The sequence below is a fragment of the Cricetulus griseus genome, chromosome 8, assembly GCF_003668045.3.
Source record: "Cricetulus griseus strain 17A/GY chromosome 8, alternate assembly CriGri-PICRH-1.0, whole genome shotgun sequence".
Classification (NCBI taxonomy): Eukaryota; Metazoa; Chordata; class Mammalia; order Rodentia; family Cricetidae; genus Cricetulus; species Cricetulus griseus.
Window position 1 is genome coordinate 13,914,277 of NC_048601.1, and position 72,089 is coordinate 13,986,365.

At 45.8% G+C, this 72,089-nt stretch overlaps 2 protein-coding genes across 2 annotated transcripts; both read right to left on the reverse strand.

Moving 5' to 3' along the window:
- Window positions 1–20,268: 20,268 nt before the first annotated feature.
- Window positions 20,269–32,711, reverse strand: Ddx47 (DEAD-box helicase 47). The gene is made up of 12 exons (XM_027429892.2): window positions 32,557–32,711; window positions 31,874–31,967; window positions 29,145–29,333; window positions 28,848–28,919; window positions 28,548–28,666; window positions 27,941–28,012; window positions 27,434–27,550; window positions 26,234–26,380; window positions 25,054–25,191; window positions 23,743–23,813; window positions 22,423–22,552; window positions 20,269–20,802 (listed from the first exon to the last, which is right to left on the reverse strand). Exons 1-12 carry the CDS (start codon window positions 32,641–32,643, stop codon window positions 20,671–20,673), a joined length of 1,368 nt encoding a protein of 455 aa, XP_027285693.1. The 5' UTR covers window positions 32,644–32,711; the 3' UTR covers window positions 20,269–20,670.
- A 23,758-nt stretch (window positions 32,712–56,469) lies between these two features.
- Apold1 (apolipoprotein L domain containing 1) lies at window positions 56,470–60,245 on the reverse strand. The gene is made up of 2 exons (XM_027429891.2): window positions 59,692–60,245; window positions 56,470–57,428 (listed from the first exon to the last, which is right to left on the reverse strand). Exon 2 carries the CDS (start codon window positions 57,423–57,425, stop codon window positions 56,685–56,687), a length of 741 nt encoding a protein of 246 aa, XP_027285692.1. The 5' UTR covers window positions 57,426–57,428; window positions 59,692–60,245; the 3' UTR covers window positions 56,470–56,684.
- Between the last annotated feature and the right edge of the window lie 11,844 nt (window positions 60,246–72,089).

Consider the following 72,089-nt stretch of genomic DNA (forward strand, 5'->3'; position numbering starts at 1 on the left):
ATATTGCCAACGTGGCAGAATCTTGAATCACCTGGAAGGCAAGCCTCTGAGTTCCCCTGAAACAGATTATGTAGATCAAGTTAATTGAGTGGGAAGTAGCATTGCTGGGCTACATAAAAGGAAGAAAGCAAACTGAACAGGAGATCCCGCACTGCTTCCGGCTGTGACCAGGAGCCTGCCTCCAGGACCTCCCCCACCATGATGGACTGACGGGATTCTTGAACTGTCGGCCCATATAACCCTTCTCCCTTCAGTGGCTTTATTTATTTGTTTGGAAAGTAGGTTTTCAAGCTGGGCATGGTGGTACAAACCTTTAATCCCAGTACTCAGGAGGCAGAAGCAAGTGGATCTCTGTGAGTTCAAAGCCAGCCTGGTCTACAGATCGAGTTCCTAAGACAAGCAGCTCTGCTAAGAGACCCTTTGTCTTCATCGCTGTTCCACTCACTGCTGTAAAGAGACACCATGACCAAGGCAACATTTTAAAGAGAAATCATTTAATTGGGGCTTGCTTACAGTTTCACAGGTTTAGAGGCAGGGAAGGGGGGAGGAAGGGCTAGGGAGAGGAGAAACACTGACTGGCTGGTGGGGAAGCCCCCCCCCCACCATCCAGTGATGCACTTTGTCCAACAAGGCTACACCTCCGAATCCTTCTAATCACGTCAATCTCCACACCCTGGAGACTAAGCATTCAAACATATCAGCCTATGGGGGCCACTCTTATTCAAGCCACCATAACCTGTCTCAGATAAAAAGAAGTTTTTAGTTGAAATAGAATTACATCACTTTCCTCCCTACAGCCCCTCTCCTTACTCACTCCGTAGCTGGGGATGACTTTGAACCGACCCTGCTTCCTCTACCTTCTCCGTACTGAGATTGGGGGCATGCACCACTATGATCTAAGTCTCTCTACAGGTTCCCTCTCTTGTTTCATGTCCCTGTCTAGTTTCATGTCACCGAGCCCCATTTACCCAGGTTATTCTGCATTGTGCCAAGCTCAACAATCAAAACTAAACATCACAACTATACAGTAAGATTCCAAACAGAACAAATAAACAAATACGATAAAAACAAATAGAGCCAACTCTAGAAAAAAAAGTCAGGTCTGATGATAACTCAGGCTTGAGAAAGTGCTTATCAGATGAACACAACGGGAGACGTGGCTTCTAAGCAGGGAGCTTACCTCCATGCTGTAAAAGTCATGACTACTTTGTTAATCACCTCCCACATGAAAGGCCTTATCTTTGGAGGAAATAAAAAGGAGTTCTTTCTGTTTGTCTTTCTTTGAGGCAGGATCTTACTATATACCATGGCTGTCCTGGAGCTCGTTCTGTAGAACAGGCTGGCCTCAAACTCACAGGATCTGCCTGCCTCTGCCTCCCAAGTGTAATAGGGGATGCCCTTCTGTATATATGTTTCTCTTGTTGGTTGATGAATAAAACACTGTTTGGCCAATGAGGCAGGAAGATTCTGGGAAAGGTAGGCAGAGGAAGACAGCAAAACAGTCGCCATGTGGAGACCAGGAGGATAGGATGCACCAGGAGTTCTCCAGTAAGATAAGGCCATGTAGAAATACATAGACTTATAGAAATGGATTAATAATTAAGACAGAGCTAGCCAATAAGAAGTCCTAGCCATCAGCCAACAGTTTTATAATTAATACAGCATCAGTGTTTTTATTTGGGGCTCAAGGACAGCAGGACCTGGCAAGACAAGAAAACCGCCGGCAACACAAGTGCTAGCATTAAAGGCAGGCTCCACCATGCCTGGTTTGCCTCAGCCTCTGGAGTGTTAGGATAAAAGGATGAGCACTTTGCCCAACTTGGGATGCTTTTGTTTATTGGTTTGTTTGGAGTCAGGGTCTCATAGAACCAGGCTGACCTTTAACTTGCTATGTGCTGAAGAAGCCTTTAAGCTTGTGCTCTTTCTATCTCAACTACCCAGAGTGGTACAATTACAGTTGTGAACCATGCAGCCAGTTTCATGTGTGCTGGGAAATAACCTCGGAGCTTCCTACAAGCTAGGTAGGCACTCTACCAACCGAGAGCTACATACCCAGCCCCCAGCATTCTTTCTTATTCTTAGCCTTATACTGAATGGGCTGGCCTCCTTAGATCCTGACATTGATGATAGTACCTGGAAGGTGGTAGCTGCTGCATGAATGAATGAATGAATGAATGAATGAATGAATGAATGAATGAATAGCTCACAGTAACTAAGAGAATCCAGTGCCAGCAGTGAGCAGAGGACTTTACTTAGAGTGTCTCATTGACTGCTCTAATTGCCCTACTAGATATGGCATTCTTTCTAGTTGAAGCCATTCTCCAGTTCATGCAGAACAGTGTGATGTTTCTATGTCGGCTTAGCGGCTGCACATGAATCTACTGATATTTTAATTATCGTCTGTGGCCCCAAGGCTCTGCAGTCAGCACCCTGCCAGCCACTCAGTCCTCAATCTTACGGGGCTTCAGGTCCCACAGCCCCAATTCTGCTCTGGGGCAGAGATACGTAGGTTTAAATTAAGTCTTTATCCTTCTATTTACCAACAAAGACTCAGAAGTCAGATGTGGGGTTGAAAACCTGCTAGATCAGAGAAGTCGAGAAGCAATCAGCTTTCATCCCCCAAAAGAGACATGATGGGGGAGGTCCTTCTGCATATATGATTGTCTTATTGGTTGATAAATAAAGCACTATTGGCCAATAGGGGAGCAAGTTAGGCAGGACTAAGAGAGAAGGAGAATTCTGGGAAATGTAGTAAGAGAAGTCTTGTGATGCAGGCAGGAAGTGACATAGCAGGCAGACTCAGAATATAAGCAGGGACAAGCAGGAAATCGCTGTCTTCCTCTTTCTCCTGCTCTCTTCTCTGTGGAGCCACCATGTGATCCTGGCAAGAGAAGATGCCTGCCACTAGTGTCCAATCAGATAAGTCTTTATAAATTATATAGATTAAGAAAGCCTAGTCATTGGCCAGCAGCATTGACCTAATATCAGTCTCTGTGTGTTATTTTGGCCGCCCACGTGGCAGTGGGGCTCGGTAGGTTGGTAAAAAGATTTATCGTTACAGAGACACATCTCTCCCTTCATCCCAGAACCAAACGGAAGCTCAAACTCCAATCTGCCCTTTCCTTCCTGTGCATATTCTCTATCCAAATTGCTGGCTTCTCTATGACCAATCCCATCAGCTAGTCACTGGTCTCGCCCACTGATTCAAGGTAAACTGTATTGACCTTCTGGAGCATCCCAGTGTGATCAAAATATCCCACAACAACATCGAGTCAGTTGTGCAGCCTTGATGAATATCTCTTGTAACATGGACATGGGGATGACATTTTAAGAAGTGAGGCTTTATTTACAACCAGAGAAAAGACTGCATGAAAGCTATCTTCCAATCGCTGCATAAATATACAAATAACCTTTGAAAATTATGATAGCTGGTGGAGGTAACAGAGCTGAGGGAACTGAGCATTCCCCAGAGAAGACTAAGGGCCACACAGTGGATCCATGAAGGAATTTACAGAGTTAAAGGGGCAAAGGCATGTGTTTTATTTGTTTTTATTACTGCTGCTGTTTTGAGGGAAAAAAAATCTTAGTGTGTACCCCACCTTGGCCTCAACTTGCTATGTGGCTAGAAATGACCTTGACTCTCTGATCCTTCTACTGCTGCTTCCCTAGGCAAAGATTACAGGTCCAAGCCACTGTGTTCCACTTTTAATTTACTTTTTTTTTTTTTTTGAGACAGGTCTCATCACACAGCCCTGACTAACCTAGTACTCTTTATATAAACCTGGCTTTGAATTCACAGAGATCCCACCTGCCTCTGCCTGTAGGAGGAATATTCTGTCTCACCAGCCAGCTCCCAAATAACTACAACAGGGATTTATTATTAATTATAAATGCTCAGCCAATAGCTTAGACTTGTTACTAGCTAACTCTTACAAATTTAATTAACCCATATTTCTTATATATGTTCTATTATGTGGCTTGGTACCTCTTACAACATAGCATGTTCATCTTGCTTCTCCCCAAGTCTCCTAGCAACTCCACTCTTCTTCATCCCAGTGAGCTCTCTCTCTCTCTCTCTCTCTCTCTCTCTCTCTCTCTCTCTCTCTCTCTGCAACTCCCACCTAACCTCTTCTTGCCTAGCTACTGGCCATTTAGCTCTTTATTAAACCAATGGGAGTAATACATCTTCACAGTATACAGAAAGATTGTTCCACAACATTTCCCCTTTTGTGTCTAATTAAAAAGGAAGGTTTAACTTTAACATAGTAAAATTACATACAACAAAAACAGCTATCAAGTAAGAATTACAGTAATAATATCCGCTCCATTTGTATTTGGCAAATTTAGAGAAAATATTCTATTATTTATCTTTTTTGTGAGTCTAAAGTTTTATATCTAATTTACTTTTTATCAAAACCAAGAAAAATTATAAGCTTAGCTATTTAGTCTTTAACTGTATCAAAGATCCCAGAAGGATGTAATGTTGCCTAATGACAGAGACATCTGGCTGCCTGGACAGTCACCCAAAGTTCCTCTGCAATGTTGGAGCATCCATCTTCAGCCTACAGGCCTAGAATATCTGACAGACATTTCTGAGAAACAGGGAGTTTTGAAGGACTATATCCTACATTGTCTTGGCAAAGTTCCACAGTCACTTTCTTTTGTGTTCTGCTTGTCCAATTTGGACAGCATACTGTCAGCCATTGAGGCAAGAGCAGTTTCTTTCCCAAATAGTTAACTTTTGTCACAAAGAAAGTAAACTCCATATGGAGGTTCTTCAGTGCCCATCATCTTCTTTGAAGTAGACTGGTGCTGTCAGGAGCAGATATGGCTCATGGTCATGAATAGCCTTAGGTTAGTAAACATATTCTGTAGGTCTTTGAAGTGTTTGAAAACCATCTATCTATCTAAACATATCTGTTTAACCTTGAAAACATATCTAATATGACAATAAGTTTGACTATTATAAATGACTATTAATCTGTATTTCTTAATTATACTTTATATTTTTCATTTTTCATTAATTTTTTACATTCCAATCCCAGTTCCCCCTCCCTCCTCTCATCCTCCGCCCTCCACTCCCCCCTCCTCCCATCTGCTCCATAGAGAGGGTGAGGCCTTCCCTAGGAAGTCTACTAAATCTGTCCCATCATCTAGTTGAGGCAGGACCAAGGCACCTCTCCACCCCCACACCCCTGTGTCTAGGCTGGACAAGGTATCTCTCCATATAGAATGGCCTCCACTAAGTCACTTTGTGCATTAGAGTTAGATCTTGGACCCCCTGTCTGTGGCCTCATATATTGTCCCAGTCACACCATTGTCACCTATAGTAAGGGAGTCTAGTTTGGTCTTATGCAGATTCCCCATTTATATATATATTACATTTCTAAATGAGTTACCTAAACACAATACCCCAAACAAGAGTAGAAACATACATACAGTATAACAAAACTAACTTTACATTTTATCAATGAACCAAAATCCATGCCAATATAAAAAAAAACATTTCAGGTTAATAGTTGTTTAAAAGTAGACACAACAGCTGGGTGATGGTGGCACTGCCTTTAATCCCAGCACTGGGGAGGTAGAGGCAGGCAGATCTCTATGAGTTTGAGACAAGCCTGCTCTACAAGAGCTAGTTCCACAGCCTCCAAAGCCACAGAGAAACCCTGTCTCTAAAACCAAACAAACAAATAAAAAGTAGACACAACAATCCACCCTTTTATCTCATTATTTCCATATCATATCCCCCTTTTTTCCTTTAGAAAGAGATCTTTGAATCTAACTCCTTTCTTTAGCTTTTTTCCTGACCATGACCAATAACAATTTATAATCTCCCTAACCCTCCTGTAAATGATGACAAACATCCATAACCCTTCTCTTGGGAATGTGGCTGTTGTTTTCTCTAGACTTTCCTATTGCCTGGGGGCACTGGCATCTTTGGGGGACAGTGAGAAAATCAAGATAATGGTTAAGTCCTGGCTAGAGTAATCTGTGAGACAGCAGTCTTGAAGCTGTTCTGGATGCAGGACTCTAAGGAAACTGTAACAAAAACACTCTGAGAGGCTGGATCACCTGGGCTATGTAACATGAAAAATTAAAAGAGACAGAAGCAGATATTGGGGTTTAAGATGAAGATCAGGGAAGTAAGCAGTCGGCCACCAGCTCTCACCTCTAGCTCAGGCTGAAAGAGCTGATTCATGTACAAGCTCTTCACCAAGCCTCAAACTATTACTCCTCTGGCATCCTACATGTCCATTGCTCAGCATCTCTGCAGAGAAGAGAGTGGGTTTTTTGTTGTTTGCTTGTTTGTTTGTTTGTCCCTGCTTATATCCTGATTCTGCCCAGCTATGTCACTTCCTGCCTGTCTGTACAGACCTCCAGACCTCTATGGTTAGCTAGTGGCAGTTTCTGCCCAGCTACAACACTTCCTGGGATCACATTACAACTCCTCTCTGCCTATATTGTCTCCTAGTCCTAACTATCATCCTGCCTGGCCAATCACTATTTTATTCATCAACCAAAAAGACAAACATATACACAGAAGAACATTCTCCATCAGAAACAGGCATGGATTTAACAGTTCTCACCTTAACCATTCAGCCTCCTCATCAGCACACATGGACATTAGATTTAGATGCTTAAATTTATCTCAGCTGACTCCAGAATTCTTGAATCTCCATGATGATCTCTTTCCATTGTTTGCTGCAGCTTTGGGTGAAGAAACATGAACAACCACAAAACTCACCAAACCCACATGGAGTTTATTGGAAACAGGATCAAAGGGAGGGGTAGGTGTTGGCCAACTGGAAACAGAGATGGAAGGGGGAAGGGAAGAGAAAAGAGATAAAGAGACACAGAGACAGAGAGAGGACAGGAGAGAAGAGGGAGACAGGAAAAGTCCGGTCTGCCCCAGGGGAACAGCAGGAAAGAGAGGAGAGCAGGAAATAGAGGAGCAGAAAAGAGGAGAGAACAGAAAGAGATGAGCGGGCAAAAAGACCATTAAGTGGGCGGGTCTGTCTTTTAAAGGGGTCCTTTGCACCTGCGTGCAGACTCCATGGAACCCTGGGCTGACCAGGGTACTGCCTGAGTACATTCTGCCAGGTGACAGGGGCAGGCCAGCATAATGCCTGAGTCCTTATACTTTCCATATACTTTTGTCCTTACTATTCTAGCTTCATACTTCTTCAAGTTAGACATAACTTCAACTTAAACTGACTCCTGCTTCTGCTTCCGTTATTACTTAAGCTAAGCATCTGGCTGTCTATATGCAGTGATATACCTTACAAAGATGGCAGATCCCAAAGCCAAAGTGTGTGCTGTGAGCCAGGCGTAATGGCACACGCCTGTAATCCCAGAACTCTGCAGGGTCGGGATGGATGGTTGCCTGGAGTTTTGAGGCCAGCCTGGGCTACATTGTAAGATCCTATCTCAAGAAAAAAAAATCATCTTCTCTTTATAGAGAATTCTACCTGCTTGAGTCAGTTTTGTGGGTTGTGGGTTGGTGCTGTGTCTTTGAAAGACAGGGTCTTACTATGTAGACAAGGCTAATATCAAACTTGCCATCTTCCCCCCTCAGTCTCCCCATTGCTTGGATTATAGGTCTGGACCACTATGGCTAGCTTACATTCAAGCTTAGCTTGTGATATTCTAGTGTAAACTCAGTGGAGTCTGAGCTTCCTAACCTCATATCTATCATAAATAACAACTCACCACTTACTTCTCTTCAAGAGGGCCTGGGTTCAATTCCTAGCACCTATGTGGTGGCTAACAATTGGCTTCAGGAGAACTGACATGTCTGGCCTCAAAGGCGTCTGAACATACATGGTGCACATACCCTCACAGGGGCGCACATATGTTGTGGAACTTTACTCTAACTAGGCAAAGGTGTGCTGCATCCGTTCATGTTGCAGAATGTGACTTGAACTGTGTGAAGGTGTGTTACATTGTATCCATGTTGCACTTGTTTCAAGATGGAAAGATGTGTCACAGTTCCTATGCTGCCTTTGTTTAATTGTGCAGAGAAGTGTCACTATTTCACCTTGCTGACCTAAAGGGTCTAATACAAAACTGAACAGCCAATAGCTAGGCAACAGAGGGATAGGTGGGGCTGGCAGGCAGAAGACTAAGTAGGAGGAGGATTCTAGGCTTGGAAGGAGAACCAGAGAGGAGAGAGAATTAGGGAGAATGAGGAGGAGACTCCCAGGTCCGGAAGTCAGGCAGCTGACAGACAGACAGGCAGACAGACAGAAGACAGACAGACAGACAGACAGAGGAAACAGGAAAGTAAGATATACAGAATGAAGGAAAGGTAAAAAAAGAGCCCTACGGCAAAACGTAGATAAAGAGAAACAAATTAAAACAAGAGCTAAAATTAGGCCGAGCATTCATAACTAATAACAAGTCTCTATGTCATGATTTGGGAGCTGGTTGGTGGCTCAAAAGAAAGCCTGTTATGCACACACACACACACACACACACACACACACACACAATAAATAAATCTTAAACAAACAAGCAAAAACAGAGTACTTGGGAGGCTGAGGCAGAAAGACTTCAAGTTTAAGTTCTAGGCCATGGAATACCTCCCAAGGCCCTGTCTGAGAGGTTGTTAGAAACAAATGTGAGACGGTCCATCTCTCTAGAGGCCCAAGCTCTGGTGTTGGTTGGCTTATAACGATAGCACACCAACCTCTGCCTCTGTGGTCACATGGTTTGCCCTCCACATGTCCAAATCTGTTTACTCATTTGTGTATCATTGGTCTTTTAAAAATGTATTTTATTTCATATTATGTATATGAGTTTGTGGTGATTTGAAAGAATCACTTTGACACACAAAGGGAGTGGTGTAAGGATAAGTCTTTCCACCAAGCCACCCAAGCCCTGCTGCCACCTGGGTGCTTTCCGCCAGGCCGCCCAAGTTCCACCCACCACCACGTTATGGTCCCAAGTAACACACAGAGACTTATATTAGGTACAAATGCTGCTTGGCTAATGACTAGGATTTCTCATCTGCTAGCTCAGTTTTAATTATCATAAATCTATATATTTTATAAGACTTATCTTATCGATGCTAGTGGAAGCGTCCTGTCTTCTCGGGCTCACATGGTGACTCTGTGCTTTCTCCTACCTTTCCCAGAATCCTCCTTGACTCCTAGCCCACCTATCTTGTTTTCCTATTGGCCAACAGTACTTTATTTATCAACCGATAAGACAATCATATACACAGAAGGACCTCTCCCATCAGAGTGGCACTATTAGGAGGTGTGGCCTTGTCGGAGGAAGTGGGTCACTGTGGGGGTGGGCTTTGAGGTCTCCTATGCTCAAGCTGTGCCTAGCGTAGAACACAGTTCACACCCTGCTGCCTGTGGATCGGGATGTAGCTCCTTCTCCAGCACCACGTCTGCCTGTGTGCCACCATGGACCACCATGATGATAATGGACTAAAGCTCTGAAACTGTAAGCTAGCCCCAATTAAACATTTTTCTTTGTAAGAGTTGTTGTGGTCATGGAGTCTCTTCACAGCAATAGAGACCCTGACTAAGACAGTGTTTTGCCTGCATTTATGTATATGTGCCATGTGCATGTGGTCCCCTCAGCAGTAGAAGAGGGCATTGGAGATCCTGTCTCAAAAATCAACACCAACAAAAGCAGGGATAGCAGTGTACCTCAGTTGGTGGACTGATTGCTTAGCACACACAAAGCCCTGGATTGGATTCCCCAGCACCACATAAACTGGGTGTGGTTGCACAGGCCTCTGATTCCGGCACTTGGAAAGTGGAGACAAGAGGATCATTCAAAGTCTTCTTCCGGTAAATAGTGAGTTCAAGGGCAGCCTGGACTATGTGAGACCCCATTTTAAAAAAATGGGCCCAAGGCATTGGATTTGATCCATCCACAACAAAAGACAGAAAGAAAAGACAGAGAAAGGATCGAGGGAGAGAGGGTGGAAGGAAGTCCCGTGGATGTGAACAGTGGATGTGGTATTAGCTGTATCAGCCCCTTGAGAACCACAGCAATGAGGTCAGACAGGTCTAGGCTGTACCTACCCCAGGGGTGTTGGGCTCTGCACTCACACTGTGCCCTGGAGCTAGTGACTGTTTTAACTCTGTGCTTTGATTGGCATTCTGTGCATTTTGGCAGCTGATGAAAGTTAAATTGGGAAGCCTGCATGTGGCACCATGGCATTTATTTTGGCTCCCACGTTGCAGGATGCATCCTCATCTCAGGACTGGCTCGAAATCCAGGGATGAGAGGGAAATGGAGCCAAGCCACTGCACTTAGAGTCGGGCAAAGTTTGGGAGAAGAAGTGGGCATTGTCAACTTGAGTGTGGAGACCTCTTTCAAGGAGAAAAAAAGGCCACGTGGTGTAGCCTGGCAGCATCCGGGCCCAGCTTCAATCCCGTGTCGGGCATGATGGCGTATACTTTTAATCCCTGCGCTCAGGAGGAAGAGGCAAACAGATGTCTACAAGTTACAGGCTGTCTTGGTCTGTATGGAGAGGATCCCCAGGCCAGTTAGGCTACACAGAAAGTGGAGAGGAAGAGAATCTGAGAAGAGACAGTAACAGCTGTGTGGTGAAACTGGAATGCAGGGCTGTCAACACTGCTCAGAGAGTAAAGGCACTTACTGGTCAGGCCTAACAACTTGAGTTGGATCCCTGGAACCCATGGCAGAAGGACACAACAGACCCCTAAAAGTTCTTTGACCTCCACGTTTGTGCCATAGCACACATGTACACCCCCACACACACATGTACACTCACACACACACACATGTACACTCCCACCCTCCCCCCCACACACACACGCATGCACATGCACACACTCAATGGCCAGATGTCATCCACTATATTCTGCATACGGCTTGGGCGTCAGTGAGTTAAGAGGTAAAGGAGGCTATAAGGGGTAAGGAGAGAAATCACAGTAGTCTCCTGAGAAAACAGTTAATCACTTCTAATTGCAGTCTCCCTGTCAGGGACATTCTTGAGTATGGTTCTGGATGGTGAAGAAGCTAGAATTATGGAATGGGCCAAGGAAGATCATTTTACGAAAATACATGGCATGTGTGATATCCTTTAAGCTTTGTAGTCATGGTGTGGGTGGGGTAGCATCAAAAAGACCAAAACAGTCTTTTTTTTCTTTCTCCCTTCCTTCCTTATTTCCTTCCTTCCTCCCTCCTTCCCCCCTCCCTCCCTCCCTGCCTCCCTCCCTCCTTCCTTCCCTCCCTTTTTTCCCTCCTCTTCCTCCTCCTTCATTTAAGACACTATGGCCTGGAACTCATTAGATAGAGCAGATTGGCCTCAAATTCATAGAGATCTTCTTGCCTCTGTCTCACAAGTGCTAGGATTAAAGGTGTGCGCTACACATTTTTTGGTTTATTTATTTATCTTGAGATGGTGTCTGATTAAGCCTCTGAACTTGCAGGCTTACTGCCTCCACCTCTTGACTAGCTGGGATTGCAGTCCTGACCACCCGACCTAGCATGGGTGAAACTCAGAATAATTACCCTGCGTAATTATTTAAAAATACATGCCTTGTGGTCCACCACTTAATAACCCTCTAAGAATGCAAACTCATTTGTTAAGTTGACAGATCAGACAAGCCAGGTATAGTAATGCACATCTGTAATCCCAAAACTTGGGGAGAGGCAGTAGGATGGGGAGTTCAAGGTCATCCTCACCTAAATATCAAGTTAAAAACAGAAAAGGCAACTAACCTCTGCAAAAGCATATCACGGGTTTCCAAGGAAGGAGGAGGAGCTAGGAGAGGAAGGAGGAGCTAGGAGAGGAAGGAGGAGGAGCTAGGAGAGGAAGGAGGAGGAGCTAGGAGAGGAAGGAGGAGCTAGGAGAGGAAGGAGGAGGAGCTAGGAGAGGAAGGAGGAGGAGGAGCTAGGAGAGGAAGGAGGAGGAGCTAGGTGAGGAAGGAGGAGGAACTAGGAGAGAGAGGAGGAGGAGCTAGGAGAGGAAGGAACTATTAGAAGGAACATGAATCATTTGGGGGATGGCTCAGCTTCCCTACATGTAAGAGGCCTTAGGTACATAGGCACATGTCATATGCATCAAACTGCACACATTAAATATGCGTAGTTTACGGTACATACTTGACACCTCAGTAGATATGTTGAGAAGCTATATAGCAGGAGGGGAGGAGGAAGAGATAGAAAGAGAGATTATTTTCCCAAGGGGAAAATCTACAACGAAAATGGCTAAAATTAAAACGCCTGACAAGAGCCAGCAAAATGGCTCAGCAGATAAAGGCGCTTTCCACCAAGCCTGAAGACTTGACTTTGAGCCCCAGTACCTACAAGCAGGGGTTGGTTCTGTCCCTCCACAGGGTAATGCAGGGCTTGAACTCAAATTGTCAGGTGTCCACAGCAAGCACTTTTATCTCACTGGCCCTCAAGTCTATAATTTTAAAACTGGACTGTTGCCTAGAAATTAAACTTAACCTCAAAATAAAACACAACATGAATCTTCTAAAGGACTTAGCTAGATACGGTGACACACACCTGTCCTCCCAGCACCACGGAGGTGGAGGAACCATGAACGCAAGGCCATCCTTGTCTACATAGGGAGTTCCAAGGTGAGCCTGGGCTGTGAGAAATAAGACCCAGTCTCAATGAACAAGCAAACAAACGAATGACTTTTGTCCCAATAATCCTCTAGGGCCATCATCCCCAACTTGCTAGACACTGTAGCCCACTCCTACTCAATTTTTTTTTTTATGTGTACAGGTGTTTTGCCGCATGTATGTCCACGCACCATGTGCATGCCTGGTGCCCATGGCGGCCAGAGAGGGCATCAGATCCCCTGGAATTGGCGTCACAGCTGTGAGCCACCATGTGGATACAGCCAGTGCTGAGCGATCCCTCCAGCCCTCAATGCAACCTTCATTCCCTACTGGGGACTGGACTCAGGGCTTCATCATGCTACCAAGTACTTTACCACCAGGTTACATCTCTCAACCTAACACTTTTTACATACTCCCTATTTCTACATATTTATTATAAGTTTTTACTGTAGCAACACTTTATATCTGTTATAAAGCAAAAATAGAAATCAGCAATAATAAATAAATATAAGTAAAAGTTCTAGAAGCTTCTTTCGGCACCTGAACAGATTATCTTGCAACCTGTTTCCCACCCAGTTGTACATGACCTCTTCAGCAATAACTCTTCTATGCCACAGGAAAAATAAATGGGCCTTGGCCACGAGCCACTGACCAGGGAGTGTCCCACTGAGTGTAGAGAGAGCAGGAGGAAGGACAGGAAATGACTCGATGCTGGTTAACCATAAACCCTGGGTTTGTGTGGCTATAAACCTTGGCACTTCCCCTTTTCCCTCAGCCCACACCCAGCCCAGATGTACTGGTTTTCCTTATTTCCATCTAACCCGCTCATGCAGGCCTGTCCTGATGAGGTCTTCTGTCCCTTTCAAGGCCACTCTCCATGGTCACATGTTAATCTGAAGTCCCCAGAGGAGGACACTGCAGAGAGGCGGTGCCAAATGTGACTTACTTATAACCCTCCCACAACAATCACTAGTTAAGGAAAACATGTGCATTTATTAAGAAAATTAATATGAGCTCAAGACCAGCCTCATTTACATAGCAAGTTCCAGGCCAGCCCTATTTCAACATACACACACACACACACACACACACACACACACACACCACCACTACCACCACTACCACCACCACCAACAACAAAAAGATAGAGAAAATTAAAGTGAGATTGCCAAAATGGTTCACTGGGTAAAGGAGCTTGCAGCCAAGCCTGACAACCTGAGTTCAAGGCCCAGATCCACATCGTGGAAGGAGAGAACCAACTCCTACAAACTGTCCTCTGACTTCCAAGTGTACACGTGCACACACATAAAAAAGTAAAAAACAAAAGGTTCTTTTCTCTCTGACATATCCTGGCAATCTTTTCACTCAGGACTTCAGGCTGTAAGGGGTTAGTCCTGAGGAGGACTTCAGGCTGTAAGGGGTTAGTCCTGAGGAGGTGTTGTAGCTCCCTCAGACAGGATGCTTAACGAGCAGGGATAATTTGTTTTATTGCCTCTCTTTAAACAGCTGGAGCTTGTGGGCACATGGTAAAACACACACAAATGTGTAAATATATATATACACGTGTGTGTGTGTGTGTGTGTGTGTGTGTTGTATATATTTTCCTTTAGGAAAACTGAGCAGACTCTGTTGATCAACACCATCTTTGTCTAAAATTCAGGTTTCATGTAATATTTCTTGAGAATATGGTGGTAGACACCAAATTTCAAACCAATTTCTTTTTCACCTCTTCAAAAGAATTATTTACTTATTTATTACTTATTTCCGTGTGCTCATGCCCACTTATTATCAAGGCACGCAGGTGGAGGTCGGAGGACAACTAGTGAAGGAACCGGCTTCCCTTTTGGCAGCCATAATGGTCGAACATGTGCTTCTATGACCTTGACCTAGACACTAGAAAGTCAGATGCCTGTCTCGTGACAAGGAACCAATCAGAAGTTAGCTGGTGACGCTATGCTTTATGGCTCTGGGTGTGCTTTACGGACAAGCGCACAGCAATGACGTAGAGAGCATAGCAACCGCCCTGGGAGGGCCTATGAGCCATAACAACCAGTTGACCAATCAACACAGGGCAAGTCCTCCAAGCCTGGAGGCACACCAATCGTGAGCCTGTGCGTACCCCTAGACACTCCCCTTACGCTGCCCTATAAGATCTTTTGGGAGACCCAAGGAGCCGTCTTTTTCTAGCCGTCTGCCATGGCGGGTGGGTGAAAGACCCGAGCTAACATGGGGTTAGCTCGTAAAACTACAATAAAGCCTCATGCAGTTTGCATCAAGCTTTCGCCTCCATTCTGTGTTTGGGGTGGCCGCCGTCCTGGGCTAAGATTCTGGAAGCCTCAGCTTTCTGAGGGTCTAACACTAGCACACTCAGTTCCCTCCTTCCGCCATGTGGGTCCCTGTAATGAAACTCAGTTTGCCAGGCATGGCGGCAAGTGCCTCCCCCCTCCCAGCCATATCACCAGCCAATCCTCTTTCTTTTTGGACCTTCCATGCAAGCTAGCCTGGGCTACACACTCGGCAATCCTCCTGCCTCAATCTTCTGAGTACTGGGATTACAAGGCTGCGTTACCCCCAGCCCTCTGAAATCCACCATGGCCAACAAAGTGCAAACAGCAAGCAGTCTTGGCTCGGCACCATCACAGGCAAATCTCAGCTCCCTACCAAATTCTTGAACCTCCTTGGACAAATTTAAAGAGGTAGACACAGAATAAAAGAGGACCAGGATGCAGCTATCAAATATCACAAACAAGCTTTTCAGAAGTTACCTCAGAAACTGAATCAACCCCACCCCCACCCCCAGTAAGGGAGACAATGGAGGACACAGCAGGCTCACTTGTTTAAAACAACTCTGACAGCTGAACAAAGGAAAATGTGGCAACCCAGAAAACTTGTCATGGTCTCTGCTCTCTTGACTCACCTGAAAATCACAAGGGGGCTGTTGCCTGGAAGGTAGCACTGGGTTTAATAGCTGGGGCTAGGGAGTTTCTGAGATGTCAGATAATGAACTGGAGTCACCAAAGAATGGTGGGAAAGAGCCAGCATTCAAGTGTGGCAGGCAGAATTCTCTCTCCCCCCACTTCCTCTCCTTCTCCCCCTCTCCTCTTTTCCTTCCCTCTCTCCCCCTCCATTTCCCCTCTGTGTGTGTGTGTGTGCACGCATATACATGGAGAAGGGCTCACGTGTGTGTGTGTGTGTGTGTGTGTGTGTGTGTGTGTGTGTGTGTGTGTGTGCGCGCGCGCACATGTTTGTGGAAGTCAGAGGTAAGCACCTGGTGTCTTCCTTGATTGCTCTCCACTTATTCTCTCCTCCCATCATATAGGTCCCAGGGACCAAGCTCAGATGGCCAGGCTTGCCAGAAAGTGCCTTAACCCCTTGAGCCACCCCACGGGCTCACAACACAACCGTATTTGTTGAGATGGAGCCTCTCATTGAACTGAGTTCACCAATTCACTGGATGGCTGGCCAGGGAGTCCTGCAGATTTGCAGCATCCCTTCCCGAGTGCTGCGGTCACAGGGGCACGCTGCCCTACCAGCTTTTTAAGTGCTGGAGATGTGAACTCAGGTCCTCATGCCTGCATCGCAGCAAGCATTCAGCAATTGAGCCAACCCCCTGACCCCTCATTTTCTATTTAATGCCAGGAATAGAACCCAGAGCTACACGCATGCAAACACATCTTTTGCCACTGAGCTATGCCCTTGGCCCCACCACCCAAAAGCGTTGACCACCACACCTGACCTCTGCTATGGTTCTTTCTGATGGAGGACAATTTCATGTCACTTTGCGCCAAAGACAAAAAGAGTAAGATACTCGCCAGCTACCTAGCGCCACCCTTATTTCACAGGGAGTAAAAACTATGGACTGGCCTACTAGATGAAGATGCAGCCAGGTAGAGGGATACAGTGCAAGGGGATCCAGACACTGAGCAACTTACTCGCAGAAGCAATGTGCATTGGGAAGGAGATGCCAGTCTGTAGCCTGGGAAATAAGGGGTTGGTGATTTATCAAACTCCAGAAGGAAGCGCAGACTTTAAATAGAAGGAGAGCTGGCACAGACCCGCCAGCTAGTAGAGCAGAGCCCTGTCTTGTGCACATAGAAATCAAGCTCTCTACCAGCAAGTAACTCTCAGAGCCCTGGCAGCCCTGTGGAAGGGTGGCACCCTTCAGACGCTGCAGGTAGTTCCCATACCACCCTGATTACTACCCCTTAGTCACTGCTGGCCACACAAAGTACACTGCGTGCCCTTCTGTCCTGCACGGCACCTCGGTTACGGCTCACTATTAATCATACGCTCCAACTTTTCCCCCACTGAGGAAGTGACAGAGCGCTTTCCTACCCCTGCCATCTACTGGTGAAAATGGAAATGTCCTTTTTTTTATTCTCTTTTTCTTGTGGCCAATTGGAAACTAAATTGGCAACTGAAAGCTTATTGGCGTAATACTCATTTGTTATGTGGAGCACATCTAAGAAAGGCGATACTGCCGGTGGTGGCTGGTTCCTTTTGTTCTGTAAATGTTCACTGAGTGTGTGATGTGGGATAGTATATATAAACGATACATATTCATATCATGCACTTAGTATAAAGACTGAGACTTGGAATCAAATTTGTTTTGCTGTGTGTGTGTGTGTGTGTGTGTGTGTGTGCGTGTGCGTGTGTGTGCGTGTGCGTGTGTGTGTGTGTATGTTTAGGTTGGATATTGTAATCTAATTTTTGTATATATTTATTTATTGGAGGTGGGGTGGCATTCAATGCGTGTGGGGGTCACAGGATAATCTGTGAAAGTCAGTTCTCTCCATCATTTGAGTTCTGTGATCAAACTGGTCCTCTTTACCTGCTGTACCACTTCACTGGCTTATTTTTTTATTTTTATTTTTATTTTTAAGATGGGAGCCTCACGTAGCCCAGGCCGGCCTCAAACTCCTATGCAGCTGACCTTGGCCTTGAACTGGGCTTCCTGTTTCCTCCTCCTAAGAGCTGGAAGTCTAGTTATCAAGTGAACAGAAGGCTACAAGCAGACAAAACTCTGTGGTGGTTTGAATAGGAATGGTCCCCACAGGCTCATATATTTGAATATTTGTTTTCCAATTGTTGGACTGTATAGGAAGGATTAGGAGGTGTGGCCTTGTTGGAAGAGAAGTGTCACTGGGGGTGGGCTTTGAGGTTTCAAAAGCCTGAGCAAAGGAGTCCAAGTCTCCCTCACTCTGCCTCCTGCTGTGGATCAGCTAGAAGCTCTCAGCTACTGCTCCAGCGCCCATGCCTGCCTGCTGCTATGCTGATCATGGACTAACGCCCTGAAACTGTAAGCAAGCCCCCAGTAAATGCTTCCTTTCCTAAGTAGCCTTGGTCATGGTGTCTCTTCACACAACAGTATGAACTAAGACAACTCCAACAGTATCAACAGACATTGGGGCCCTGGAGACTGTGGCCTTTGGCTGAGCCCATTCTCTGCCTGCCTTCAATCTTGGCACAGATCAGCTCTTGACTCTGAGGTGTGACTGTTTGGCGATACTTCCCAGACCTCCAGTTTCTGCATTTATTTTTAGCTGTAGTTTTAGTGCATTCTTGAGACAGGTGAGGCACGAAGAGGAATGTAGGTGTGGGCCACCCTTGAGTCTCCAGTGCCAGGACTGTCTCTTGTCATTCCAGGCCAAGTGACTCACAACCCTTTTTATTATCTGCCTCAAGGCCAGGTTTCACCCCAAGAGCTCTGGATTAGAACGGCTGTAGTCCATTCTCTTAATTTCTTCTTGAGGACACACCTTCTTCATGCTTTGTTACCTGCTCTGATAAGGTGGGTTCCTTTGTTTTCTGTCACCAACATGACATCCTCCGGTTCTTTCTGGTGCATTTCCCAGAGCTTTGGGGTACTTGCTAGATGGAGTCTGATAGGCAGTAGAGAGCTCCCAGGCAGGAAGCTACCTGGGAAGCCCTCTGGCTCTAATCCAGATGTCTATGAGGGGACAGACAATTCTGAGATGTTCATTGCATTTTTGAAAGACTGAGAAATAAACATGATTTGCATCTTTGCCCTTCATAGTAAGAACTACCATGGAACTATACTTCCAAGCCTGGCACAGGTTTTGTGTGTATGTGGTGTGCACTTGTTCTCCTGTGTGTGCCTGTGTGCTCATAAGCCAGAGGTCAATGTCTGGTATCTTCCTTGATCACTCTTTAAAAAGTCTCTCCAAAAATATACATATCCCTTAGTCCCTTGGACCACTGCCTAGTAGAAAAGTTCAGGCCAGAATAACTCTAAGATTTCTCTACTATATGCCTCCCCCGCCTCCCAGTCATAAACCAATTCAACATTAATTTGCTTCTAAAGTCCTCCACAGAGTGAAAACAACAACAGCCATCTGTTGATGCCACCAGAGGTGCCCTGAAGAAGCCTATCAGTAAAATTTGACATGTAGAAAATTAGCTCCAAGAGGTGCCTGACCCACAACAGTTCCTCCAACTCCTCCCAAGTATGGCCCTCTCATTACTTGCCCCCCCCCCCAATTGTCTGACTCCTCTAACTTATCCTTCACTCAAATGAACCTGGATGAAATGCAAAGCATGGGGCTGACACTCCGTTGGTAGAGTCCTAACCTAGTAGACACAGATCCCTGGGTTTGATCTCCAGCATCATCACATAAACCAGGCAGAGAGGCACACGTCTACAGTCTCAGCACTCAGAGATAGAGATAAGAGGATCAGGAGTTAGTTCAAGGTTATCCTCAGCTACATAATGAGCTGGAGGCCAGCATGGGACACACGAGACCCCAGCTAAACACAAAAAGAACTTAGGAAATTAAGAGCAAACTAAACAAAAGCTACGTGCTGAATTTCAGTTTACTACGAATGCACTGCTCCTAGGGTACGTTTGCAGTGTAAAGGAACCCCTTTCAGAGCTAGGGAGATAGCTGTTAGTGAAGGGCTTGCTTTGAAAACACAAAAACCTGAGTTCAACTCCCAGAAGTCATAAACAGTCAGGTGTGGCATACAATTGTAATGGTAGTGTGTAAAAGCCCTCAGAGTTCATAAACCAGCAGCTTAAAAAGGGATTTCTGATGTCCAAGAACCCACATTCTTGACCACAGTTCCCAGGGCCAGTGGTTGCTTCCGACTCTGGAAATGCCCCAGCTCTACATCTGCATTCAAACCCAACAGGAAGGATGGAAGATTAACGTCACATGTCAGTAACAAGAAGATGAAATTATGTAGAAAATCCTTCCTTTCTGATGCACTGATGCAACTCTCATCACCTGGGGTCGGAAACTATTCAAGAAACCAGTTTTCCTAGCCACCCGTTTAGGCCAAGAAACCAGGAAAATATATTCTGGACTCTGACGCCCTCTTCATCATGGAAGGAAAATGCAACCTCCTTTTAAGCGGGACTTCCCTTTCAAAGCACCCATCCATCATCTTCTGATTTCCCTCTTCCATCACGAAATGATGTTTACCTTAACTAAGGACAACCAACGACTCTGTCATGTAACCACACTGACAGATCCCTGTCAGCAAGAGCTACAAAGCCCTTTAACAGCGAGGTCAAAAAAGAATTTGAATGCTGCTCTTCTAGAGGACCTAAGTTTGATTCCCAGCATCCACAAAGGTGGCTCACAACCAGCTCCAGGGAGAATCCGAGTGCTCTGGCCTCTGTGGGCGCTTACACGAAAGTGTGTGCAGGCAAACACAGATACACACACACAAGTAATAAAAAGTACATCTTTTAAAATAATAATAATTATTGTTCCACATCAGGCTTAATGACAGCTGACAGTTTATACCCCACTCTGTAAAGCTCTGCAATTAACCACAGACGACACTCTTCATCAGCCAGGTCTGTGACTTGCCGGTGGAAAAGGTCGAAGAGCAGAAGAGCACATGGCACTTGTGTCACGGGTGAGAAATATTCGCAAGCTGAAGAGCAGGCAGCCCTGGGTCAACACGGTCCCACTCACTGCAACGCCACTCCAACCCTCAGAGAGAAAACTGAGCTCCCAGCCGGACAGGATCTGGAGATTCGGGTCTCAGAACTGTCGGAGGGGAGAGGGTTACGGCCACCTTCCATCTCCTCACAGCTCAGAGCAGAAGTCCTGTCTTCCTGACGCCATTAGCGGCCTTTCCGCTTCTTCATTTTCCCTCCAGCCACCTTGTTCCTCACACCCATAGCGCCCTCGGTATCATCATCGTCTCCTGCATCCTCTCGCTTGCGTTTCTTCTTTTCTCCGTGTTCCCTTAACTCCTGCGGGACAGCACAAAGGATGTGATTGAACATGAGTTAATAACCTTAGGTCAGAGGTCACCAGCAAAGGGTCACCAGACAACTCCAAATGAACAAAACCGCTGACGTTATACACAGGGACCAAAGCATTAAAATACAATAAAACTGTTACAGATGTAAGAGAAGGATGATTCTAGTACTGATGTCCCTGGTCACATGACCTGCCGCAGCCTTTCTAGGGGACAACCAGACATTCTGTCGAAATTCCAACTTTGACTGTATATATACTCCTTGGCCAATTTCACTTCTACAAGTTTACTTTAAGAAAACAAGAAAAGAGACGGGCGGTGGTAGCAAGCGCCTTTAATCCCAGCATTCAAGAGGCAGAGGCAGGTGGATCTCTGTGAGTTCAAAGCCAGCCTGGTCTACATAGACAGAGTTCCAGGACAGCCTCCAAAGCTACACAGAGAAATCCTGTCTTAAAAAAAGAGAGAAAACAAGCAAAGGCACACGTACTAGGATATTCAACACAGCCCTAGTTAAAATGAGAAAAACATTCATCAATATAAATCACGTCACATGAATGTGATGGATTCTTGGTAGCCATTAAAGAGTGACCACATGTGCTGGTCACAGTGGTGCACAGCTATAATCCCAGCACGTGGGAGGCTGAGGCATTAGTTCAAGGCCAGCCTGAGACACACAACAAAACCCCTGCCTCAAACATCCAAAAACAGCAAACAGATCCACATGGCAGATGGCACCGACCAAAAAAACCAAAAAAAACCAAAAAAACAGATCACATGGATTTACACTTGGTGAAACACAAACTTGTTAGTCACATATAATTACATAAGTAAAAATTATCTTGATTCTATCAATGGTTCTCCCTGGTGGCTGGTTTCCTTCTACAGTTACTACTTTAATACTTTGTATATTTTCTGAAAATGTTTCCAGTGTACAGATCTGGCCTGAAACGCTCAGTGATCCCCTTGACTCAGCTGCACAAGTGCAGCGATTACAGGTCTCTGCCATTACACTTAACTACAAGCAGCACTTGAGTGTGGGGTCATTTGTGTGTGTGCACATACGGGTCAAGGGACACCCTTGGGTGTCACTCCTCACGCACTGTGACACCTTTCTTACCCACCACAGATGGCAGCTTTATAAACAAAAACCTCAAACATGAATTCCACGTGGGCAGAAAACCACAGCAAGCCTAAAGGCCAAACTTCTAAGGGTTTCTAGAATCTTCTCTTACAGCTGCCACTGCCCCTCCCCCGACGACAGTCACAGTTCACACAAACCTGTCTAGCGCTCAGAGTACACTGAAGTTGTCAAGGCAATGTTAGTCCCAATTTACAGGTGGGGAACTGAGAGGTGAGTAAGGTGTCACACCCACTCCAGCCACAGCTACCCTCCTGACCTTGAGATTGACCATTGCTGAGGGGAGGGCTCCACACAGGAAGAGTGGAGGGTGTGGTCACCCCTGGTCAGAACACACCACCCAGATTCAGTGGTGAATTTCCCATGAGCCCTTCAACCTTTGTTTGCCCATCCCGAATCCAGAACAAAATGAAAGTCTATGATGAGGGCACAGGCTGGGTCATCAGAAGCTGTGAGAGCAGACACTGTACGTACCATTCGGGCAAATCTCTGGGCTTCACTCACACGCTCTGTGAGCATCATAACTTCCTCATCCTGTGTTGGGAAGACGGGCAGTTTCTTCCCAATTAAGTGCTCAATGCGCTGGAAGAGCTCCACATCATACCTGAGGAGAGAAAAGTGCCTGGCTCTGCGGCGCTGCTAAGGCCAGCATCTTCCCATACCCAGAACCATGCTATCGTGTGTAATAGAGCACAGACCAGTTTTAAACAATGCTGGATATATGATTCCTTCTCAAAATACAGGTGAAAATGCAACCTTTGTGCCTGGACAACTGGGATGTTACCCCACACAGTGTCACCTGCTGGCAGCACAGGCATCCCACGTGCGCTCACATGCAACAGCTCTAACGGGACTCGCTGGGTTACACAAAAACCCAAGGGCAGGAAGGGAAGAGGATGAGTGAGTGAGTGAGAGGGGATTGGGCGAGGATATAATTGTATACATGAGTGAAATTGGCAAAGAACAGACTTTTAAGATGGGGCTGGAGAGATGGCTCAGTGGTTAAGAGCATTGACGGCTCTTCCAGAGGACCAGGGTTCAATTCCCAGCACCTACATGGTAGCTCACAACTGTCTGTAAGTCCAGCCCCTGGGGATCTGACACCCTCTTCTGGCCTCTGCAGGCACCAGACATGCACGTGGTAACAGACATACATGCAGGCAAAACACCCATTCACATAAAAAATTAAAAATAAAAAGCCAGACACGGTTATTCTAGCCTGTCAGAATTAAGGGAAAGGTCACTGCTGCCCAGTCCAGCACTGAAAGAAGTAGCAGGTGCCACTTGTGCTTCTGTATGACATGACATGATATATGGCATGACATAATGTATGACATGATGTATGACCTGGCACGATGTATGACATGACATCTCTCACGGTATTTCCTGCTTTTGTTTGTTTTTAAGACCCATCTACCATGACCTTCCAATGATCACATTTCTACCAAACTTGATTAGGTGGGAGTGGTCCCCATTTCAGAATTATGGAAGCCAGGTTGGGGAGACGACTCAGTGGTGAAGTGTGTAGCGAGCAGCATGAAGACCTGAGGTCAATCCCCACGTAAAAACAAACCGGACAGGGTATTGCACACAGTGAGGGTAGAGACAGGTGGGTCTACTTGTCTACACAGGAGCTACACACAGACTCTTACACACACACACACACACACACACACACACACACACACACACAGAGAGAGCACCTGTGTGATCATGTGATCAGTACTGCAGAGGGTAGAGGCTCTGTGGAGCGCCTGTCCCTGCACTGCCCTGTCCCAGGGCTGATTTACTTACTGTGTGACGAAAGTAATGGCCTTTCCAGAACGCCCGGCTCTCGCAGTTCGTCCCACTCGATGGATATAATCCTGGAATAGAAAGGGTAAATAAATTCAGATCAGGTAAGAAGGGATGTGTGCAAAGTCCTGCTGCAATGGCCTGGGAATTTTTTAACATGGCACAAAATTCATCCAATGCCTGTTTTCTCTTATACAAGACAAACCTACAGCCCCTACCTATCTGCATGCTATGGCAATACTGGATAAAGAAGAACACTGATCGGGGCTGGAGAGATGGCTCAGTGGGTAAGAGCACTGGCTGTTCTTCCAGGACTCAATTCTCAGCACCCACACGACAGCTCACAACTGTCTGTAACTCCAAGATCTGACACCTTCACATAGACAAATGTACACATAAAATAAAAATAAAGAAAAAAGAAAAACAATGATCTAGTGTCCTACACAATTATCTGCACATCTGCTTCTCTGAACTTTAGTTCCTATTTATAGACCAGGGCTAGAAATGAATGCCCAAACTTAGAGTTGTTGTGAAAATCAAACGAGACAGCAGCTTATCTGCACCGCTTAGCAAGGAGCCAAGAGAAACAAAGTTCCACCAGGGGTGATCCTGCCTCTCCCAAGAGACATTTGGTAATGCCTAGAACATTTCTGGTTGTCACAACTAGAAGTGTGAGATACTGTCGTCAAGTAGATTCAAGGAATGCTAAGTATACTATATGCAAACAACAACTCCCAAGACAAAGAATCCACCAGTCCAAATGCTAACAGTGCCAAGACTGAGAAATGTGGAGACACTAAGCAGCAGAAGCCTCTGTCCGGACAAAAAGCGAGACTGAGTGGTCAGCATGCTGAACTTGCCCCCCTGGACTGTGTCCAGTCACTGTCCCTGATACCTTCACATTCACATCGGCTAATGCTGCAAACACAGGCAAGTGCAAACGCTAAGAGTAAATCAGGCAAGAGCTTTCTCACTTGCTGCCTTTTGAGACAGGGTCTCCTGTCGCCCAGGTGGGCCTTGAACTTCCTTTGTCCTTGAGGATGATCTTGAAGTCCTCATCTTCCTGCTCTACCTGGCATGCTGGGATTACAGACCTGTGCTACCAGGCCCAGTTGTGCATGCCAGGCAAGAGTTCTACCAAATGAGCTCTACCCACCACTTCCTCAGTTTTCGATAGTGAACTAATAGAGGACAGAAACACTACATTATAACTAAGGAAAACCACACAACAACAACCCCCCCCCCCACACACACACGTTATTTAATAAACAAACTTTGGAACTAGAAAGCTCAGGCATTGGGAGGACCCACCTTAGAATGAGTTGGAATGTCAAAATTGACCACTACATCCACATGGGGTATATCCAGACCTCTGCTGGCGACATCAGTAGCTAGAAGAATGGAACGAGCCTTGGCCTTAAACTTGTTAAGGGATCCAAGACGTTTGCTCTGAAATGAGGAAAAGAAATGAGAAACTTCTTAAAAAAAATTTTTTTTGGGGGGGGCGCAGTTTCGAGACAGGGTTTCTCTGTGGCTTTGGAAGCTGTACTGGAACTAGCTCTTGTAGACCAGGCTGGTCTCGAACTCACAGAGATCCGCCTGCCTCTGCCTCCCAAGTGTTGGGATTAAAGGCGTGCGCTACCACTGCCTGGCAGAAATGAGAAACTTTAATTCTGAAAAATGAAGGAATCCTGGCATACACTACATGGAATAAAACACAGTAAGAAATTACGATTTTTTTTTTTTTTACATAGTTTTCCCTTCTAATTCAAGGCTGGGACTTCACAAATCAAAACAAATATAGAAACAACAAAAAATACTTAAGACAGGCCACAAACAGTAACACAAAACAGGGACTGTTTTCCACACTCCCAAAAGATAATCAAAAACATGTTATTAATAGTCTTCAGAGACCAGAGAATTATCACTGCTAATATACTGACTCAACAGCTTACAAACCAGACAACTGCCTATAAAATGTTCTTTTGTGCACACGTCTCTGCACATGCATACACAGATGAACATGAGTGCACACATGAGCATGTATGTGGAGGCCAGAGGACACCCTGAGGTGTTGTGACAATCTCTTCTTAAGACACAATCCTCAGTGACCTGAAGCTCAGTGGTTGGACTAAGCTGGCTAACCAGGGAGTTGAGCTCCAGGCAACTGGGATTACAAGCACAGGCCACCACAGCCAGCTCTGGGTGTTTCTGGGGCTCAAACTCATGTCCTCATGCTTCCATGGACATACTTTACCAACAGAGCCATCTTATCTATGAACTATTCCAATGTGAGCCACCTGCTGACTGAAAAAGAAAGCAAGCTTTCAAAGCAATGCGTCAAAGCCCATGCATTAGGAGTGTGCAATGGCAAGTGGTGTCCATAGAATCAGGAGTGTGCAATGGCACGGGTGCCCAGTCCCTGCTGCACTAATCTACTGACACGGGGTTTGCCATCCTCATCCCAACAGTTCCCACAAAGAACTCCTACCTGACTCATCTGTCCATGGAGGGGAATGGCAGTGAATCCGAGATTTCGGAGTAGCAAAGCCGTTCTCTGAGTATTGTTACAGGTGCTGCAGAATATCATAAAGGAGTTGCCAGCCAATTCATTGAGAATATAAACCAGGTAGGTGTCCTAAATCACAAACCCAAAACAAGGTACATAACTGACCCGGAAGAAGGGTTGGAGACCTAGCAACATGTAGGGAAAGACCAAGCTTGCAGGAGTGTCTCAATTATCCAAACCACTAGCTTTGAGCTTTATACCTCCTCCCTGCTACTCCCCAAGTTTTTGAACAGGGTCTCTGTGGGGAGTGGAGCAATGCCTGTGTGAATTGGAAGGAGCAGAATGAAGTCCTGTCCTCAGTTGTTGTTGACATGAAAATGGCCATGAAGGTCCCCAATGCCTCAGACCCATGGAAATAGCAAGCCTGTCCTGGTCAGGCTCAGGGACCCATCAGTGTGTCAGTGTTGGCAGAGTTGAAAAAATGCCAACGATAGCTTCCTCTTCCAGGAGGTGTACAGCCCGAGACTGCTCCCACAGAGGCCCACTACAGAGAACAGCTAAACCCACTCCTGTGTGTATAATAAACACTATGCTTTCCCAGGTGCTGTTGACGAGACTCTTATCAGAGTGTGCAGCCTACCTGATCCCAGTCTTTCTGAGCCTGTAGTTTCTTAATTCACAATTGCCTCATCTAGGCCAATCCCTCAGCTGTCCAGTTCGTGGCAGGTCTCACTACATGGTCCAAACCGGCCTCAGACTTACTATGAGGACAGGCTGGCCTTGAACCTATGGTGATCCTCTTGCTTCAGATTCCCAGTGCTGAGATTACAGGCGTGCCCTGCCACACCTGGCTAGCTATATGAGCTCTGTGAACCAAGCACCCCAATGCATCCCGAGGTCACACAGATCTGTATTCAGCAACCAAGTGAGGTCTTTCCAAAGTAGCCACGAAATAGATAAACGACGGAAAATTGAGCACAAGGGTTGCCTGGGGAGGAACTCGCTCCATCACGGCCTCTACTTGGGTTTAATGTTGCATTCCTGGCATGTTCACTTTATCTGTGATAAACACAAGCTGGACACGCAGCTCTCCGCTGGCAAGAGGTGACACACTGTCAGCTTAGGTGCTTAGATGCTTAGGTGAGGACAGGAATGGCAGCGATGACAAAGTCAACACTTCACCTTGAATTTAGAGGGAATAAAGAGGTAATACTGCTGCAGCTTCTCAACAGTCTGGTACTTAGAGGACACGGCACACTTCACAGGGTTCTTGAGAGCTGCACGCTGAAGTTTTTGCACCTAAAGAAAGAAAATAGAGTAATATCAATTCCTAAATGCACTCGATGTTTTTATGTGCTTTCACTACTGTTGTTATACATCGATGCCTGAACCCAGAGCCTCACCTAAGTTAGCGACTGTTCTATTCCAAGCTACTTCTCCAGCCCTAGTTTTATACTCTACCTTGAGACAGGGTCTCACTGAGCCTCGCCCTCCCAAATAGCTGGTATACAACACACCCGGCTGGTATATCAATTCCTTTCTGTAAAATTAATTCATTAAATTTTAGGGTTTATGTGGGTAGGATCTCACCATATAGACCAGCCTGACCTGAACTCACTGAGGCCTACCTGCCCTTGTTTATGTATCAGTTCTTATAAAGAGGAAAATAGGAGTCCAAGCAAATCTCACCTTCTTGGTCATGGTAGCAGAAAAGAGAAATGTTTTCCGATCTCGGGGAATCACTTTGAGGATCTTGTCAACCTGAGGCACACAGAAAAGAATGCCAGTGACATTTAATTAGAGTAGATTTCTATAGACTCTCTGAATAGTGATGGGGTGAGGTGGGGGAACACACGGGGACGGGACTGAGAAACCAAATCTCCAAAGGTTTAGGGATTTAAAATACAACTCAAATTCCACTGAACATTTACACTGATACCAGACCAGATGCTGTATTTTTAAAATGCCACTTGAAGAAAAGAACAATTTAAAGCTAAGAAAAAGGCAAAAAAATAAACATTACTCAATTAGGTAAACAATGTCAAGTAGGTCATCAAAGACAGTGAAGACATCCCAAGCACCAAATGAAACAGAAAGGTGCATTTAACCGTTCTCAGCTCTGAAGTCAGTCAAGACTGCATCCTAAAGATAAGAGGCACCAAGAACACAGAAACCATGGACATGCTGCTGTTCACGTGGCTGACAAGGTCCTCTATAACAGGAGCACAAGGAACCAAAACCAGTTTAAACAAGAGCACCACAGAGGCTCTAGGGAGGACTGATTTTAAAAACTCACCTCTGTCTCAAAATCCATGTTCAGTATCCTGTCTGCTTCATCCATGACCAAGTACTTAAGAGCTCTTAAGTTGAAGCCTTTGGTATTTTCCAAGTGGTCAATCAGTCGGCCAGGAGTGGCTACCAAGAAAGGTTGAGGAGAAAGGACCCAAGAATGAGAAAGTAATCTACTCCCCATAAAACAATGAAGATACCTGAAAGTTAAGCAAGGTCACAAGGTCCACTCCCGGGTACCACCCAACATGGTAGATTTTCTCCAACCCATCCATTGTGATGGCCTTTACCTTTGTCAGGGACTCACCTATTACTATATGCGGTTTTTTGGCCAAGGCTATTGATTGGGACATTGAATCAATTCCACCAACAATCACAGCTACAGAAACAAACAAATACAGAACAGTGGTTCTTAATCTTCTCAGTGAGCACCTTCAAAGCCAATGCTAGATTTCTACTTAACGCTTGTCCAGCCACCCCCAAAGCTGAAACGCAACACCAACTCCTTACATCAATAGCTTGCTAACAGTGCTTGCCTGCCCCTCCTTCCCACTCTTCTCCCCTTGTGCTGACACCCAGGGCTCTGCTCTTCTTAGATACTTACCACACTGCACTCCAATAGAGGACCCCAGTGCCTCGAATTGTTCAGAGATCTGAAAGGCCAACTCTCGAGTGGGGGTGAGGACCAAGGCAAACAATCGCTGGGGGGTCTCCAGCAGTGCATTCAGAATGGGCAAAGCAAAGGCACCTGTTTTCCCAGATCCAGTTTCTGCCAACCCAATAATATCACGGCCTGAAGAGAACAAAACAAAAACCTAATACAAAGACATGCTCTCTGTGCTCCTAAGTTTTCTATAGTAACACACTGCTGAGCATTAGAGAGACTGGGTACGGCTTCTACCCTAGATAAGCTAAAATCCAATGATAGGAAAAATACAAAACTAAGTTTAATTTGAAGCTAATTTTTTAAAAAATGTTTTTGTGTAGTTTTAGATGTCCTGAAACTCACTCTGTACTCAAGGCTGGCCTCTAATTCACAAAGATCCACCTGACTCTGCCTCCCAAGTGCTGGGATTAAAGGCATGTGCTACCCCACTTGGCTTAATTTGATGCTAATTAAAAATCTTTTAATTATATTTATGTGGTGTGTGTGTATTTCCATGGTATGGCTGTGGCAGTCAAAGAATAACCTGTAGGAGTCAGTATTCTCCTTCCACCACATGGGTCCCAGAAATCAAACTCAGGTCATGAGTTTTAATAGTAGGTGCATTTAATCACTGAATGATCTCACAACACAAATATGTTTAATTTGATAAGGCCCTTAATACAGACCCTAGAAAATATAATGAGAATATAAAGAGAAATGCCAGGCTAACAGAGATCTGTGAGTTCTATCTGGAAGTAAGCAAAGAGGAGAAGGACAGTTATTCTTCCAAGAAGAAAAAGTGTTGGGACTTTAAGAAACTGCACAAAGGAAGAGTGAGAAGCCACACCTGGGCTGAATACAAAGGCATTATATGGGAAAGGAATAAGGCTAGAAAGGAACATATAAACCCAGTAAGTTTTGATATACAGGGAATTTCACAACTCATGTTATTCTTCAGCAAGGTAAACCTGCACAAGGCAAGGAGTTGAACAGTGCATCCGATGAAGCATACCTGTGGACCCAGGTGTGGAAAAGTAGGAGCACTTGGGCCCAGGAGTTTGAAGCCAGACTGGACAGCACAGCAAGGACCCAACTCAAACATAGAAACAAGCAAAACCGGGTTGAAAGGAAATGTGGTGAGTGACAAATTTTAGTTATGGGAAACTGACAGAAAAGAAGATAGGAACTATAGAAAAACTTGTTCTAGAAGGAAGCCTAATGATTCTGGACTTAAGGTTCACAGAAAGACAGCTACATGTAAGCCAACTGGACACACTTATGCCAGCAGCCCTTGAGCTCGTCTTCCCGAAGAATAGCATCATGAAACATTCCTGATTTCCATATCTAATTATGCCCCATGAGCATCTTCACGGCCTGATTCTTTCCCTTTCCCCTGTAACTCCTGTGTGCAAGCACCCAGTGTTCTCCCTCCTCCTCTGCGTGCCCCACCTTCATTCCCAGTATTGGAGAGCTACATACATACATACATACATACATACATACATACATACCAAACATACATACACACACACACACACATACATACACCCACATATGCATGCTAGCTAGCAATGCAGACATGGTATCGGAGAATCTCTCCTCGTTAGAGCTTCCTGAGGGGCAGACACATCAGAGTTGTTACAATCTATGAGGGATGTGTACTGCTCGGCTGGATGTAATCCCATGTCTGTAAACTCTTTTTAGTTTGTTTTTTCAAGAAGGGGTTTCTCTGTGTAGCCCGGGCTGTCCTGAAACTCTCTCTGTAAACCAGGCTGGCTTCAAACTCAGAAATATGCTGCCAACCTGTCTCCCAAGTGCCAGGATTAAAGGAGTGTGTGTGCCACCATCGCCCAGCTTCACATCTGAAAATTCTAATTCAATAGGTCCAAACTGTTTTAGAGTAAGGAAAAGAATCACTATTATAAAGCAAAAGGGAAGAAACAACAGCTAGAGAGACAGAAGAGTAAAATACCATTTTGAAATTAAGGTCGACAACAACCTCAAGAAAGGTGGTGGCCCACGCCTTTAATCCCAGCACTAGGGAGGCAGAGGCAGGTGGATCTCTGTGAGTTTAAGGCCAGCCTGGTCTACAAAGTGAGTTCCAGGACAACCAGGGCTGTTAAATAGAGAAACACTGTCTCAAAGGAAAAAAGCAGAATGGCCAAGGGTGTTCAAAGTCACAGATTAAGTATGATGGATTCTCAATTCCCATCTCTTAGAGCTTAATCACTTAGGCAGGATCTGTCATGCAAATTCAAACGGGGTGTTCTAGGGTGTTAAAGCTGTCATCCCTCCATTCGGTAACACCAGCATCTACCTCTCAAATATCAGAATCACAGGCTTGTACCATCATCACAGCAGGCTTTATTTATTTACTTGAAGCAAAGTCTTGTTTTGTAACTTTGACTTGCTTCTTTGTCTGTGTGTGTGTCTGAGGCAAGCTCTTACTATGTAGCCCGAGCTGAGCTGGAACTTAACCACGTAGATCAAACTAATCTCATACTTGCACCTATCCTCCTGCCTCTGCCTCTGCAGTTCACAAAAGTAGTCCTGTCATACCCAGGTAGAGATTATATCTTTATTTCACTTACAATATGTCAGCAATGGGTCATAAAGGTGGAACGTATTTAATTGAGTATAACCGCACACTGAATCTGTACCAACGGGCATACTGAATTCCGACCTACCTTGCAAGGCCAAAGGAATAGCTTCAATCTGGATCTTGGTGGGCTTTGCCCATCCCAACTGGTCGCAAGCTTCGCACAACACATCTGTCACGCCCTTTGAATTCAGAAAACCGTGCTTTAGCAAAGAGCGCGTCGTCACACCGCTCACTTTAAAGGCCTTTATCGGGGCCGTCCCGCTGGTGACATGGAGCCCCTTCCTCTGGACATCGTCGTGCACCTCAGCACCCACTTTACACGATCGCCGTGAGACACACAGCTCCTGGAGGCGATTTCCAGGGGGGCTGCGGCAACTGCTGTGCACGCATCGCCTCATGTAACCGCCACGCCGGTCCTGACGAGCGGCTGGCTGTGATCGTACCCAACTTTCACGCGTGCAAAGGGAGGCAAGGAGCCCGAACAACTCGCCTCTCGTGACCCAGGCCACAAAGACCCAACCACGCGTGACCCGGGACAGCAAACGGCTCAGCACTACGGTGGGGAGGCAAATGGGGGCTCCCGGGCTCCAGCAGCATCCTACAAGGCAAACGCACCCGAGGGAGCGACAACCGCCGAAGGTTTCCAAAGCCGAAGCCAGGCCCGCAAGGTGCTTTTACACGCTACAGGCCCGGATATAAAGTACCCAAACCCTGGGCGAGCGTAACGCCAGCACCGCAGAAATAAATACCAGCATCACCCATTCTCACCAGGTCTTTAAATGTCTTAGCTTCCTCCTCTTCCGCAGCGGCCTGAAGCGTTTCTGTGGAGGAATCGTGCTCCCCGGCTGCCGCCATCTTGCCTGTGGGCTCCGGAAGCGGAACGGCGCACGCGGTGCTGGGAAATGTAGTTTCACTCTTTCCTAAATGGCACGGCCTGCGCGCCCCCTGCTGGCGGCTCTGGGTTTGCAGCGCCCCACACCGGTGGGGCTTTGGAGAGCCGCGATGGCTACAAGTCTGTGCGCCTAGGCAGCTGAGCTGAGAAAAGTGGCTGATGACCCTTTATCCTTCTCTGCTGCCTTTTAGGTCTCTGCCCCTCCCCTTTGTTTTGGTTTCTTGAGGAAGGATCTCAATCTGTAGCTTAGGCTTTCAGAGCCTTCTCGGTCTCCCCTTTGTTACCACTTTTGTAACTAACTGTAGACATGCAAAACACATGTAACGCTATGTATTTATTCATTTACTTCTTACATTCGGCAACTGACAGCTTACCATATACTTGGGCTGTGCTAGGTGTCTAGTGACAGGGCAGGACAGCGTCAGCTGCCCTTTTGGAGAGAAGGCAGATAATGAATAGGCAATAACGGGTCACTTTAAATTGTGAAAAGTGCTATGATGTGATAAGCCTACTTAAAAATAGGGGAACAAAGCCTTGGGAGGAAGAGCTGTCAGAATCACTACAAAATTGGGAGGGTGTCTCTAAGGCAGTGATATTTGAACTAGGAACTCACTTGCAGCAGAAAGACCAGTATCAATTCAGGGGACAGCTAGCTATTCAAGACTAGTGGTTCTGTACATAAAAACCTCACTCAGGCTAGTGAGGTTCAATGTATGTTGCATGCCCTGTGCCTACATGTGCACCCTGTGGGGAGGGTTAGGAGCTCTCAATTATGGAATTTTCAAAGCAGCACTCTTTCTGAAATTGAGGCATTTGAGATAATCTGGCATCCCTTCCTCTGGCAGAGAGTGTTGATAAAATGTGCACAGGGTATGTCACCCATACCTTTAACAGTAGTTAGGGGTCCAAGTCCTGATGCACATGGGAATAGCATAGATTAGCTCATGTGTGTTTAAAATATGAAACTAAGTCTGGGCAGTGCCTTTAATCCTATCACTCGGAGACAGAGTCGGGAGGCTCTCTGTGATGTCAAAGTCAACATGGCCTACAGAGTGAGTTCTAGAACAGCCAGGGCTACACAGAGAAACCCTGTCTTGAAAAAGATAGGTTGATGTGTGTGTGTCTGTGTATGTATGTAACAACATTCTGCTAAAACACAAAGAAGCAGAAGCTACACTTAAAAACACTTGTGATGGCTACCTGCGGAGGGAGAGGAATTGAGATGAAATTCAGAAGTTGGAATTTAGACACAAAAGCACAGGAGATGAAAGAGAATGAGTAGAAAAAGCAAAGGGTGGGGAATGTGCTGTGACTGAGAATCAAGAGGAACCCAACACAACTTCCACATTCTTCACACACACTGCCTCCAAAAGATCCCAACTTCGAAGTCCAGTGGGTGTCTACAACACCAAAGCGAGTAAGGAGACTTGGAAAGGCAGACTCAGGTCAGATCCTTCATGGCTTGTGATAAAAGGTATGGGGCTTGGGGAGTTGTCCTAAACATAAGAAAACCTAGGCAGGAAGCCGACGTGATCCATGTAATCCAAACCTTGCTCTTAGCCGGGTGTGGTGGTGCACGCCCTTAATCACACATCTTGGGAGGCAGAGGCAGGCCAATCTCTGAAGTCCAGGCTACCCTGGTCTACAAATCGAGTTCCAGGACAGCCAGGGCTACTCAGGGAAGCCCTGCCTCAAAAAACAAAACAAAAAAAACAAAAGCATTGCTCTCACCCAGCATCGTGCTGGTCCTACAGGAAGGAATCTGGGGGAAGGAGGCCCCCTCAGAGACAAGGGATGATCTTTGTTTCCCTGGTTCTAGACACAAAATGGATGCTAAACATTGGCTGCTTGGGTGAGTGAAACTCCGAGAAGTGTTGGGAGTGGGGACCATGGGAGGCCACAGGGATTTTTTTTTTTTTTTATTAAATCGGCGTTTATCAGTTTTCTTATCAACTGTTTCCTTTTTTGGTTTGTTTGTTTTTTGAGACAGGGTTTCTCTCTGTAGCTTTGACCTGGTCCTGGCACTCGCTCTGTCTACCAGGCTAGCCTCAAACTCACAGAGATCGCCCTGCCTCTGACTCCAGAATGCTGGGATTAAAGTCATGCACCATCACATCTTGTTTTAGCAACTGTTTTTTTTTATTAGTCGTTCTCAAACTTCCTAATGCTGTGACCTTTTTAATATAGTCCCTCATGTGTGGTGACCCCCCAAACATAAAATTATTTTCATTGCTACTTCTTAACTGTAATTTTGCTACTGTCATGAATTGTAATGTAAGTTTCTGTGTTTTCTGATGGTCTTAGGTGACCCCTGTGAAAGGACCATTTAACCGCCAAAGGGGTCACAACCCACAGGTTGGGAACGGCTGCTTTAGCGAGTTTTCCCCCATACATTCCTGTAGGTGACTGCCAGCTCCAAAATAAAATGCACAGAGACATCAATACTGGGCCAATAGCTCAGGCTTGTTACTAGCTAACTCTTACATTTTAAATGAACCCATTTGTATTAATCTGCATTCTGCTATGTGTAGTTAGCTCTCTTTCATCTTGCACCTCCTGTTTCCTCTCTGTGTCTGGCTGGCAACTCCTCCAACTCCACCCTTCTTCTTCCCAGGGTCCTTAGTCTGGTTTTCCCACCTAACCTTATCCTGTCCAGCTATTGGCCAATCACAGTGACATATTTACACAGTGTTAAGTGTTAAGAAATCTTTCCCACATTCCTGCAAAATAGACTGTGTTCTTTAGTTGAGTTTGGTTTCCTTATTTTTCACTCCTGTCGTTCTTTGGTTAAAGTTACGAGTAGAGTAGATAGAACAGGAAACCATACTTCAGTCACGAGTAGATGAAAACAGGAACCACGAGACTCAACAAACCCATGTGGAGTTTATTGAAGGGAAAGGGAAGAAGAAAAGGGGGAAGGGGGGAGAGAGAAGGGTAGAGGAGAGAGAGAGAGAGAGAGACAGAGAGAGAGAGAGAGACAGAGAGAGAGAGAGACAGAGAGAGACAGAGAGAGAGGAGGGGGCAAAGGGAAGAGAGTGAACACACAGAGTGGCTCGCTTAAAGGGGAAACTTGCACATGTGTACTGAGTTCTTACGGAGGCCCACATCGTGTGATGTAGCCATGGCGTGGTCACCAGATACAGGGCCCTTTGAGCTGCCTAAGTATCTGCCTGAATGCCTATATGCATGTCCCACCCATTGTCAGGGGGCGGGGTCACAACTCCAAGTTAAAGGAAAGGAGGAAAGCTGCCCCTGTATAAAACAACAGGCCAGCCCAACATAGGTCTAGCAGGCTGTCACAGCACATGCTTGGGTAACACCGTGCCCAAGGCACTCTAGTTCTCTATTTGCCCTTCCCATGACTGCCCGCTCTGTTTTCTATTTTATTTATTTTATTTTATTCAGCTGCTTCTGTAGCCTAGGATGGCCTGCCTCAAAGTCCCTGTGTATCAGAGGCAGACCTTAGATTCTTGGTCCTCCTGCCTCCACTTCCTAAATGCCAGGAGGACCTGTGTGCACCACCATGTCTGGGAATTGGGGACTCCAGGGGTCCCCGAAAGTGAAGCAACCTTTGGAAGAAGAGGGAATTGACTCATCCTGAAGAAGGTCCATCCCGCACTGTAGCTCTGCCCTTTCAACTCTTGTCTGCTGTTACACAGACCTCCTGAGGAATTCATTCTCCTTACTTGACCAGAACTTAAGTCCCACAGAGAAAAAGGTCAAGGCCAGAATCCAACCTGCTTGGATCCTCTCTCCCTTCCCTCTACTCCACCCCCTCCTCTCCCTCTCTTAGACAGGGTCTCACTCGGTAGCCCTGACTAGCCTGGAACCCACTCCATAGACCCCAACTGACCTCAGACTCACAGAGAATCCACTGAGACCCCCCTGCCTCTGCCCACCTAGTGCTGGGATTAAAAGCCGCCAGTCAACACCAGTAAATTTCCTGAAGGTCACTGTATGTTGTCAAGACAGCTCCATCTGCACAGCTACACTCAGAATTCTACTAAGTAAATTCTTCTTCACAAACCACGGGGTCACTGAAGCAGTTGTGTTTCCCCGGAACGGACTTGGATGTCCTCCCAGAGAACAGAGCAGGGAAATCCGAGCAGCGGGCAGTTGGAGGCTGTAGAGAGCAGAAGCCCGGATGGAAGCAAATGGAAGGGCAGTAGACTTAGATGCAACATCTGCAGGTACCCAAATTTCATGTCACAGAAAAGAAAAACAGCACACATAAGTTGTCCAGGAATTAACTGTACCTCTTGTTATTAACACCTGAGTCGTACGAGACCATAGGTCTGTGGCATCACACATGGGTACATGATTTTGTATGCTCACCCATTGCCCTGCTTACCCTCCCCCCACTTGGTCCCTGGTACCTCTCAAGCACTGACTGCTGCTTTAAGGGAACAGATTTACACCATTCCCTTGCTTTATAGAACTCCAAGCCAGGCTAACAGTGCATGCCTGCATTCCCAGTACCTGGGAGGTAGAGGCAGAAAGATCTGACTTCAAGGCCAGCCTACACAGAGATACTCTGTCCCAAAAATATTAAAAAATAAACCTTGCTTGATGGCGCCTGCCTTTAATACCAGAGCTCAGGAGGCAGAGGTAGGTGGATCTCTTGAGTTCAAGACCAGCCTTGACAACAGAGCAAGTTTCAAGACATCTGGGGCTACATAGGGTAACCCTGCCTTGGGGGTGGGGGTACCTCTCCATTAGAGTCAAACAAGGATCCTTTTTGTCTATTCTTGGATAATTCGGACACGGGATATTTTTAAGACTTCCTCTGATGCCAACATCCTCAAGGCACCCAGGGCCATGTGGTGTACAGTGACCAGAGCAGTTGCGTGGCTCTAGTCCCTGGTCTATGACCTATAGGCAAGCTCTAGGCCTCCACCAACCCTGAGACAGCATTAACATCGAACTACTGGGGTGACCATAAATGTGTTCTAAAGAGCAAAGCCATGACACCTAAGCGTGTTGACTACTTTGAGAATCCCTATAGGCCTGGAGCAGCTTGGATATTTATATTCTGGTCACGGAAACAACAAAGACCCATTCTAGTAACTGAGCCCCGTCATATCCTGTATTTCCAGAACAATAAGGAAGGTTAGAAAGGAAATCTAAATAAATTCTAAAACTGATATAGGGCAAAGGTAAGCCTGGAACAACATACTGAGGCAAAAGAGTCTGAGTGGTTGATTGTTATCTTATTCTGAAAAGGTTTCCTGGTTTTAGACACATGTGCACACTTGTGCTCCCTCTGTATGTATGTATGTGTATATATATTATATATATATATAATATATATATATATATTATATATATATATAATCTTTCATGTGGGTACGGCAACACATGAATGTAATCTCAGGACTCAGGAGGCTGAGACAGGAGGGTTGCCATGAGTGCAAGCCAACCACAACTATATGGTGAGACCCTGACTTAAAGAGCCAAAAATATGTCAAAATTCCTCAAAATAAGATTTGCTTTTACAATTGCATTAGGGTAGACACAAGCATAGCACTCTATATTAGCAGTGCTTTCTTTGACTAGCTCAGAAGAGTGGTTTTACTGTTGCTCCTAGAAGACATTTAAGGCTTTTTTTGTAGGTCTGGAAAGTAGCCCCCTTCACCCAGAGAGGGCATGCTCTAAAACCCCAAAGGATACCGAAATCATGGTGGTACCAAGCCCTAGAGATGCTGTTTTTCCCCTTATTAAAGTTTAATTTACAAACTAGGCCTAGACTGAGTGGTGGTGGTCTTTAATCTCAGCACTCCAGGGGCAGAGGCAGGAGGATCTCTGTGAGTTTGAGGCCAGCCTGGTCAACAAAACAAGTTCCAGGACAGCTAGGACTACACAAAGAAACTCTGTCTCCAGAAACCAAAAACAAACAACAACAAAAACAAACTAGGCCTAACCAGATAAAGGCAATACCTAATACAGAAAAAGTATAACAATAATTGTTATAAACAAGATTATAATTGTTATAACAATATAACAATAACTAATAAAAGATGGGCCAGGCAGTGGTGGTGTGATGGAGGAGGTCCTTCTATGTATGTTTACCTTATTGGTTGTTGAATAAAGTACTGTTGGCCAATAGGGGAGCAAGTTAGATGGGACTAGGAGTCAAGGAGGATTCTGGGAAATGTAGTAGAGACAGGAGTCACCATGTGACCTCCAGGAAGACAGGACACCAGGCTGGTATCCTCTATGAGTCTTATAAATATATAGTCTAATAGTTATGGTTGATAATTAAGACTGAGCTAGCAGATAAGAAATCCTAGTCATTGGCCAGCAGTATTGTACCTAATATTAATCTCTGTGTGTTATTTTGGGCAACCACATGTTGACTAGGCTCAGGTGGTTGGAGGAAAGATTTATCATTACAGTTTCAGGATAGCCAGGGCTACATAGAAAAACCCTGTCTCGAAAAGCTAACATAAAAAAAAAAACTTTTAATTAAAGTTAGGTGGCTATATCATTCTCTCTCTTTCCCTCTCTCTCTAATTGCATCCTGTGATGGTGTAAGATGACAGTTAAAGGAAAGACACGATGGTTCTTTTCTTAGACATTGCTGGCTTGGCTACCCTTGTAATTTGGGGCCACCACTATGACTTGTTCTGATAGCCAGCACTAACTACAAGTGACTAATAGGCACCTACCACATATAGTGCGGAACACGAAGAAACCAGGGTAATTCAGGTCTCAGTCAGCAACCCTGGGCAGGACAGGGTGAGGCTTCATCATAGTCACAGAGGCGCAGCTGCTGTGGATTGCTTACTTCTGGAATGTTCCACTTAATGTGATGGGGCCAGAGCTGATCACAGGTGGCTAAAGTCAGAAAGGCAGAGCTACTCCTGAGACTGAGGTGGGAAGGTCACAAGTTCGAAGCCAGCGTGGTGCTGTGGAAAAATCCTTCCATACATCATGTGAATATATGTCATTATGATTGGTTTGATACACAGGCTGACTAGCCAGTAGCGAAACAGTATAAAGTTAGGCAGGAAAGCCAAACTGAAAATAATGGCATGAGGAAGGGCAGAGTCAGAGGAGTTGCTATCCAGACTAAGAACAAATCAGATACACAAAATGGGATAGAGGTAAAAACCAAGAGCCTCAGGGCAGCACATAGATTAATAGCAATGGGTTAAGTTATAAGAGCTAGTTAGTAACAAGCCTGAGCTATTGGTCAAGCGTTTATAATTTATATTAAGTCTCCAAGTCAGTTATTTGGAAAGCAGCTTTCTACATGTTATTTGGGAGAGGTGGTTGGGACAGGAAAACTCTGCCTACAGCCTGGCCTACACATAGCAAGACCCTGTCACAAAAGCAAAAGAGAACATCTGGGAGTTTTGAAAGCATTGCATCTCAACTTCGGGTACTGTGCTTAGCACTTACAGTGCTGAGAAGCAGGTTAGGGTGAGGTTTGCCAAGAGCAGGCATGGTGAGCTGCTACTGTATGTGAGTGTATTGATGACTCATGGACCAAATGTAAAATGAGCTCCCAACTTAGGGACATTCTCTCTCTCTGTGTCTCTCTGTCTCCCCCAGATGAAATATACCTGTTTATTTTTACACAAAAAAGTAAATCTTAATTGAATATTCAATTTGGTTTTTTGAGACATCGTTTCTCTCTGTAGCACTGGCTGTCCTGGAACTCACTCTGTAGACCAGGCTGGCTTTGAACTCAGAGATCTGCCTGCCTCTGCCTCCTGAGTGCTAAGATTAAAGGTGTGTTCCACCACTGCCCAGAAAAAGAAGTCATTGTTTTTAAGTTTGTGTGTGTGTGTGTGTGTGTGTGTGTGTGTGTGTGTGTGTGTGTGTGTTCAAGTGATCGTAGAGCCAGATGTGTCAGATGCCCCTGGAGGCGGAGTTTCGGGCAGCTGTGAGACCCGAGATATGGGTGACAGGGGTTGGTCCTCGGTTGGAGCAGTGTGTGCTCTTAACCACTGAGCCCTCTCTCTGGGCCTTGTTGACATTTTGTTTTGTTTTGTTTTAAGAAATGCAGTTTGTAACATACAGTGTATCTGGAATTTTTATCGAGGTGTTTCAGACTGTGGCAGGATAGCACACACAGTACACACAGCGTGTATTCCAAACCAGCAGTGACGTGTTCTTTACTGTCTTGACTGAGGGAACCCATGTAATTTTCCATCAGATGGAAAATACCTTTAGGCTTGTAAGGGGAGGCCCGCTGTAAACTGGTATGTCCAAATGAAGAAAGGACATGGCCGGTGTAGCTGTGAGGCCAGAGAGGAGATGGTGGTCAATAGGTGTCTAGGGAATAGTGTCAAAGCTCCAGTTGTTTGGTTATCTAATTTATGTCTGGGGAATAAAGAGTTAGTTACCTTTTGGAAAGGCTTTCTGTTGTTGATGATGTTAGTGTTGCTGACACGATGTCTTGTGATACGGTCCAGATTAGCCTCAAACTCATGTCAATCTCCTGCCTCAATCCCCCAAATCCCAAGATCACAAGCAGGTACCACCAAACCTGATTTTTCTTTTTTTTCTTAACAAATATTTTCAAGCATTACCCATGTGCCCTAGTTCAGATATTAGGGATCTAGCAGTAAACATGAAACCCATGCTTCAAAAAAATCATAATAAACTGGGCGTTGGTGGCTCACGCCTTTAATCCCAGCACTCGGGAGGCAGAGGCAGGCAGATCTCTGTGAGTTCGAGGCCAGCCTAAGTCTCCAGAGCTAGTACCAGGACAGCCTCCAAAACTACACAGAGAAACCCTGTGAAAAAAAAACAACAAAAAAAATCAGAATAAATCCATGGAGTTGGAGAAAAGGCTCAGCAGTGAGGAGCATTTATTGCTCTTCAGAGGACTCAGGTTCAATTCCCAGAATTCACATCACCATGTCTGTAATTCCAGTCCCAAGGGACCTGATGTCTTCTTCCAGCCTCCTTAGGCACCAGGCATGTACATGGTGCACAGACATACATGCAAGCAAAGCACCCATACATGTAAAATGAAGTTAAAAATAAATTTGATTTTGTTTCTTTGAGACAGGATCTCTCTACGTAGCCTTGGCTGTCCTGTAACTCACTATGTAGACCAGGTTGGCCTGCAACTCACAGAGATCTGCCTACCTCTGCCTCCTGAGTGCTGGGAGCATGCTACCACACCTGGTGTGAAATATATTTTTAACAAATTAATCAACAAATCCTCATCTAGTAAAGCAGAAAGATGTAAAAATCCAGATATGGCAGGCAGCACGGGATTGGGATTTCGGAGTTAGACTCTGACTCAAACAGACAAAAAATATTGATTAAAAAAAAAAACAATACTAGTAAGCAATTGTCGGGTTTCTGAGGCAAGGTACTGAGACCGAAGTCTGACCTTCAACAAACAGGACTATGTGTATTAGTTCACATAGCAAGGAACAGCCTCTCACACATGGAAAATTATGGGGTCTGCCAGAGGTTTCGGATCAGCTAAGACCTTTTATGAGAGTGGAGTTCAGGGCTTGGAAATGAGGGAATTATTGCATCCATAGTCTACATTTCTCTCCTACAGTCTCTCCTTCCTGTTGTCCAAGGCCAGACACAGTACCTAGGGACACAGGCTGTCTCTATAGTCATTCTCTCTGTGTTGACAGATACGGCTGAGCAAGGTCATCCGCAATATCCCATGAATCCTGTTCTACCACCAAGGCATTCTCTCAGCAATGACAAGTGAAATGAATGATACCTGTGAGAAACATTGGGTGTTAAAACATTGCATACTGAGCTGTCCCGGCCTTTCCCTGGGAGTCAAGAACGTGTTCTCTATGACTTACAAATAAATGCCTTCTGGTCTTTTAAACAGCACCAGCCAAATATGTAGAGTGTGAAAAGTCCTTCGTGACAGAGAGCAAGCCTTCCACATTAGGTCCTTCACTTGAAGGAGAAAGGGTTTATTTCAGTTTCCAATTCATTGGTAGTGTCCATAATGACGGGGGGGGATTCAAAAGAATCAGGAGCTTGAAGCAGCTGGTCCCATGACATCTACAGTCAGGAAACAGAGAGATGCACACACACTCAGCTCAGTTTCTCCACATTATGCAAGCCGGGTCCCCTGCCCAGAGAATGGTCCCGCCCACAATTAAAATGATTCTTCTCACATCAACTAATATAATCAAGATGATTTCCCAGTAGCATGCTCAGTGGCTCAGATCCCAGATGGTTCCAGGTTTTGTTAAGTTAACGCTAACCATTCCAGGTAGGAACCTAGATATCTAGGGTCTTGTAGACCCGGTTAAGGATTTGAAGATTTGGGACTTTGAAGATTTGGGACTTTATTCGAAAGACAATGGGAAGCTACTGAAGATGTGTAGCAGAAATGTGTTTAGAAAGATAACTCGGTTGCAATGGAGAACGCACTGGGGAGAGGATGAGGGGTCAGGAAGACCAGTGGACAGCATCCATGATGGTGGCCTTATGGATCAGAGTGTGGACAATGGTGTAGGAGACACCGTAACCATGCCTCCTAAGGGCTGGCTACAGGTGTGCCTGACCACACCTATCAGGGTGTGGTCAAGGTGATGTCAGGGTGACGTGGTACAGGTTTAAAGAGATAGGGAACGGACATGGTAGCTCTCTCTTCTCCCTGTTGCTTCAACTTTCTCTGCTTTCCTGCCGGTTGGCTAGGTGCACTGTAAGTAAGGCATATTTCCCTAATAAATACACCCAAACCCTATCTGCTTACATATTGGTGAATCACCCGGTTTTACAATGGCGCTGAAGAGAAACAGGGCTATGCTAAATAAATTGTCATTATTCATTTAACAGGGAGGATGAGGCTAGGAATGTGTTCGTGGTTCCTCCCAGGCTTTTGGCTTGGGCTTGTAGAAGGGAGTAGAGTGATAACCATAGCTATAAAATACCAGAAAGGGGGCAGCGTGGGGGGGGAGGTGAACAGGGGAAGTCAAGTCCAGACAGTGTGATGACAAATCCTCATTGTCAACCTCACTGCATTCAGAATCACCTAGGAGACACACCTGTGGGTATGTCTGTGCTACAGAAACTTAACTGAAGCTGAGGCAGGTTAGAAACAAGGGAAAGGTAGACTGGGTGGGAAAGGAGAGGAGCTCCCATCCAGCCATCCGGTTGAAGGCTCCCATCAACAGAGAAGTGAGGCTTCCAGTGCAATTAATGACAACTTCAGGCCATTCTCTCTTCCTTGTTAGAAATCTTCAATTTGTTAGGAATCTCACCAGAATGATTTAACAGGGAGGATTTCCCTGCAGATCTCATGGTACTAAACTCCTTGTGCCACCCTAGTGGCTCCAGGTTTTACCTTGTCTGGTTGTAATTCTATCCCAGACATCTCCAGACCCACTGTATCACCTCATTCATTAAGGAGAGAACAAAGCAGAATGAGGAGGAGTCTTAGCATAACATGAGAGCCACCAAAATGGTCTGTGTGGTTAATGTTAAGACAATTCATTGTGATTCCCTCGAGAAACCTATACACCATTTGTCTTTCTTTCTGATCACTTCTCCTTAACCATCATGATTAAGCCTGTGTTAGAATATCTTCAGTGAAATCTCTGACTCTGCTTCAGACTGGCTAGACCTGAAATTCTCTTTTACACCATCCTGGTTTGGCCTGAGCCATAGTCTCTAAAAAACTAAGGGAACTCCAAAGGCTGCTGAGAAGGTGGAATTGTGTCTCTCTCATCACCACTGACTCTAAACCTTAGTGGTATCATCCCTTGGGCTGGGATCCCAGACTGAATGAGAAGGGAGGAAGGATGGGTCTGGGGAGATGGCTCGGTGGGTGAAATTTTTGCTGCACAAGCCTGAGAATCTGAGATCAGATCAATTTCCAGCGTCCACGGAAAAGCTGCATGAGGGGAGTGTGTCTGCAGCCCAGTGCTAGAGGCAGGGACAGAGATGGAGAGTGTTTGGGGGCTCATTGGCCAGCCAGCTTCGATGAAATAACAAGCTCCTGTTCAGTGAGAAACCTGTCCCAAAAATAAAGTGCGGAGGGCTGGAGAGATGGCTCACAGTTAAGAACTCGTGCTTCTTGGGCAGAGGTCCCAATTTCAATTCCTAGCACCCTCATCAGGTGGTTTACAACCATCTCTGACTCCAGCTCCAGGGAGAGCCGATGCCTCTGGCTTCCAAGGACACCCCCACACACACATACACACAATTTAAAAACTAAAAATAGGGAACTTGAGAGATGGCTCAGCAGTTAAAAACACTTACTCTTGTAGAAAACCTGGGCTCAGTTCCCAGCACACAGATCATCCATAACTCCAGTTCCAGGGGACATGATAACCTCTTCTGACCTCTGTGGGCACTGGACACTCACACAGTAATATACACACACGCAGGCAAAACTCTCATACGTGTGAAATAGATAAATAGAAAAAATTAAATTAGGGCTGGAGAGATGGTTCAGGGGTTAAGAGCACTGGTTGCTCTCCCAGAAGTTCTGAGTTCAATTGCCAGCAACCACATGGTGGTGGCTCACAACCATTTATAATAGGATCCGGTGACTTCTTCAGACATAAAGTTGTATATGCAGATAGAGCACACTCATACATAAAATAAATACATCTTTAAAAATTAAATTAAATCTTTAGAAAATAAAATTCATCGCAATAGAGGCAGATACAGAGTCAGCACGCTCCAGGTTCAGTGAGAGACCCTGTTTCAAAAAGTAAAGTGCTGAGTGAAAAAGGAACACTCGGGGCTAACCTCTGGCCTCTATACTCACAAGCATGGGTGAGTGCACCTGTGAGCATACACACACCCCACACCTGTACACAAAGGGAAAAGGGAGAAAGCCAGGCAAGGAAGATGGCACAAATAGGAAAACACGCCTGTTGTGCAAGCCTGGATACCCTGAACCCATGTGAGAGGTGACCTGTGTCTGTAATTCCAGCACTCCAACAGCAGGGAATGGGAGAATTGCCCAGCAGCTCAGAGGCCAGCCAGACTGGAGTATGCAGCACAGCCACAAGCAACAAGAGAGACCCTGCCTCAAAAACAAGGTGGGAGGTACACAATTCCCCTCAAAGTTGTCTTTTAACCTTCATAGGTGTGCCATCGTTTGTGGGCAGTCTCATACACAAATGTGTACACACACACATCCTGCATGAAAATAAATAATTTTTAAAGGAGGAAGCCATAAGAGCATCAGCATTCATTTCTCCCTGTTGGACTACCGATGTGATGTGACCGGCGGCTTCATGCTGCCACAATGTGCCTTCCCCACCGTGAACCAACCGTGTCCCCGAGTCATGAATCAAAATGAGTTATTTCTGAGTTGCTTGTTGTCAGATCCTTGATCATGACAGTGAGAAAAGTAATTAATGCGAAGGTCATGGTAACTTGGGGAACCCCTGTTGTCCTGTAATGTGGCTGCATTACGTCATCACTGGGCCATCCCAGCTGTGGTAAAAAGAAAAATGGAAATGTCCGTAATGTGCCCTTAAATTTTTCAGTGGGCTTAAGCGAACTTATTTTGTCACTTGCACAGTCTACACGCTCTGCATGGGGTCCCTTCTGTGGACGACTGACTTTTAGCCACAAGGAGCACTTATCTTCCAGCACACATTAAAACGGCACCCACCGCTTGGAGTTCCCACCCACACTAGCGTCTCGGTCCTGTTCTGTTGTCCCTGTCCCTGCGGGCTCCACGTCAGCAAGCCCCAGACTCTGCAGCTAAGACTCTCTCTCCATCACTCCCACCCGAATCCATACTGGACTCTGGTACTGCCTCATGTCCCGCCAGGCTGTGAGCACCACGGAGCAGCGCCCAGAACAGCACCAAGTGGGCACTGGGTGATTCTCGCCCGACGAAAGAAAGAACAGTGTGCAGGAGAGTGTCCTGTGGGAGCGCTTGGTGCGAAGTCCCCGGAGCGTATTTATTCCGCGAGTGTGCACATCACAGCAATTTCTGAACCTGGAGGGATCCCGCCTTGGTAAGTGAACAAGGCTGCAGCCAGCCAGTCCTGTGGGGAGAGGCACCCTCCAGTGTGGCTCCGAGATATTGGGTGGAGATGTGACAGCAAAGCCAACTTCCCTATTAAACCTGATGTTGGATCATGAGATTTCCTCAGTCCACTCCATCTTTAGATTATCGGAATAAAAGAGGTTTGTGTCCTCAGCCTTAGGGCCATCTCCCTTGAAGCTGCTGCTCCGTGAGAGCACAGCGGAGGATGCAAGAGAAGAAAGATGAGGCAGAGGTCCAGGTAAATTAGCTTGTGTCCCCACAAAGGCTGGAGGAACAGAAGGGGTGCTGAAGGCCTGGACGCTGGTACAAGTTTGTACGGAGATATCCACCCGCCCGCGCGCCTGTAGCGCTGACCTCTGGCTGGGCGTAGTCACAGGTGCGGACATGACAGGGCAGGGGGAGTTTAGGTCTGGGGTCGGGACAGGTGGCTCTCTCTTGCTTCCGGCTGGGTCACAGAGGGCAGCCTGGGTGAATCCTTGGAGCTGGAACCCGCTTCTTGTGTAAGTGCCTTCTCCCCAAATAAACTTAATTACCTGTACTGAGTACAGTGGATCTTGATTTCCACGCGATACAAGTTGTTGGACTTGTGCTATTGTCGATGTAAGAATCAATGAACCCCGAACGTCACCATCTGCTTGCAGAGACCACCTGAGAGACTTGATTGTCTTCATTACAACCAAAACAGACCCACTGGCCCTCTGCCCTGGACCTATGGCATCCTGGACTAGTTCTGTTCTCCAGTGTGGCCAAGTGTAACTCATAGACAATAAATCATCTTTGTCGTGTCTCAGCTAGGAAAAAAAAAAAGATGTTTGTCTCTAGGACCCCAAACTATTTGGGGTCTCAGCCTGAAATTGTAGTGAAAAGGACAATAGCGTTCTAAGATATAAATAAAACATGAAAGCAATGCATCTAACCTAGTCAACAACAAGCAGGAAATATGGATGTTATATTATAATCCTTAACGTCAAAAGCCGCAGAAGCTAGGGTTTCAAGGTCAAGTTCATACTATGGGCTGGGCACCAATAAAGGAAAAGCAGCTTTGACTCATTTCCTGCTTGTTTCAGATTCCTTATATACATACAACACAAGTGTTTTCTTTTTAAAGGCAAACCCAATTAAAAAGAAAAACACAGGCTACTAAAGATAGAGGTGTTTATGAAATTCCCCAGCAACCAGATACTTTTCCCATGATGACGTGCTGACATACACCTACATCTTGCCATGATGACATACAGGTCAGTGTTGCGCATTTTTAAAACAGGAAGCTTTCCAATGTAATAATCCATGGGCATCAAAATGATTGCCACCAATAAACAAGAAGAGCAGCATTCGTTGGAGCTGCTGTGCAAACCCCTCACTGAGAGCTGCTGTGCGAACCCCTCACGCTCAGTGATAACTCAGCATCTGTTGAACTGTTTCCAAGTGACCATCCCATTATGAGCCCGTGGCCTCGGAGGGGAAACCAATCATTCTTCACCCTCCCTTGAGCCATGTTGCTTCAGTGGTGTGGTCTCTGATTCTTTTCTCCTGGTCCTTTAAAATCTCTAGGCTGAGCTGTGAGATCGCTGAGTGGGTAAAAGTGCTTGATGCCAAGCCTGACGTCCTGAGTTCAATCCCGAGGCCCGCAGGATAGGAGAGAACTAAGTCTGCACCAGGGCCTGGCTTTAAGCCCCAGTTTCATAGGGGATACTGACCACTAAGCGCCTGACCTACCTATGTTTGTTTTATTCACTCTGCTGCTCCCTGCCTTTCTCCCTCTCCTGATCACCTACTCACGTGAACCTCCACCCTGCACCTGCTCTTCCTGACAAAGCCCCTCTAACCCCATTGCCTTCGTCTTCGTTCACAGTATCACCATCCTAATGCACTGAGGAGGTGGTGCAAACCCCACAGAAACTCGGTATGCTTCTGAAATCTGCACTGAAACTCAGAACCAAATTTGATTTATTTATTTAGAGATTCCCCTCCCACCCTTGACAGACTTTTATAAGCTTCCCAGGCTGGGCTGAGTCAGCACACAAAGATCCAGGCAAAGCATACATATGTATAACATTAAAAAAAAATACCTTTTCTTAAAAAAGAAAGAAAGAATTAAAAAAGGAAAGGAAAGGAAAAAGGGATGGGTCAGGCTTACTGAAAAAGACATCCTTTGGGAAAGGTACAATTGAGAAATAAGCCTCTGGGAGCTGTGCAGGCAATGAAGTTAGCAATAGGCAACTGGAATTGTCTTTTCCATTTCCCTCATGTGGCTCAGTTTGGCCTCACACTCACTAAGTAGCTAAGAACAATCCCAAACCTCTGGTTCTCCTATCCTCATCCTCCACGAGCTAGGATTATAGGGGTACAGTGTGTGCTACCTTTGATAGAAGCAGAAGTGTGGTAAGAATTGGGCCAGTTTTACAGTGAAGGTGGAGGGGGTGCTCTCCGTGGTGGGAAGCCATGTCAGTGCCTCTGTGGAGACGTGTAGTGCTGTTCATATGTTCATTCGACAGACACTGTGGCAGGAGCCAGAGGCACCACCCTGAGGAGACTCAATGGTATCTGTCCCTAAGAACCTCAGGGTAAGCATAACCCTCTTCAGTAAAACTGCTCATCGGAAGAGCCACAAACACAAGGCTTTTACACATGCAGGTGACATCACAGTGTGGATCTTCAGTGACAGGCATGGGTCATCACCGGAACACAGCCAGACCTTTCTCTGTCCTCTGTACATTCTGGTTTTCATAGTTATCTCATCTCACCTAATGTCCATCAAACTCAAGTTGACCCAAGAGAAGAATGTTTTAAAGCTAGGTCCTACCAGTTCAGGGGTGGCAATGAGACGTGGAGAGTGGACATGTGTGGTAAGGGGGCTGCATGGAGGCAGTGGAGGTAAGAAGGTAGCCACATAAGAGTCTAAAGGTAGCCACAGAAGAGTCTAAAGGTAGCCACATAAGAGTCTACTTGAAGTTTAGGAATGGAGGACAGAAAAAACAATCTACCAAGCAAGAACCAGAAACATCTATAGAGAATTCAAAAGAAGAGAAATGTTTTAAGAATTGACATGTACAAGGCACTGGATGTGATCACCAGCACTGAAAAAAAAAAAAAAAAACAGAAGAAAAGAAGGAGAGAGGGAGGGAGGGCGAGAGGAAGGGAGGAAGGGAGGGATGGAAGGAAGGAAAAAAACAGAAGGAATTATGAGGCCAGGCCTGGGGAGACAGCTCAAAAGTGTATGCCACAGCAGAATGAGAAATAGGTCAGATTCCTAGGACATAACTATAACTCCAGTGCTGAGGAGGTGATGACAATTGGGTTTTAAGGACTAGGTTTCCAGCTAGCCTAAAGGGTGAGCCACAAGTTCAGTGAAAGACCCCGTCTCAAAAATAAGGTAGAGGGCAATCGAGGAAGACAACTGACACCAACCTCTGTCCTTCACACATGCACAACCACACACGTGTGCATACACCAACACATCAATTATCTGTTTATTTTTAAATTAAAATTTGAAAAATAATTAGTGTAAAACACCATGATCAAAAGCAACTCCGGGAGAAAAGGCTTCATTTCATCTTACAACTCCCTGGTCACAGTTGCTCACTGAGAGACGTCAGGGCAGGAACTGAAGGCAGGAACCAAAGCAGGGACCATGGAGAAGTGTGACTTACTGCTGGCTTCTTCATGACTTGCTCAGCCTGCTTTCCTATAGCCCAGGACCACCTGTGCACAGTGGGCTGGCCTCCCACCGTAATTGTTAATGGAGAAAATGTCCTACAGGCCAATCTGATGGAGGCAATCCCTTTCTGAGGTTCCCTCTTCCCAAGTGACTGTAGTTTCATCAAGGTGACACAAACTAGCAGATAGTCGACAATGTCAAATGCTATAGGAAAGTTAGAATGAAGTGTAAACATTAGTGTTTTATTGCGTCTCAGAGGGTAAGGGCAAAAATAAACCATCTGTACAGAGCACTATGACTTCGCATTATTTAATGGAACCCTGAGTCTTATTCATCTTCACGCCCATTTACTCACCTAGAAGCTTCCGGAAGTGAGTCCACACAATTGGACTGAAAGTGAGTGCACACCTTGGCTGGAAGAAAATGAGAACTGACAACCAGGGTCAGTGGTGGTTTTGATGGCATGAGCTCAGGAAGTCTCATTTTAAGAGGTTTGTTGACTGAGTATTTTTGGTTTCTGTTGCTGTGGTAAAACACCGTGACCAAATAGGTGGCGCACGCCTTTAATCCCAGCACTCCGGAGGCACAGGCTGGAGGATCTCTGTGAGTTCGAGGCCAGCCTGGTCTCCAGAGCGAGTGCCAGGACAGGCTCCAAAGCTACACAGAGAAACCCTGTCTCGAAAAACAAAACACACCATGACCAAAAGCAACTTCAGGAGAAAGGATTTATTTGGCATCCTTTTCCATCTCACAGTCGGTCATCCGGGGAAGTCAGGGCAGGAAGGAACTCAAGGAGAGAACCTGGAGATAGGAACTGAAGCAGAAACACCGAGGGGCGATACTTACTGGCTCAACCTGCCTGCTTTCTTGTATCATCCAGGACCAGCGGGGGGGGGGGGGGGGGTGGCCCACCGCAGTGGGCGGGGCGCTCCCACGTCAACCATCAAAGGAGAAAGCGCACCATGGGTTAGCCCACAGGTCATCTTGGTGGGGAGATTTTCTCAACTGAGGTTCCATCTGACTTTAGCTTGTGTCAAGTTGATATAAAATAGCCAGTACGTAACCGCTTTTTTCAAGGCTGTGTGATCGCTGATAACAGGGAAGATTTCAGCACCTCAGCAATTAGCACAAATTCCTACTCTTTCCATCTGCCATTCCGGTTTTGTTTTCACAAGAGCTATAGCCTCACCTCTAGCTTTGGGTTTTCTTTGTTTCCTTCTTCTTTTTTTTTTAAGATCTTATTCTGTAGCCCAGGCTGGCCATGAACTCATAATCTTCCTGTCTCAGCTTTAAGAGTGCCAGGATTAGACACATGAGACACTATTCACTAGTAGAATAAGTAGGACCATGACTCTAGAATCAGACCATTCTAGAACTCAAGTCTTGGGTTACTCTCATTGTGCGCCCTCTCAACTTCCTCACGGCAACTAACAATTCAAGGTAACTGGAGTACACACTTGATAAGATTATTGTAAGCTAAAGGAGATAATACGGTCAAATTGTACTTAGAACAGGCTAGCAAGTTCTTAATGATTGTTAGCTGCGGTTATTAAATACCTTACCAGAAAGGTTTTATATTTTGCCAGAATCTAATTTTACAAGCACTGAAAAAAGTACTGTTTTTGATTGTTGGTATTTTGGAGACAGTGTCTTAGGCCAAGATGGCCTCAAATGTATTCTGTAGCTGAAGCTGGCCTTGGGCTCTTGATTCTCCTGCCCTCACCTCCCAAGTGCTGGGATTATATGCATGTACTAGCTAAAATAACAACAACAATAATAATAGTTTTCAATTACACTCTGAGAGCTCCATTTAAATCATAAGGTGAGGGCGGTGGTGTTTGTTGATAGAAACAGCAGCTTCCACCTATGAGAAAGATTTGCGGCATCGCTCCCTCCCGTCTCTGCCTGCACAAACAGCCTCTCTCAATTTCAGCTATCTTCATAAATTTGGCCATGGGAACCAGTCAGCATCCAGCTGTGGGCAGTGGCCCCTGGCTAAAGCTCTGGGACCAAGCAGGCATCAGGCCTTTCTGCACCCCACTTTGGGCACAGGAGTGGGAGTCGGAATGGGGGTGGGGTTAGGGGGGTTACAATGGAGATTCAAAGCATCATTAAATAGTAAGACCACAACAAAGTCACTCTCGCCACAGCCCAGTGTCAATGCTGGACAGGCATCAGCTGCTGATATGCATTCCTGGTTCCAAGATGGGACTTTCAACACATTTTCCCTTCTGACAACTCTGGTTGCGAAGAGAACATTCCCAGGTCTCAGGGTTCTCCTTGTCCAGCTCCAGTCAGCAGCAGGATTACATTCTGGTTTGCAGGTTTGTCAGGAACATAAGTAGCTTTTCAACTTTCCAAATTCGACTCTGTGGCGGTCTACTGAGAGGATGCTTGCCACTACAGGAACTTTGTATGCTTGGGACTCCAGATTATGGCTGGCTGTGGCTAACAGAGTCCAGTTGACACAGGTCAATGCAACTTCTAGACCTGAGCATGTTTCCAAAGTCCAGGTGTATGGATGGGCAATTAGAGTGAGACCACTCCAGACTACTGGTCCCCACTGCCCGTGGCAACCACAACCAGGATTTTGCTTTGTTTTTTTAAGTTAGGTCTCTGTAGACGAGGCTGGCCTCGAAATCACAGAGATCCGCCTGCCTCTGCCTCCAAAGTGCTAGGATTTAAGTAAAGGGGTGTGCCACCAATGCCCAGCCATGTACAACTTCTTTTTTAAGACTTATTTTTATCAATGTGTATGTCTGTATGAGGGTATGCAGGTGACCTCAGAGGTCAGAAGAGGGTATTAAATCCCCTGAAGTTCCAGCGGTGGTCGTGCATGCCTTTAATCCCAGCACTTGGGAGGCAGAGGCAGGTAGATCTCTGTGAGTTCGAGACCAGCCTGGTCTACAAGAGCTAGTTCCAGGACAGCCTACAAAGCCACAGGGAAACCCTGTCTCGAGAAACCAATAAATAAATAAATAAATAAATATATAAATAAATCCCCTGAAGCTTGAGTTCCACATAGTTGTGAGGCAACTAAATGGGTGCTGGAACCAAATTTGAGTCCTCTAAAAGTACAGCAAATGCCCTTAACCACTGAGCCTCAGTCCCTGCACAATCTCTTTGGCTAATCTATTTTTCATACCAAGCTACTGAAGGAAAGACATATAAAGTTGAGTGTCATACCCAATCTAGAACAATCTCCCTACCACTTCTCTCTCTCTCCTCGAAGCCACAACTTTTACCTTTGACATTTGCCCTATTGGAAATGGCAGATGTCTAGGACAAATACACTGGAGTTAGGATCAGAATGCTCACTACAGATTATTTCTTGTCTTCCTAAGATTTCTTTATGTGTATGAACATTTTGCCCACATATATGTATGTGTACCATGTGCATGGCGGTGCCCTCTCAGAAGTCAGAAGACAACTTCCCCTGGAATTGGAGTTACAAATGGTTGTAAGCTACCATGTGTGTACTAGGAATCAAACCCTGGTACTCTGCAAGAGTAACAAGTGCTCTTAATTGCTGAGTCATCTCTCCAGCCCCAAGGATTCTTTCTTAATGGAACAGAATGTCACTTTTGAATACAGACCAAATGAATTTTCTTTGCTGTGCAACAGAACAACCCAGAAGACTGTAAAGCCAAGAAAGGACCAAAGAAACATTACAGCATTTAGAATAATCATGCATTTCCCAAACCTGGCATTTCTCTCTCTCTCTCTCTCTCTCTCTCTCTCTCTCTCTCTCTCGCAACAAACCCTTACAATTTGTTTGCTTACAGAAGGGGAAGGGAAAGCCCATTTCACAGTCCCATGAAAGAAATAGACAATTTGTCTCTAGGATAAATTTTAATGAATGAACTTTAACTCACAAAGCTCCCAATCTTCACAACATGCATACATAGAAGAAAGTGAAAGATCCGGCCAAGCGTTGGTGGCGCACGCCTTTACTCCCAGCACTCGGGAGGCAGAGACAGGCGGATCTTTTGTGAGTTCGAGGCCAGCCTGGTCTACAGAGTGAGTACCAGGACAACTCCCAAAGCGATATAGAGAAACCCTGTCTTGAAAAAGAGAGAGGAGGGGGGGAATCTCCAATAATACAGCCAAACCATGAACTACTCAAATGTATTTTCAGGTTGTTGCTGCTGTTTTGTTTTTTTAAATAAGGCCTCATTCTGTAGCTCAGGAACCCTGAAACTCAGTCCTTTTGCCACCGTGCCCTGGATGCATGCTGAGTCACTATTATATCCAACTATCGCTAGAAAGTAGCACTCTTCCATACTCGCATACAGCAGACCACTGATGGAAACTCCGGAACTTTAGTGTTTTGCTATACTCAAGACACTCCCACCTTGGATCATATGGAACAGCTCAGTATTGGGGGAAGACGATCCAAGATGGAGCATCAGTGCGTGGTGGCATAAGGAAAAGGCTTTAGCTGAATGATATAAGCACAGTGTAAAATGTACTCCAGCAGCCACACAAGGCAGTCTAGAAATGACACCAGTTTAAAGCAAAACAAACAGACAAACAAAAAAGCTTGGCATAGTGGCACACTCCTTTAATCCCAGCACTCAGGCAGATCTCTGTGAGTTCCAGGACAGCCAGAGCTACATAGGGAGACACAGTGTTGCCCCCCCTCCACAAAAGAACCAATGACAAATTAAACCAGGATATAGCCCAATTACAATTTATAGGAGAAAAAAACAAATATAGAACAGCTATCCCTCCCCCTTGTGCCAAAATTACATTTCCTTGGACACATGGCCATCACTGGGAAGCATTGGAGTCATACAAATGTTAACATTAAATAATTTAACAATACAGCCGAGGTTTTCTGGGAATGGTCTCAGAGACTTTCCACCTTATTTTTGGGAATAATTTAGGAAGGTATTGAATAAATTAGAAGTACTTTCTTAAACATAGCCAACAGGTTCTTACAACCCCCAAAGTCAAAACGCAACGTATCTCTACCATAACACAATCTTAAAGACATCAGGTTTCCAAGGTCCTAAATGCTTTCTTCACACGTCTCTATTTGCCCTCCTCTCCCCAAATTAAATTACAGGTTTTCTATTCAAGTGTTCTGTTCTGGCAAAGTACCTTCAGGACACATGGGCTTAATCATCCATATATTCCACAATTCGAGACTCCATTTCCTAGTTTAAAAAATAACTTAGTCTCTCTATTCAGGATTCCACGCCCCCCCCCCCATCTTACTCATAAGGATCGTGTAAAACACTAGAGGAAGGAGTCCCCTCAGAGGGGAAAAAGACTCTTTAGAAATTCAAACTTGACCTCTTGAAAAGAGCCGTAAGAGATTCCTAATCACTTACTATTCTTATTATTTTCTAAATGTGGCGGTTAAATAATATTAAGTGTAAATAATAGGCAGTAATTAAATAAAGTATTTTAAATAAATAAAGTTATGTCTCCTGGAGTTTTCAGAGAACAGAGAAAGATGGCTTCACATTCCTTTCTGTACCAGTTTCTACAGGGCAAGGCAACAGTGCCCTCTAAAGGGCAGAAGTGTTCCATCTCCTACGTCAGAGGGGACAGAGTAATTGGCTTTACATGCACACAGCACAGTCCTTCTTTGGCTTCTAGGTCAGTCTGTCCTGGGCTTTCTGTGAGTGATTCTGAAGAACACAAAGCCACTGGCGAGGCATTGAACAAGTCTATTGAAGAGAGTCGAGTTTGCGACCAGGGTTTTATAATCCTGGGTGGCCTCGAGTTTACTATGCAGCCAAGGATGACCCTGAACTCCTGCCCCCCCCCCCCCCCGTCTCCATCTACAAGTGCTAACCTTACAGGTATATACCACCACACCTGGCTGGAAATGAATATTGCTTGCCATCCTTTTCAAATGTTATGGAGCGTTGGTATGATGGCCCTCATTCTAAATTAACAGAGGCAGGAATGAGGCCCAGTCTGCAGCTACAACCCCTACAAAGGCAAAGGCAGGTCTTTCTTGTTCTGGGTTCTGGAGTTCTGTGTATCAGAAACTGTAGAAACAGAGTTGTAAAGCAAAAGTCTCCTCTGACCAACCTTTTCAGAGTCCCAGGATTCTAGTAATAACTTAAAGAGGTCCCAGAAGGGGACACCTCTCCAGACCTCGGCCCAAACCATCCAAGTGCCCCCCACCCCAATAAGGGAGAGTCAGCCCAGCTGTGTGCAGTTAAAAAGGACCCCCCCTTTTTAGTGAGTGATTAGGGTCGCATACTCCATTGGGATTCCACAAGTGAAAAAGTCCCTAACTCACATGGAGTTGAGGACCGACACCTACAGAACAGTTTCTGTCTTTCACCCTCCACCTATGTGGCACTTCCCCGTGGACGCTACAGATCTAGAACATCCCATGAGGGTAAAGGGTGTTCTTAGAAAAACAAGGCTGCATCCTGATCAGCGGAGATCCTGAGGTTGTGAGCCCGGCCGGCCTTGGTGCAGAACTGGACCCGGGACTCGAGCTGCTCACTAAGTTCATCCAGGGCACCGGTGCAGGACTCCAGGCTCTCGGACAGTTTCTGAATCTTGGCCTTCAGCACGGCCTGGCTGACTTTGGTGGCCCCCTCGGCACGCCTGGGGATGAGGAAGCCGCGTGAGCCGAAGAAGACGATGAAGTACACCGAGTTGTAAAGGGCCATGGAGGCGTCCCTCCCGCTCTGCAGCAGCTGGCGGTCCCCGCGGCCCTGCCACTGACAGAAGAACTCGAGGCAGCTCAGGAGCTCGCGCATCTGGTCCTGGCAGGTGGCGGCGATCTCCTGCACCCTGCGCACCTCGCGGGAATTGCAGCAGATCAGAGAGAGGTCCGACGTGATGGTGACTGCCCCTCCGGCGGTGGCCACCCCTAGGCCCACGGCCGACGCCACGAGCGAGGCCCCCAGGGTGACCGGGCTGAGTGACAGCCCCACGATGGCGGCCACCGCGCCCGCGGCGCTCAGCGAGCTGCCAGCCACGTTGGCCGCCAGGGAGCGCCGGCGGAGCCGCTCGAGCCTCCGGGCCACTTCGCGCAGCCGCAGCACTTGGCCGTGCAGCCGGCCGCGGCGGTCCAGCAGCAGTCCTTGGAAGCGCCGCAGCGCATCCACGCCCTGCGGCTCCCAAGCCGCCAGCCTCTCCATGCCCTGTGGGGACACAGACACGCAGTTAGCCGCGGAGTCTCCGTGCCCACCGCGGCCCCAGCCTAGAGCTGGCCGGTGCACAAGAGGGAGTCTCCAATCAAAGATTAAATAGACCTAAGGCTGGAGGTGTCTTAAGGGTAGATCACTTGCCTAGCATTCAACCCCTACAGTTAATCCCCAACGCTGCAGAAATAAATACATGGATAAATAATTAAATATCCGTCAGGTTGGGGTCGGGGGACGGCGCGGTAGGTTACCACCCACTGGGTCAAGTTTTCAAAGGCCGGCTCTGGAGTCTGGGACAAGTCATACAAATTCTCAGAACCCGTTAACTGCGTGCATGCAAATAGAGATTACGCTGGCTTCTGCTTTTCTCCCAGGGAACAGAATCTATGGACTTCATCCTCTACTTAAATAAGATTTCAGCGTCAAGGTGGGGACTATTAGAAGGCTACTCCAATCCCGAGACTTTGCTCTGTCTTCAAGATGACCCTTGGGCTGAAGGTGAAGCTTAATGGTAGAGCCACTGCCTGGCATGTGCAAAGCTCTGAGTATGACACCCTCATCCTTTCTCCCATCCTCCAACCCCTGGCAAAGAAGAACCAAGCAAAAGAAGACAACACTTTACAAGGAGCAAACTGGGCGTGTAACAAAAGCTTTTCATGTGTGGGAACCTGAGACCTAGGGACTTGAGGTATAGCAGTTTCTTGTGTTCTCTCTCTCTCTCTCTCTCTCTCTCTCTCTCTCTCTCTCTCTCTCTCCCATACAGCAGTTTCTTTTGTTATCTCTCTCCCTACCTCTAATCCCAACACTTGGGAAGAAGAGGATCATTGATAGTTCAAGGCCAACCTGGTCTAAATATTGAGTTCTAGGCCATCCAATGCTACATAACAAGAGCCTGTCTCAAGGCAAAGAAAGAAAGTGGGTAGAGGAGAGAGCAACTCACTGAAGGCTTCCTTGGGTCAAGTTGGATCCTCCTTCCCTCCCGCTGTCCCTCTTCTTCTCCCTCCATACACATAACCAAAACCTCAAAAAGTATATCATCTATCAAACTAAAGAAACTATTCTTTCTAGCAAGGCTAGCCTGAGCTACATAGTGAATTCAGGCTTAGCCTGGGTTATATGGGGGAAACCTTGTCTCAAAGGGGGAGTGTAGAAAGGTTAGGGCAAAGGGGTGTGGGAGAAAGAGAGGGAGAAGCAACAAAGAATATGTTTGAAAAATGTCAAAATAAACCCTAATACTGTGTTGGTTTAAATAAATAAATACAGTGTTTTTTTAAGTTAGCTGCTTTTCTGAAGCAACTCTCTTCTGCCAGACTTTATGTTTTTAATCAGTTCTAAGATATAATTTTCTATTTATTCTAATTCAGGTCCTCAGACATCTTGATCTTTGGTGAAACTTAATTAAAACTGAATTACATCCAGTCTCTTCATCACAAAAGGATCATTTAAAAAAAGGCTAGCCAATGGACTAAAATAAATAGCCAAGTCCCTTATGGTGACATACATCTCTAATTCCAACACTTGGGAGACAGAGGCCAGATCCTTGAGAGGCCAACCTGGTCTAAATATTAAGTTCTAGGCCACCCAAGGCTACATAAAAAGTGCCTGTCTCAAAGCAAAAAGGGAAGGGGATAGAGGGAACAGTAACTCCCTGAAGGCTTCCTTGGGTCAAGTTGAATTGAAGCCAATAAAAGGTGACTAATAGAGAAAGCTGAACATATCAGGGTAAAAGTTCATCTGCCCTGGTCCCAGAGACCTCCGTTTTCATACCCACTACACTTTCTACCATTCAGAATGTCTTAACAGTGTCAAATTAGCCTCAGAAAGAACATGTCAAAACTGAAATATCAGGACAGAAGTTATTAAATATTTTGATCTCTCTCCATTTGTTTTTTTTAAAGACAGGATCGTATACAGTCCAAGTTGGCCTCAAACCCCTGGTCCTCCAGCTCCCACCTCCTGGGTGCTAGGATCCCAGGCTTGCCTCTGGGGGACTCGCATAGCCAGAATTCATCCGCATCAGTTAAGATGGAGGATTTTAGAGACAGGGTGCAGATCCAGCTGATGCTTCCTAGGGCCCTGGTCTCCTGACTCAGGGGTCCTACTGTTCCTTGTTGGCCTCCATGAGCCAAATGACCAGTAAGACATTTTCAGGTAAAAAGAATGAAGGGGCAAAAGTCGCTCCAAGGACACGATGGCCCACGAGTTGACCCCCATATCACTAATCCCATTTCAAAAGCATCCCCTTGAACTCCCCACTTACCCTTCACTCTGGACTCCAGGAAGAAAAGTAGGAGGCCGTTTCTGGATGAGCGTGCTTTATAGTTCCCAGGAACCAATGACCGCTCTGGGAAAGCCTTGTCTCATTCTGAGAAGCTGCCATTTCCTGCCCTGACCCCTGCTGCCTTCAGCCAGGATATGACATGTTGGAAAATGAGCCGCTAGCGAAGCACATCCCGTATTTAGGAAATGAACATTGTGTGTTCGCTTTCCCCTCCAAACGCAGGAAGAGAACCACAGGCTCTTCCCCAACTTGAAACAAGTGCTGTCATCTCCCAGTGGGGGTACCCTGCCTTTCCTCTCCTAAGAATAGCTACTGACGCCATCGCGAGGCTTTCCCACATGCCCCAGGCTGCCCAATTATAGTGTTTCTTTGAGTGGACTCCATCAGAGAATCACTTTTTAAAAAAGAAATAGGAGGGACTGGAAAACTCAACTGCAATTGATAGAGCCACTCATGGTCCATTTCAAAGAGCTTTGTGGCTCTGTGAGTAGCTGAAGCATGTGACCCACTGAAGAGGGGCAGCCAGCACCAAGGAGCTCCTAAGAATGCAAGGCCACACCCACAGGAAGTGCTGCGTGCACTTTGGGGCATCTCCAGCTGTGGAGAAGACACAGGAGGTCTCAGAAAGGGCACACACGAAGGCCAAGTGCGTCAGAAAAATCACTGGGGTCAAGCTGCACACCGAGCTAATTATACTTTTTCCATGCAGCAGAGAGTCCATGGCTTCCGGGGTTTTCATCTGAAGCACGGGCTGTAGCTCACATGACGGCTCAATGAGTGGATTCTATCTACAGGCTCCGCAGCAGGGCCTAAAGGGCAGTTATTCGTTATAGATAAGGCAGGCAGGAAAGTGAAGGCAGCTCCTGTGCGCTTACCCAGCATCAGATTGTGGAGACATCATATCTATTCCTGAATCAGTCAGAGGAGGGTGGGCCTTAGTCGGGAAACTAGTCATAAGACAGGGGCCCCAATACAGGATCCTTTGTCTGGCACTGTCAATTTCAGATTAGAAAGGCCAAACTGGTTTTCACTTAATGAATCATGTCTCCGGCTGGGTTTGTAGTGGATTAGCGGGCAGGTGGCCCTGGATTTTACCACCTGCACCGCATAAAGTCATCGTGGTGGCTGGCCCACACCTGTAATCCCAGCACCAGAAGGTAAAAGCATGAGGGTTAGACATTCAGGATCACCTCAAATACATAACTAGCTGGAATCCAGCCAGGGCTATGTGAGAGCCTGCTTCCAAAAAATCCCCAGACCGCCCTGGTTCATCTGGAGACTTTTGTTTCCATGAAGTGGGGGTCTCACTATGGAGCCCTGACTGGCCTAGAACTCATGAAGAAGACCAGGCTGGCTTCGAACTTGTGTTGATCCTCTTGCCCCTGCCTCATTCGGAAAATCTCAACAACTCTATCATTATAGAACACGTTTAAGCCCCTTGCTTTCATGCCAATAATTTGTCTTTATCAGAGCAATGTTCCTTTCTTTTACACTCTGCTGCTCTTGAACTTGATCAGTTTGAACTTAGTCCATGTCCAAGCATTCTGGTTATAGCTCCAAACAGAGTAAACATAACTTCAAGAGAGGTGGCCCCAGTGTCTACTTGTATTTTTGAAATAAGAGGCAGAACGGCTGGGCATGGTGGCACAAGCCTGTAATCCCAGCACCAGGAAAGCTGAAACATCATAGTGGCTAAGAGTTCAAGGTCAGCCCAGGCTGTAGAGTAGAACTCAGAAGCACAGGGGACCTGAGTCCAATCCGAGCATGGTGTCACTGGTAGCCTGCTTCATGAGCTCAATCTTCTTCAACACGCACACACACACACACACACACACACACACACACACACACACACACACACACACACGGTGGAGGGGGAGGCTTATTTTCCTGTTAGCCCCATTGCTTTGGGCAGCACATCAGGGCAGTGGTATGCTTATACCTTGGGAAAGCAATTCACAGAGAATAAAGAGGGAATTAGGGTTCCATCTGATAATCACCTTCAATGGCATGTCACCAAACACACCAAACAAGCACAGCCCTCTCATTAGGCCCAACCCCTAAAAGTTCCACCATCCTCCAACAGTGCCATACTGGAGACCAAGCTTTTAACTCACGGACCTTTGGGGGTCACATCCAAACCATAGAAAATCTATGTGAGTTATGCAGTGAGGCCCAAGTCAGCCTGGGCTTCATAGAGTTCCAGGCCAGCCAAAGGCTACAATGTGAGACCCTGCCTCAAAGAATCAAGAAGAGGAGGAGGAAGAGGAGAAAACTAAGAGGTTCTAAAAGCAGCTGGGCGTGCCTTTAATCCCAGAGGACTCAGGAGACTGAAGCAACTATGAGTTTGTTCTACATATCAAGTACCAGACCTGATAGCACACCACACACACACACATACACACACACACACACACACAGAGAGAGAGAGAGAGAGAGAGAGAGAGAGAGAGAGAGAGAGAGAGCACACTTTGCCCATACACACAAATTCATCCTGGTTAGTTTTTTGTCAACTTGACACCACACAGGGTCGTCTGGGAAGAAGGAACTCAGACGGTGGGCCATTTTCTTGTGTAGTGATTGACGAAGAAGGGCTCAGCTTACTGTGAGTGGGTGCTGTTCCTGCACAGGTTCCTGGTCCTGGAGTGTATAAGAGAGAAATCTGGCAAGCAGGGAAGCCAGTGAACCTCATTCCTGTGTGGCTACTGCATCAGCTCCTGCCTTGAGTTCCCTAGCTGACATCCTTGGATATGAATCCTTTCCTCCTTTATTGTTTTTGGTCATGGTATTGCATCACAGCAATAGAAACCCTAACTAAGACATCCATATACACACAAGCACACACACAAAATAGAGTGCTGAAATACAAGTGTAATTGTGCACTCAGAAGGCAGAGGCAGAAGAATATCAAATTTGAGACCCTTCTGATTTCATAGTAAGATCTGGGTAGAGTGGGGGAGGAGGACAAAGATAAAGATGAAGAAGAAGAAGAAGAAGAAGAAGAAGAAGATGATGATCACTATTTCATAACAATGTTAATGAGAAGTTGACTTTAAATATCTCTTTGGAATATGCTACCTGGTAGATAACATAAAGTACTTATTCTTATTTTGAAGGTTTAAAATCTTTTTGATAGTGTGTGTGTGTGTGTGTGTGTGTGTGTGTGTGTGTGTGTGTTTGTCTGTGTCTATATAGGTATGTGCATATGAGTACAGCACCCTTGGGATCCAGAAGATGTCAGATCCCCTTGGAACTGGAGTTACAGGCTGTTGGGAGGCAGATGCTAGGTACCAAACCCAGGTGCTCTGCAAGTACAACATATACTCCTAAGCACTGAGTTGTCTCTCCCCAGCCCCTGAAAACAGTTGTGGGTTTTTAAAAAGATTTATTTATAATGTATACAGTGTTTCTGCCTGTATGTTTGCCTGTGGGGAAGAGGGCACCAGATCTCATTATAGATGGTTGTGAGCTACAATGTGGTTGCTGGGAATTGAACTCTGGAAGAGCCAGTGCTCTTAACCTCTGAGCCATCTCTCCGGTCCGGTGATATTTTTGTTCTGTTGTTGTTTTCTGAGACGGGGACTCACTACGTAGCCCTGTCTGGCCTCAAACAGAGATCTGCCTGTCCCTGCCTCTACCTCTACTGGAATTAAAGATGTAAGGCACAATGTCCAACTTTTGCTTTGATATTTTTTGCCAGGTTTCAAGCAACTCAGGCCAGGCTCGAACTTACAGGATAGCCTTGAAATCCTGATCCTCCTGCTCTACCTCCTAAATGGTTGGATTCATGCACGGCCATCACACCACCTTCTGCACAACACGTTAAGGTGGGTGGATTTTGTGAGATCTCAACTGTTACTGTGTAAATGGACGGAATCTTACAAGTTCCAAAACACCCCGAGAACTGAACTGCAGCCATTTCTATTTTTTCCGGATTGGCCTCTGATCTTCATGCCTGTGCACACACGCATCCTTAAACGCTAGTCTGTGTTCTTTTTTCCACTTAACGCTCCTGCCAGTACATAACTCTCCATGTTGACAGTTCTCACCTCTGTCATTTTTAATAGCTATATAATAATCCCACTGTTTGCTCAGTCACTTCCCTGTTAGACACTTGGACTGCTTCCAGTTTTTCACTGTTATAACTACAGTTGCCAGGACATCTGTGTACATTTTCCTCTTTGGATTTTTTTTTTTAAATCTAGGGGAGTATTCACAAAGGGGAAAGCCGTAAGTGAGGGAGAGTTGATGTCTGTCACATGTTACTATATTTCTGTTCAAAAGAGCCAATCATTGTGTGATCTGTAACGGGAGGCTTTGACACGGTTTCTTTTGTTGATGTTTGATCTGGTTTATTTCAACTCCACTAACGTGGATAGAGCACCTCCTGTAGGCCAGACATAATCCTAGATTCTGGGCTTGAAATGTAAAGTAAGACATGGTCCCTGCCTTCAACAGATAGTAATCTTTTGAAAGAGACAGACACAAACCAGGCCATTACAATTCGGCATGGAAAGTACCAGAGATGTGTGCAGAAGCAAACAAAAATAAAATAGAAGTGGGAAAAAGTGGGCACCTAGGAAGTTCTTGTTAGACACACTGTCTAGAAGCTCTGGTACAGAGCTGAACCTGGAAAAAAGATAATTGGGGGAGGGGATCTGCTGCTGGAGGGAAAAGGCAAAGGTACAGAGGAGTACCCGGGACATGGCAGGCAGTTAAACCCTGCTGAGCATAGGAGGGAGCTAGGAATTCAGGGAACAGGGTTGATGGATTCAACAAGCTGGGGTGACTGACAAGTGCCTTGTGGGGTGAAAAGTCACCAAAGGTGCTTCAACTGTGGCCTTGAGTTGCCTTTGACATCTTTGTCAACTGTGTGGACATAACTAAAAGCCAGGAGGAAAGCTAGAAGCATATTGAGTATTGGAGCATCTGGAGAGACTGGATTGTGTTGATAGTAAGACAGGGCAGAAAGGATAAATGACCTGCCATGTGTTAGGTCAGATATGGTGGCATACACTTGTCATCCCAGTACTTGAGAGAGGTGGAGGCAGATGGATTGGGAGTTCAAAATCTTCCTCAAGACACCCACACTCACACACACACACACACACACACACACACACACACACACACACACACACAAATACACTTCAGAAGCAAAAGTGCAAAACTGACTAACCAGGACTGGGACTGTAACTCAGTGGGTCCAGTGCTTGCCTAGCATGCCGGAAGTCCTGATTTCTACCCCAGCACTGTACATACTGGCCCTGATGCATGCCTGCAATCCTAGCAACAGCGAGGTGGAGGAAGGAGGGTCAGAAGTTCAAGGCCATCTCTCGTTATATAGCAACTTTGAGGCCAGCGTGGGATGCATGAGAACCAGTCCCCTTGCCCGTTTTTCATTTCAGTTAATCTCACTTCGATCATATTTAAAGCTTATGTCCACTTGTAGCACCCATCTATTTGCACTGTGTGGGTCAATAAAGCCATATGGCCAATAAAACATAAAAGGGACAGGATGTTATTTATCTTCCTCCTATGGAGAGAGGTAAGCAAGGGAAGTCCCTCTGCTGAGTGCCTGCCTGATAGACAACAATCCCCAGATGAGCACAAGACCACTCGCCACCACCATCTTGTGTGTACACTTCTTCAGGCATTTCTTGGCAATCTCAGCCTTCGTGTGGATACAGCAAGAATCTCACTCTGGCTAATGAAAGTGAAGTACTGCTGGTGTCTAAAGGCATAGTCAAGAATGGAAAAGCAGCTGTGTGGTGGCGCACGCCTTTAATCCCAGCACCTGAGAGGCAGAGGTAAGAAGAGGATCTCTGCAAGTTCAAGGGCAGCCTGATTTACAGAACAAGTTCCAGGGCAGCCAGTGCTACCCAGAGATACCCTGTCTCAAAACAAACACAAAGAAAGAAAGAGGGGGGGAGGAAAGGAAGGAGGAAGGGAGAGAAAGAGAAAGGAAAGAAAGAGAGAGAGAGAGAGAGAGAGAGAGAGAGAGAGAGAGAGAGAGAGAGAGAGAAAGGAAGGAAGGAAGGAAGAAAGAAGGAAAGAAAGAAAGAAAGGGAACATACCAGAGACATGGAGACTCCAGAAGCTGGAGGATAGCCTGTTTGGGTTCCACTGACCAGCTGTCATCACTCTTGTCCTCAAATTAGTATAAGAATACAGGTTCTGGGGGCTGGATAGATGGCTCAACAGTTAAGAGCACTGGCTGCTCTTCCAGAGGTCCTGAGTTCAATTCCCGGCAACCACATGGTGGCTCCCAACCATCTGTAATGAGATCTGATGTCCTCTTCCGGAGGTGCAGGCGTCATACATGCAAACAGAACACTGTATACATAAACAACAAGTAAGTAAATAAATAATCCAGGTTCTCAGAGTGACTACTGTGTCTATCCAATGGCTGTGCTGGTGAAAAAAAAAACTACAGTGAGGGTCATATATTAGAGAAAGGCAAACCAACAATTACAGGGTTGTTTTTTGTTTTTTGTTTTTTATCCTAATTTGACTCACCTGGATCTTATCCAATTCTTCTCCAGGCTGATTACCATTTTCACCACTTTTTATATAAAAATGCTCTGTATACATTTTATTGTCAGATATTGGTTTGTTGCAATTATTCATTACTCGGTTTATGTTTATTTATATTGTTTGAGGTTTTTCTTTGCTGTTATGTTATGATTTTATTTTTCCTTTTCTTTTTAATGATTGATGATTTTTTTTAATTTTGTGTATATCGGGGGATGGGTCTGTGCATGTGAGTGCAAGTTCCTGTGGGGTCCAGAAGAAGATTTGGCTTCAACTGGATTGGGCTGCCTAGAGCTGAAGTTACACAACACTTGACATAGGTACTCGGAACTAGACAGGTCCTCTGCAAGAGCAGTGCTTGCTCTTAACAGTGAGCCATCTCTCCAGCCCCTGGTTTTGATTTTGGTTTGTTTTTGTTTTGAGACAGGGTCTCATGTAGCTCAGGTTGGCCTTGAACTCAGAATACAACCAAGAAAGACCTCAAGTTCCTCACTTTATACAGTGTTGGTGATCAAATCATGGACCTCTTACGGGATGTGTAAGCGCTCAACCAATTAAGCTACATCCTCAAACCTTATTTTGGTTTCGGGAGACAGAATTTTGCTATACAGTCCTAGCTGTACTCAAACCAGGGGCAATCACCCTACCTCAGCCTCCTGAGTACTGGGATTATAGGCATGCACCATCGAATCTCAGCAATTCATCTATTTTAAATCCCATGATGCATTTTGGAAATTACTGCTCCAGAGCCAGGGTTGGTGGCACACAACTGTAATTCCAGCACTCAGGGTCTATGACACGAGAATAACCTGAAGCTGAAGGCAAGCATGGGCTATAGGGACTTGTCTCAAAAAAAGCAAAGAAAACAAAACATGCCAGGATTTGTAGTTTTAAAGCAAGTGTGTACCATCATTGAGGTAGGTGTATGTGTGTGTGTGTGAGAGAGAGAGAGACACAGAGAGACACAGAGAGACACAGAGACAGAGAGACACAGAGACAGAGACACAGAGAGACACAGAGACAGAGAGACAGAGAGACACAGAGAGACAGAGAGACACAGAGAGATACAGAGAGACACAGAGAGACACAGAGACAGAGAGACAGAGAGACAGAGAGACACAGAGAGACACAGAGAGACAGAGAGACACAGAGAGACACAGAGAGACACAGAGACAGAGAGACACAGAGAGACACAGAGAGACACAGAGAGACACAGAGAGACACAGAGAGACACAGAGAGACACAGAGACAGAGAGACAGAGAGACACAGAGAGACACAGAGAGACAGAGAGACACAGAGAGACACAGAGAGACACAGAGACAGAGAGACACAGAGAGACACAGAGAGACAGAGAGACAGAGAGACACAGAGAGACACAGAGACACAGAGAGACACAGAGAGACACAGAGAGACACAGAGAGACACAGAGAGACACAGAGAGACAGAGAGACAGAGAGAGACAGAGAGAGACAGAGAGAGACAGAGAGAGAGAGAATGAGCTTGCGCTGGTACACTTGCATGTGCCTGGATGAACATCTTATTATTGTTATTATTATTTTAGGGAAATCTGACCCCCAGGGTAATTCAGTTGTCCCAGGCTCCCTAATGTAATCAAGGGAAGGCAGTTAAAGTTTACCTCCTTCCTCCCCAGGTGTGCACACCTGCACACCTGCACGGAACACCTGGGATCCTGTCGAGGAAATGCACCTTTTATCATTAGTAAACCAGCATGACCCATGGGCTGTGCTGCAGCATATGGAGTTTGCCACGCCCCTTTTCCCAGAGGTGCCAGAGAGACTGCAGCTGAGGAGGGCACAGCCCTCCCTGCCCATAACGAGCCTCTTATCTCCTGGGACACTGAGAAACAATTAATTGTGTCTCTTGGTTTCCCAGGCTCACATTATCTTGCACGTTCTCAGACACACACAGTAGTCATTGCTCCCATAACACCTGCTTGTCTTGTATCTACAGAGGCATCGTAAATCTTAAGCTCTCCCTCAATGTGTAGACTCTTTAGTTTCATTTATTGCCTGTCTCTTAGGGGTGAGATAACACTGGATACTGGTTTTCAGTTGTAACTTTGCTAAACCTACTATTTTTTCAGACAGGGTCTCACTATGTGGACTTTTTTTTTCTTTTTCTTTTGGCTTGGTTTTTGAGACAGGGTTTCTTTGTGTAGCCCTGGCTGTCCTGGAACCCACTCTGTAGAACAGCCTGGCCTCAAATTCAGAGATATCTGCCTGCCTCTGCCTCTGCCTCCTGAATGCTGGTATTAAAGGCGTGAGCCACCACCACCCAGCTGGAACTTATTTTAATAAAGGAATTAATTTGCTTTTCTTATGTATAGGAGCAATTGTTTTTGGTTTGATTGATTTTTGGTTTATATATGTCACTTTTTGAGACAAGGTCTCTGGTAGCACAGACTGGCCTCAGGCTGGCCTCAAACTCACTATGTAGGTGAAGATGACCTTAAGTTCCTGATCTGCTCCTCTACCTTCCAAGTGGCAGGATGACAGGATGTTGATTTCTATAAAGTGCTGGAGTGCAACAGGACCATGTGTCTGTCAGACAAGTGTCTACCAACTAAACTGCACCCATGGGCCTCTTTTCAAATCAGGCTGAATTTGATCCTGTGTAAGCTAATGCATGTGTTTGCAACTTGGCTTTTTAAGAGAGAGTCTCCTGTAACCTGGGCTGGTCTGAACTTGCTGTGTAGCCAAGGATGACCCTGAACTCCTGGTACTCCTCTTTCCAATTCCCAAATGCTCAGAGACAAGCCGCATACCATCATGCCTTTCTGTCCTTTGTGTGTGTGTGTGAGTGTGTGTATGTGTGAGTATGCATGTGTGTATGTGTGTGTATATGTGTGTGAGTATGTATGTATGTATTTGTGTGTATGTGTGTGTGTATGTATGTGTATGTGTGTATGTGTGTATATGTGTGTGTATGTGTGTATGTATGTGTGTATGTGTATGTGTGTATATGTGTGTGAATGTGTGTGTATGTATGTGTGTGTATGTGTGTGAGTGTGTATTGTGTGTATGTATGTAGGTGTGTGTGTATATGTGTGTATATATATGTGTATGTGTGTATATGTGTGTGTGTTTGAGTGTGTATGTGTGTATGTGTTTGAGTGTGTGTGTGTATGTATGTATGTGTGTATGTGCATGTGCGTGAGTATATATGTGTATATATGTGTATGTCTCAAGCACGTATGGAGTCCAGAGGTTAACCTCTAGTGTCACTCCTCATCTACCTTGGTTTTGGTTTGGGGTTTTTGTTGTTGTTATTTGTTTGTCTGGTGTAGCTGGTTTTACTTACTCTTTTTACTCTTTGGCTTTTTGGGGGGCCTATCACCCAGCTCCCAAATAAACCACACAGAGTCTTATTATTACTTATAAGTGCCCAGCCAGCTTTTCTTAAATTATCCCGTCTATTTTTTTGCCTCTGGGCTTTTTTCTGTACTTAACATCTGTATATCTTACTTTCACTCTTACTCTGTGGTTGGCTGGGTGGCTGAGTGGCTAGGTGGCTGAGTGACTGTTCCCTAGTGTCCTCTTTCCTTCTTTTCTTGCTCCTGGATCATCTCTTCCCAGATTTCTCCTTCTATTTATTTTCTCTGCCTATGAGCCCCACCCATCCTTTCCCTTGCCCAGCCATTGGCCATTCAGCTCTTTATTAGGCCAATCAGGTGTTTTGGACAGGCAAAGTAACACGGCTTCACAGGGCTAAACAAATGCAACATAAAAGAATGCAGCACATATTTGCATTATGAAATAAATGTTCCACAGCATAGACAATGTAACACATCTTAAAATAGTATTCCACAACAGTCTGGTTTGTTTGGTTTTTTTTGTTGTTGTTGTTATTGTTGCATTTGTTTCTCTCTTTTTTCACTAGTATCCCAGGAAACAAGCATTTTTTTTCTTAGAATATTTTATTTAGCAAGGCAGTGATGGTACATACCTTTAATCCCAGCCCTTGAGAGGTAGAGGCAGGGGGATGTCTGAGTTGGAAGCTAGCCTGGCCTACAGAGTGAGTTCCGGGACAGCCAGGGCTACACAGTGAAACCTTGTCTCAGCAAAACAACAAAGATTTTACTTATTTTACTGTATTCACGTGAATGTATATATGTATCACATGAGTACCACATGTATGCCTGGTGGCTGTGGAGACCAGGAAAGAGCACTGGATCCTCTGCAACTGGAGTTACAGACAGTTGTAAGCCACCATGTGGGTTCTGGTAACCCTGCCTGGGTCCTCTCCATGAGTAGCAAGTGCTTTTAACCTCTGAGACAGCTCTTGATTTGTTTGCCTTGTAAATAAGAAATATAATTTTATTTTCTCAGTGAACTTCCAAAACACTCAAGACCAACATTCTTCTTTTTCTTTGGTCAAGTTATGAAGATGATACTGGGAGGACATAAGAGAGGGATTTACTCAGGAAAGGGGCTCTGTACTTGGCCACAAGGCAGAATTGAGGAACGTGGAGTGATTCTGGGTAGACAGAGGGTACTGTGCTTTAGTCATAGGAAGAGGTCATGAAGGACCAGGGTATCCATGAGAAGGCATTAACAGAGAAGAAGGCCCACTGATACTGCATAGAGGGGAGGGACATGAGTGACAAATGGGAGATCCTGGTGGCACTGTCCACTGGAAGAGGCCCAGTAGGAGACATCCCAGGAGTTTGTCCAGATAATGGCTGACCACCCCCTTGACCCCAATGTGTTCCAGCCTGGAGGACCAGCAGAGGAGAGTCCTAAACCATGCAGGCCATTGTGGGCCAGCTGCATCTAAGAAGCCCCTGGGTAGGGCATTGCAGCTGGTGGGAATGGGTGAAAATGTAAATAGCCATGATCGGATGTCCAAAGACTTGAGTTCCTGCTGTTTGGAGCAGTGTGTGTGTGTGTGTGTGTGTGTGTGTGTGTGTGTGTGTGTGGTGGGGGTGGTGGTCCTGTAGCCCCAGGAGGCCTAAGTGGTGGGGCTGTGGATGACAGTATCCCAAGAGGGTCTCCAGAAGCTGACACTGGAGGAAGGAAGGAGCCAGGAGAAGATATGTTTGGTGAAGGAAGCCTACCTAGATCTGAATGATGTTAATAACGGGACTGGGAGCAGAGGGTAGAGTGGAACGGCAAACGGCTGATGAGGGCTGTCAGCGTGGGACGGTGGGCTCTAGGCTGCCAGAAGTCACTCAGCTGCTGACATGGTGTTCACCCTCTGAGTGCTTCTTGAAAGCAGTTCATGAGAGTTGGTTCTCTCCATTCTCCATTTGGTTCAGGGGATCCAGCTCAGGTCATTAGGCAACAAGCACATTTACCCAATGAGTCATCTCACCAGTTTCACAAGTATGTGTGTTTCAAGTGGTACTGTTATTCTTCCTTTACAAAAATAACATATTACACGTCCATATGTGATTTTTTTCACACACACAAAGATATATGACACAGTACTGGGGGTGTGTGGCTTGGTGGCAGCATGCATGCTTGGTGGCTTGCTCATCATGCATGAGAACCTCAGCATGCTGAACCCCAAACTCTGAGAAAAAAGTGGAGGGGGAGACATTGCAATAAGCAAGGTCAGGGCCAACCTGAGCTACGCAGCGAGACCCTGTCTCAAAAACAAAGAAATAAAAATATGTTCATTTGAACCATTTCTAACAGCGGCCCTTTTTGTTAAGACAGTATCCAGGTTAGCCTTGAACTCTCAACCATCTTCCTGTCTCAGCCTCCCAAGGGCTGAAGTTACAAGTGTGAGCTACCAGACCACACAATGCTAGCATCTTCTCTTTTGGACAGTATTCCAAAATGATACTTGTCTCTGTTGCTCATAATAGGGAATGGGT

Coding starts and splice junctions, on each gene's coding strand:
- Ddx47 (XM_027429892.2), bottom strand. CDS start 32,643: ATGGCGGCAGCCGGGGAGCACGATTCCTCCACAGAAACGCTTCAGGCC. Junction 31,968..32,556: donor CTAAGACATTTAAAGACCTG/GTGAGAATGGGT, acceptor CTGAATTCAAAG/GGCGTGACAGATGTGTTGTG. Junction 26,381..27,433: donor TTATTCCCTCTAAATTCAAG/GTGAAGTGTTGA, acceptor TTTGTGATTTAG/GACACCTACCTGGTTTATAT.
- Apold1 (XM_027429891.2), bottom strand. CDS start 57,425: ATGGAGAGGCTGGCGGCTTGGGAGCCGCAGGGCGTGGATGCGCTGCGG.